Source organism: Calliphora vicina, chromosome 1, assembly GCF_958450345.1.
Source record: "Calliphora vicina chromosome 1, idCalVici1.1, whole genome shotgun sequence".
NCBI lineage: Eukaryota > Metazoa > Arthropoda > Insecta > Diptera > Calliphoridae > Calliphora > Calliphora vicina.
The window spans coordinates 172490762-172550919 of record NC_088780.1 but is presented as its reverse complement, the minus strand read 5'-3'; the positions used below and the strand labels follow the sequence as shown (position 1 = coordinate 172550919).

The following is a 60158-nucleotide window of genomic DNA, read 5'->3' as shown; positions in this document are numbered from 1 at the left end:
AAAACAAGCTTTGACAATTGTTAGAACCAAAAAGCGAAAAAAACAGTTATCAGCTGTTTGACTGACTCCACCTTGTATAAATTCGCCTTGAAATGCACCTTGCAGTGGCCAAAGTAAATTAATAAAGTAGCGACAGTACTACAACAAATACAACATTTACAAAAACCACAAGCAATTTTGTTTTTGGTTTAAGGTCTGATGCAAAGTAAATTAATAAAGTAGACTCAGTAGAACAGCTGACTATTTTTTTTACTTTGGTCTAATCTGTCAATTCACTTGTGGTTGTTGTGGCGAAAAATACAACAAGCCCAAAAGCAAAAACAACAACAGGCAACTTTGACAGCTCAGACCTTAAACCAAAAACAAAATTGCTTGTGGTTTTTGTAAATGTTGTATTTGTTGTAGTACTGTCGCTACTTTATTAATTTACTTTGGTCTGATGCATTAAACCAGTGATGTTCAAAAATAAAAATGAAGATATTTGGTGAGAGAGCTACCCAGCAAACATAATGTCAAACACTTAAAATAACAACAAAATGAAGAAAGTTTAAATTTAGAATTTTTGTCAAATAAAACCAATTTATTAAATGAATATAATTTAAATTTTAAGGAAATGAAAGAATATACATTATACGGCCGAAATACTCTCAAATTTTTTATTTATTTTTAACTTTGTTTTTTTGTGTTCAATTGTAATTGAAACGCGTGTGTTTGCTATGCTTCATCCAAAAACCAACCAACAACAATGCTTATTGAATTTCTGAAAAAATATATATAAAAAATAAATGAATTCGCCTGTATTTATTTCAATTCGCCACTGCTGTCACCTTGTTAAATACGCCTTGCTCTATATCAAGGTGCATTTAATAAGGTGTCATCGGCAGCACAGCTGATTATAGAAATAGCACGCACAAATGTCAAACTACATATATAAAAAATATTCGCCCGTACGTCCGTATGTCAAACTCTATATATAAAAAATAAGTGAATTCGCCTGTATTTATTTCAATTCGCCACTGCTGTCACATTGTTAAATACGTCTTGGGCATTAGAGAGTTAATGTTAATATCATAGGGTAACATAGAGACGAGACGTAATTGTCAAAAACCTAAGTCTGTTGTCAAAAACCTAACTCTTGCAACAACAAAATACATGCTAGTCAATGTATTTTGTTGTTGTGTCAGACATATGATTTGTTGTATTTTTGTTTGACAAATGAAAGTGTCTCGTCTCTATGTATAATTCTCTATGGTTAATATGTTGGGAGTAATCGTAAACACAAAAAATATAAAAAATTTGAATATGTTGACTTAAGCAGTGTTGCCAGAAGCTGGAAAAAAATTAAGCTAAATCGCTTTAAAAAAGTTTAAAAAAGCTTAAATATTATTAACCCTTTCGATATATTGTATCCATATGAATATGGACATTTTTGATTTTTGCACATAACTTCGATAATTATGAATATTTTTAAAAAAATAGTTTTTGAATTTATTTTTGGATTATATTTTGAGATATTTCCAATTTATTTCATTAAATTATCGCTATTAGTGCTCGATTGATAGCAATTTCAAAATGAGTGTAAATAGTAGGGTATTCATTCGATTAATGATTGTTCGATCATTAATCTTTGGACAGATTCCCTTTATTCAGCCCAATTATGAATAAAAAATTCCGCGGGAATTTGTTCCCCGGGAGTTTTTCCCATTGAATTTGAATAGCAAAAATGTGAAAAACTCCCGAGGAATTTTTATTCATAATTTTGCTGATTGTGTAATTCCCCAAGACCACTTTATTAAGCAAATATTCGGCAACGTTGGTAGAGCTTGATGTATAATATAATTTGTTATAAATAATTTAGATATAGTGAATAATTAATTTACTGAAGAATTACGAGTTACTCAATTTAAAAACCGAATTAATGAACGACATAAAAAGTTCTTAATAAGTTTATATTGTATTTGAATTCAGGATCATGTCTGTTCACACGTTGAACAAAAATGTACCAAAATGTTCCAGCACTGGCTGCGTAGCAAGGCGAATCTAATAAAGGGTGGATTAGCCGACTGTAATGTAGTGTAACCTTAACGGAACGGAACAGCTGATCCTTTCTATTGTGTGTAAAGTAGTTAAAGCAGTTATAGTGACAAAATGTAACTTAACTGTAAAGGTAGGATCACACGATTGTCGCAATGCACCAATTATTGGTCTATTTTATACGTCAATCGTGTGATTTCACAACTTATTGGCTCATATGTCAAACCACAACAATATTGTGCTTATTTGGCCCAATCAAATGCAACCCTGGTGCAGCAATCATGTGAATGCTTGATAGGCAACATGCACCAATAAAAAAGTTAAAAATACACCAATATTTATTGTGTTCTAGTGCGGCAATCAAAGAAGACAATTAGCGCCAATATTAATTTTTGTAAATGAAATATTGTTTTTGTCAGCCACTCTCTGACCCACATACATCTTTTAACATTTCTTTATTAATTTTTTTATATGATAATTAAGGCCGACGCAATTTTCTTTTTTTATTTAACAAATATTTTTTTCAAAAATAGATTGTTTTTACATTTATGTAAACAAAACAAAATTTAAAATCTAGCACAACAGCTGTTTCTCTGAGTTGCCGTAAACTAGAACAATCGTGTGACTGAAATGCGACAATTATTGCCACTAAATCGCTTTGCGCCAATTTACGACAATCGAATTTATATAAAATGAAGCAATCATGTGACTGCAGAGAATTTGATTGGGACAATTTCTTTATTGGGCCCCAATTCAGCACAATAAAAATTGTATTAAATTGGTTCATTGCGGCAATCGTGTGATCCTACCTTAACGTCTGAACCAAGGCGTATTTAACAAGGTGACAGCAGTGGCGAATTGAAATAAATACATGCGAATTCACTAATTTTTTATATATAGAGTTTGACATACGGGCGTACGGGCGAATATTTTTTATATATGTAGTTTGACATTTGTGCGTGCTATTTCTATAATCAGCTGTGCTGCCGATGGCACCTTATTAAATGCACCTTGGTCTGAACCAAAGTAAATTAATAAAGTAGACTCAGTAGAACAGCTGACTATTTTTTTTACTTTGGTCTAATCTGTCAATTCACTTGTGGTTGTTGTGGCGAAAAATACAACAAGCCCAAAAGCAAAAACAACAACAGGCAACTTTGACAGCTCAGACCTTAAACCAAAAACAAAATTGCTTGTGGTTTTTGTAAATGTTGTATTTGTTGTAGTACTGTCGCTACTTTATTAATTTACTTTGGTCTGAACCTGTGAAAAACAGAATTTCTTTACGTTTCTACGTGACATTTACTAACGGTGTTGCCAACTTGTTGATTTTAAAAGTCTTGTATGAAAAATACTTATGCTCAGAACGCTTAACAATATTTTCAATGTTTTAAATATTTCAATGATATAAATACATAAATAAAAAACAAAATGTAAGAAAAGATAAACTCACTGTTTATTGTTGATGTTTTGTTTAAGCTTTGATATTTTTACAAATAAAGCTTGAGTGTCTGTAATTCTCAGAGCCAGTTTTTGACTTCGTATTTAAATATGAATTATATTTAAGTTCTATTTAAATGCGAAAATGAGTTTCTCAGTGCTTTTTTAAATGATACTTAAATGGCCGACGTTGGTCATTTAAATTCTATTTAAGTTTCATAAACTACCATATGTTTTTGACAGCTGACTTTTGTTGTTTGGTTTTTTTTTCACTCTATTGTAGTAAAAAAAAAACAAACAACAGCGTCTTGCTAAAAAAAGCGTCTTGCTAAAACTACAATTCCGATGCGGGGCAATTGGAGCTTCTTTTGTGCATTTTCCTACCAATAATTTTATTGTTTAATAAACTTTTATTTCTTATTGGGCAAAATGTATCAATTTTTGTTTTGGTTGAACAGCTGTTTTAAGCAAAACTATCGATAAATTTTTGATATTTAGTAGTGCTACCATACTTTTATCTTATTTAAATAAGACAAATTATGTAGCACTGAAAAACTCAAACTGTATTTAAATACAACTTAATTTTAAGTTAAAATTAACTAAATACGTATTTAAATAACAAGTCAAAAACTGGGCATCATTCACTCTATAGTTTGATTTGTATAATATCTTTAGTTTTTCTAAAGCCTTTTGGGAAAAGGTTTCCTGATGATCTGGCCTAAGTAACCAGTGAAATGCGCATAGTCCACTTTTACAATGCAGAAATTGAAAGGCAGACATACGAAGCTTGATGGCGAGGGTTTGAAGAGGTACAGTGTGTATTACTTATTATACAAATTAGTTCATACAGGCATTTATAAAATGTATACTAATAATAGTCGAAAGTAATAAGTTTGAAAATATTAAATTATTACAACTTGCCTGTATGTTCGAAATAGTGAAGGTGAAACTTTAAGCAATAGAAAAAGGTACCCTTAAAGTTAACTATTACTATTACGAACATAAAGGCAATTTAATTAATTAATTTTTAAGTTATCGGACCTTTAATAAATAAAGTCTGTATATGAGGTCACTTCGAAGCACTTCACAATGATGATGAATACATTATGTGTAAAAAAATACGGTTTTTGAATACTATTACCAAAAAAGTTTAATATTTTTTTTTTTTTTAAATCGCAGAAAAAAATTATAAAATCGCTTGAACAGTATTTAAAACAATTGTGTTGATAACACTTTCAAACAGCTGTTTAAATTTGTTTGTTTATGTCAAAATCATATGACACGTTTTTAATGTTCTATAATTACACTAAAGTGTTAAGGGCACCATACACTATCAAAATGCTTGATGTCACTTTCGTGTACGTGTAATTTGATGCTTTGATGTACACTTGATTGATGACTCGTCAATCTGCATTTTATTTTCGATTTTGTGGTGTTAACACAATAGCGGGAATTATATTTAATTTTTATTTGCACTAAAATGTATTTAAAAATGTCAATATCGTATGCAACTTTAATTGCAATAACGAGAACATGTTGAGAATAAAGAAAAAAACCAAAATAATAAGCGAAATATGTAATATAAAAAATTATTCTCTTCATCCGACACGCTCATCAACCTCACGCCTTGAAATATTTTTGTAAATGACTTCGTGATTGATGAGAAAACACCATACACTATCAAAAAGTGACATCAAGCATGCTAAAAATCAAAATGTTTTTGATTTTCCATCAAGCGTTGTCGGTGTCACACATACAAACACATTTTCACTAATACTACAATAGTGCTTGATGTGTATTTTGATAGTGTATAGTGCGCTTTACGTTAAGTCAACATTGCGGTTACATTACATCAACGGTCGGCTAACCCAGCCTTTAGGTGACCTCACGAGAGAACTAACTAACAGAACTAACACGCGATAATGTCAAACTGCATATATAAAAAATATTCGCCGGAACGCCATTATGTCAAACTCCATAAATAAAAAATAAGTGAATTCGCCTGTATTTATTTCAATTCGCCACTGCTGTCACCTTGTTAAATACGCCTTGGCTGCGTAGTAGGGTTCTATAATCTGCGTAGTAGGGTTCGAAATCGACTTTTTGGTCGGAAAAAAGTCGAACAATCGATTATGTTATCTCAAAAGTCGAATAGTCGATAAAAGTCGATAAAAGTCGACTTTTTAGATTGTTAAAAAAAATATTTAATTGCAACATTATACTAAAACTATTGCAATACACTTGCATTTTTTTGTAGTATGTGCTAATATAAATAATAAATAAATGTTTATAAATTAAAGCTTTTTTCTACACAACATTCTTCTAACTATTATTGCCTTAATAAATTTAATTTTTATTGCTAAACATTACAAAAGGCGCATCAATAAATGTAGAAACTATGTATTTTTTACAAGAAATGGTAAAAAGTTGAAAAAAGTCGAAAATAGTCGGAAAGTCGAAAATAGTCTAAAAAAGTCGATTTAACTAAAAAGTCGAAAGTTCGAAAAGTCGACTTTTACAAATTACCAAAAGTCGAAAGTTCGAAAAGTCGACTTTTTAAAAAACGAAAAAGTCGAAAGTTCGAAAAGTCGACTTTTTATAAAATGGAAAAAGTCAAAATGTCGAAAAGTCGACTTTATGTTTCAGCTATAGAACCCTACTGCGTAGATGCCCCCAACACCATCAGAATTAGAAAGAAGTAGAAAGAATTTAATAAAGTAAGTAAAGGTAAGATCACACGATTGTCGCAATGCACCAATTATTGGTCTATTTTATACGTCAATCGTGTGATTTCACAACTTATTGGCTCATATGTCAAACCACAACAATATTGTGCTTATTTGGCCCAATCAAATGCAACCCTGGTGCAGCAATCATGTGAATGCTTGATAGGCAACATGCACCAATAAAAAAGTTAAAAATACACCAATATTTATTGTGTTCTAGTGCGGCAATCAAAGAAGACAATTAGTGCCAATATTCATTTTTGTAAATGAAATATTCTTTTTGTGAGCCACTCCCTGACCCACATACATCTTTTAACATTTCTTTATCAATTTTTTTATACTATAATTAAGGCCGACGCAATTTTCTTTTTTTAGTTAACAAATAATTTTTTCAAAAATAGATTTTTTTTACATTTATGTAAACAAAACAAAAATTAACATCTAGCACAACAGCTGTTTCTCTGAGTTGTCATAAACTAGAACAATCGTGTGACTAGAATGCAACAATTATTGCCACTAAATCGCTTTGCGCCAATTTACGACAATCAATTTTATATAAAATGAGGCAATCATCTGACTGCAGATAATTTGATTGGGATAATTTCTTTATTGGGCGCCAATTCAGCACAATAAAAATTGTATTAAATTAGTGCATTGCGGCAATCGTGTGATCCTACCTTAAGTAAACACCAAGGCGAATTTATACAAGGTGGTGTCAGTCAAACAGCTGATAATTTTTTTGTTTGCTTTTTGGTTCTTTCTTTTTTGTATTTAAATATCTACATACTCTAATCGTATTAAAGGTATTTATAGACGGCAATACTGAGTATTAATATTTGTCAAAAACTCAAGTATCATAATACAATTTCATCATCTAAACAAAATTTGTATTAGATTTTCAAAAAATACAAATGATTTTTTTGATTTACGGTCGGTATTGAAAATTTGTTTAAAACAATTCAAAAACTTTTTATTTTTATATGTATCGGGTATGTATTTATAAAAACAAATAAGGCAAATAACAATGTCAAGAAAATATAAAATAAAAATAAAATTTTCAGAAAAATATCAATCAACAAAGAAATAAAATATTTGTAATACTATCGTGTAAACAATAAATGTTTTTTCAAAACGATTTTTTGAAATACCTACTGATTTCAATAATATTTTAAATTTGAAAAGTGTTAATACTCAGTATTGCCGTCTATAAATACCTTTAATACGATTAGAGTATGTAGATATTTAAATACAAAAACAACTGTTAGAACCAAAAGCAAACAAAAAAATTATCAGCTGTTTGACTGACTCCACCTTGTATAAATTCGTTGTTAAGACCAATTGTTGTATTTGTAGAACTGATAGCACCTTGCATGAATTCGCCTTGGTAAACACCAGGGTACCCTTAGAAAGGTGACTGCGATGAAACAGCTGATTATTTTTTTTATTCAGTTTGAATTGGCAATTCACTTGTGGTTGTTGTGGCGAAAAATACAACAAACCCAAAAGCAAAAACAACAACAGGCAACTTTGACAGTTCACCTACTTTTTAACAAAAACAAAGTACCTGTCAAAGTAAATTAATACTTTGGTACCTGTTGTTTTTGTATTGTTGTAGTGATGCAGTCACCTTTCTAAGTGTGCCCTGGTAAACACTTTATTGAGACTTTTTTTAACATTATATATATAAACGACCGTATAACAAAATATACATCTTAGAACTATCACAAAGTATACAGAGGCGTCACGAGACAGAAAATAATCTCGTTTTCTATTTGTCTCTTTCTTTATAAACTGCCCTTTTCATCGTTTTGTTTTGTTTATTTCTTTGTTTTGATTACATTACTTTGTCTACCATATTCGCGTTGTATATAGCGTTTTGCTTTAACACATCACTTATATTGTAGTACAAAATATTTGCTATCCCTTTTTAAGAGAACTGCCCTATCATCTGATATTGAATTCTTGAAACGTCAAATTTGACATCTCTGTATACTTTGTGGAACTATTATTGTCTTATTCTAATACACTATGTGTGAGGCAAAAGCAACTTGCTTAAAAAATGATAAAGTAAAAGCGCACAGCTCAATATATGAAAAAAATTCTTGCTCCCGGCATTGGGTGTGACAGACAGAGCGACAGTCTGTAAACAAAATAAACAAACATAAAACTAAATAACACTTAAACTAAACAGCTGTTAATAACAAAAACAAACAGAGAACATATATATCACAGAATGTTAACGAATTGTAAATATTACAAAGTGTAAAAGTTTAATAAATTGGAATATTTAAAGTTGATGATAATAATATGATATGAACAATTATTAGTATTCGAAGATACAAATTTCATAATAAAATAAATAAATGTATAAATAAAATATCAGTTTCCTTTTTTTCTTTTCAGCCCCTATGGGAGCCCGGGAGCGTTTCCCTGTAGAAATCCGGTAGTATAAGCTGAACGGGATCGTCGTTGTCAATTAATTGATTCAAAATACCTATTGGAGACAGGTAAGTACATCCAGACCACTCCATTACCTTCTCATACTCATACATATCGTTCATCAGTGTATTCTCATGAAGAGCCAAATTATCAGCAAATTTTCTCTGGAGCAGTAAGGCGTATTTGCAGAGTGGTACCACAGCAGATTGTCCATTAATGTATGTATTAGAAAATCGTTTATTATAGCCTTGAAAATTCCTGCCAATACATTTCCTTAATATTCTTCGCTCAAAAATTTCCAATTGCCTGGCCACCGCTGGAGAGATAGAGAACCAGATGGGGAATGCATGTATGAGTGTCGGCCTGATAGCCACTTTATAAAGAATAATTTTTGTCGCCTGTGGAAGATATTTGCTGTTCACTAGACCGGAAAACATACCCGATATTATTAAATTTCATTAACTTGTTAAAATTAACGCACAGGTACTTAATGGTGTCCTTAAATGGTATATCCATACCGTCAAGAGAGAGCTACAAAAGTTTGCTCTCTGGAACCACAAATCTGGCACATTTACCAGAAGCATTTCTCAGGTAGATGGCTTCAGATTTGGCTGCATTAATCCTGATACCCCAAGATTTGTAGAAAGAATTTACAACACCAAGATGGAACGCCGTGTTAGTAAGCGCTTGTATTGGAGATTCATTGTATGAGTAGATTAAACGATCGTCTGCATCAAAGTAAATTAATAAAGTAGCGACCAAAGTAAATTAATAAAGTAGACTCAGTAGAACAGCTGACAACAACAGGCAACTTTGACAGCTCAGACCAAGGTGCATTTAATAAGGTGCCATCGGCAGCACAGCTGATTATAGAAATAGCACGCACAAATGTCAAACTACATATATAAAAAATATTCGGCCGTACGTCCGTATGTCAAACTCTATATATAAAAAATAACTGAATTCGCCTGTATTTATTTCAATTCGCCACTGCTGTCACCTTGCCTTGGCTCAGACCTTAAACCAAAAACAAAATTGCTTGTGGTTTTTGTAAATGTTGTATTTGTTGTAGTACTGTCGCTACTTTATTAATTTACTTTAGTAGCGACAGTACTACAACAAATACAACGTTTACAAAAACCACAAGCAATTTTGTTTTTGGTTTAAGGTCTGAGCCAAAGTAAATTAATAAAGTAGCGACAGTACTACAACATTTACAAAAAACACAAGCAATTTTGTTTTTGGTTTAAGGTCTGAGCTGTCAAAGTTGCCTGTTGTTGTTTTTGCTTTTGGGCTTGATGTATTTTTCGCCACAACAACCACAAGTGAATTGACAGTTCAGACTGTATAAAAAAAAAGTCGGCTGTTGTACTGAGTCTACTTTATTAATTTACTTTGGTCTGCATATAATATACCAAAGTAAATTAAAAAAATACATAAAAACTATTTTAAAATACATAAAAACTATTAAAAACTATAAATAAATAAAAACACTTAAATCTTAAACTTAAAACCTATGTACCTGTTAGGGTATTCAATCGATTAACCGTTAATCGATTAACCGTTAATCGATTAACAGATTAATTTTGGACGGTTAACTGTTCGAATAATTTGAAATTGCCGATTTTCAAATAACAAATAAACCGATTAATTTGTGTCGATTAACCGATTAACCGAAATTCCTTTTTTTTTGCACTTTAATTTTTTTTTTTGTATTTATTTTTCCATTTCAATTCAAATACAAATTTCAAATTGAAATTAGATATTTTTTGAACATCCAATAAACATGTTTAGTGAATATGTATAACAACTGACATATTTAATTTACATGTATTTGATACTTTGTTTGTATTTACATGTATAGACGAAACTTTTTTTGAAATGTGTATTGTAGTTCTGTCGTCACCTTCTATAAATTCCCCAGCAGTTTGAAAAGTGCCAATTGGAAACCTTGCACTAGCTATATTACTACTTCTACAACTAACTAGTCCGATGTGGCTCCTAAAGTGGTAGTTAAATGGTTATCATTTGCACTACATTTCACCAGCATATTCAGTAGTAAACAATAGTAAGATATTTGTCTTTAGTTTTTGAAAATAAATTCAAGAAAAATAAAATCTTCTAAAATATACCACTTCGATGGCCACATGTAATGCTGAATGTGGCCGTTTGTGTTTTCATTTTCAGTGATGATGTAGAAAATGCAAAAATAGAGAGTAGACTCACATCAGCGTTGCCGCTTTGGTCCAATTGGACCAAAATTGGTAGTTTCAAGTTAATAAATTGACTTTTGGTTTGTTCCGATTTTTGTCGTATTTTGGTAGGTTTTTGAAAAAAAATGTTTAAGAACAAAATAATAAAAATCATAACAGAAAAACTATGTTACTCCAAAATAATAAAATTATTTATGAAAAATTGAATATCTGTGGTCATAAACAATAACCACCAAGTCGACTTAAGAAAGATTTGAGTTATATATGCTACATTATACTGTTCATAGAACTGTATACGTGAAATCCCTACCTTCCTAACTTTCTTATTTAAAAAGTTATTAATTAGAAACATATTGGCTTAAGTCCTAAGGAAGACTATTGCATTTACAATAAACGCCAAAATATACTTAAGAAAACATTAAATTATATTTTATTTTGTTTAAATAGCTTATAAAGAATTTAGTTGTTATTGTTATTTTTCACAAAATAAATTTTCATAAATAAGAGTATTATAATAGCCAAACTAAAGAGAAGCGATTATTGCAAATTGGCTTAATTACTTGACATGTCAATATTTAAATATGTAATAACAGCTTAACTCAACATATGCCAAGCAACAATCAAAACACTTGTTTTCAACAAACGCCTAATCAGACATTAGCACTTTCAATTTAGTATTTCTGAGTGGCATTAAGCGATGATATTTGTTTTTATTAAATATTTCTCTAATAAATAAAGCTTTTGTTATAATTTTTCATTTTAGCATTGTGGGGGTAAGAATCTTTGATTCTGCATTCTACTTTTTCTAATGCATTCTTTTATTTTTCGCAGAAACGCTTTTATAACTATAAATTGCTTTTTCTCAAAAACATATATTTTGAATTAGGCGGTTATTGCTTGTGACCACAGATGTGAAGACAGAATTATCTTAAATTTTTAGTTAAGTCAGGTAAATGTGTACGTATTTCGTAGAGTTCATGCCAAAGGGCTCGCAATACTTTTATTTTCTTATAATTTTTTGTTCTGCTGCTTCAAGATTTCTTGAAAAATTTAATTTACATATTCTAAATCTTCCAAATTATAACAAATATTATTTAAATTGTGCGTAGTCATGTTAAAAGAAGTAATAAGTAATAGCCTGTGCTGAGCAAATACATTTTTCTTTTAAAATTTCAATAATTTATATTCGTGAGTGATTTTGAGAAGAAGCTATGACCAATTATGTACCGATCGCCATGAAATTAGGACGCGTAATTTATTTCCGTATGAAACTAATTTGTGATGAATTCTGTCGGGATACCAACACTTTTAGAAGTTAAAGTAATTTTTAGGTGTGGGCCCTATATGGGAGCTATGGTGAATAATGAAACGATTCACACTCAATTTTTAGGTGTGACATATTTATGATTGTAGTGTAATTAAATAATATTCATCCTCTGGGTAATGTTATAACAGCATTAATATTATTTTAATTTAACTATTAATTTTGAAACGAATCCAAATAGAATTTCTCAAATATTTAAAATTTGGTAGGTTGTGGTAGTTTTTGGTAGTTTTTAATCAGAAATTTGGTAGGAAAAATATTTTATGAGTGGCAACGCTGACTCACATGTTATTCTTGATAACAATTAGAGAGCAGTACAAATAAGAGCTCTGTGGTTTAGTGCAACGTAAATTAATAAAGTAGACTCAGTAGAACAGCTGACTATTTTTTTACTTTGGTCTGAACTGTCAATTCACTTGTGGTTGTTGTGGCGAAAAATACAACAAGCCCAAAAGCAAAACCAACAACAGGCAACTTTGACAGCTCAGACCTTAAACCAAAAACAAAATTGCTTGTGGTTTTTGTAAATGTTGTATTTGTTGTAGTACTGTCGCTACTTTATTAATTTACTTTGGGTTAGAGCATTTGACTAGAAAACGAGAGGTTATGTCAAGGCGAATTCATATAAGGTGACCTCATCCCTACAACAAGTACAACAATACAAAAACAACGTACATTTTGTTTTTGCTTTCTTGCCCAATCTGTCAAAAAAACAGCTGTGTATAAAGCAAGGCGAATTTAAAAATAAACTGGAATTTAACAACAAACCAATGAAAGATTTATATTTATTTTTATTTATTGTTTTATTTCTTGTGGAGAATGGTAATATTATCGATGAAGAGTTCAAACGCGTGGTGAACAAAAGAAATTTAATATTAAACAGCGGAAACAAATTGGAAACATTAAAAACACCGAATTTAAAATCTATGATTTCTTAGCATTTCGCCAAATGTTACTCGGAAATATGAAATAAGTGCACACACGCATATTTTAAAATTGATTTTATTATTATTAATATCAGTTTTTAAACTTTATGCTTTTTCTCACTTTTTAAATTTTTTGGCGAGCACTAGATAGTAAACAACAAGCCAACAATTTTGACAGTTTGGGCAAAACAGCTGATGATCAGCTGGGCTAATGAGGTCACCTTATATGAATTCGCCTTGGGTTATGTGTTCAACCCCGCTCTCAGAAAAATTTATTTTTTCTTTTTTTCTCAAATGCTGGAGTATTTTCACTATTGAATTTAATAGTGAAGCAGTGATGTTAACTTTTTAATTTCGATTACCGTACAGCCCTAAAAAAATTACCGTTTTTTAGGTAAAATTACCGTATCCAAAGTTTAGTACAAAAATAATAATATTTTCTTATTGAAACAGGTTTATTTTTATAATTCAATATATCGAGGACCTATATTCAAAACTCTCTATCTTAAAAAACAACTTTTCAGGAAAGCCAAAAAACTCTTTTTTGTCGCGTATTACTTGAGTTATTAAAATTTGGTATGCTAGAGGGTTTTTCTTCTCAAAATATTCAATGTGTATATAAAAATGAAAAGATAGAGGATTTTGCATTTTAGTAGAATTAAATTATTTTGATTTCATTTATGCCATCTGTCAGTTTTTAACGTGATTTATTTAGATAACGGCTAATAATACAACATAAGATAAAAAACACTTTAAAAGTAGACACTTTTTAAGCAAACTCCAACTTTAACCATTAATTGTTATGCCATGGAAATTATATTTTTCAAAAACAAAAAAGGTAAAATATTTTCATGGTAATTCATTTTTTTAAATGATTGAAAAATGTAAAATTCATGTTCAGCATTAAAAAATTAGTAAGAACACATGAATTGCAAGAAGATATTATTCCAAAAAAAATATTTGAAAAGATAGAGACTTTTGCATTCGGAAAAAATTAATTGTATAACATAGAGAAATAACAAAAATGCAAATAAAATAGCAAAAAACAATATGCTTGTAAGAAATTCACATCATAGATGAGGGCTGTTTTACTGAACATTTTATTATCAAAATGTAATTTTCGTGAATATCAAAGATAGTGGGTTTTGAATATAGGACCATATTTGTAAAACAGCAGAATGCCATTTTTATCAACATCATTTATTTGCCTTATAATATATAAGGCAAATAATTCCGTATCTATTTATTTAAATTCATCCATTTCAACAGCTTCTGGGAAATGCAAAACTAAAGGCATTATAGAAATATTGGTATCGAACAATTGGGGATTTATTACGATCAGTTTTTAATACTAATTTGTATGTTGAAATATCCATACTTGAAAGACTTGCGATTACTTTACCGCGTAGATATATTTGGTCTAGTGGTAGTTGGTCATCATCATCCTCAAAGTTTTATGATTATTTTAATGAGAAATATGTACATTATATGTAGACACATTATGGAAATATAACGTTTAGGATATCATTTTTAAAAATTTAAACTTTTTAAAATTACCATACAAATGTAGAAATTACCTGCCTACCGTACGGAGGTCTAAATTACCGTACAATGCGGTAATTACCGTACGGTTAACATCACTGTAGTGAAGTGTTATGCAGAGTGTGCCAATCGGCCACTTGCAATGACATCCCCGTGTTGTATGTATGTATGTATGTATGCATGTATGTATGTATGTATGTATGTATGTATGTATGTATGTATGTATGTATGTATGTATGTATGTATGTATGTATGTATGTATGTATGTATGTATGTATGTATGTATGTATGTATGTATGTATGTATGTATGTATGTATGTATGTATGTATGTATGTATGTATGTATGTATGTATGTATGTATGTATGTATGTATGTATGTATGTATGTATGTATGTATGTATGTATGTATGTATGTATGTATGTATGTATGTATGTATGTATGTATGTATGTATGTATGTATGTATGTATGTATGTATGTATGTATGTATGTATGTATGTATGTATGTATGTATGTATGTATGTATGTATGTATGTATGTATGTATGTATGTATGTATGTATGTATGTATGTATGTATGTATGTATGTATGTATGTATGTATGTATGTATGTATGTATGTATGTATGTATGTATGTATGTATGTATGTATGTATGTATGTATGTATGTATGTATGTATGTATGTATGTATGTATGTATGTATGTATGTATGTATGTATGTATGTATGTATGTATGTATGTATGTATGTATGTATGTATGTATGTATGTATGTATGTATGTATGTATGTATGTATGTATGTATGTATGTATGTATGTATGTATGTATGTATGTATGTATGTATGTATGTATGTATGTATGTATGTATGTATGTATGTATGTATGTATGTATGTATGTATGTATGTATGTATGTATGTATGTATGTATGTATGTATGTATGTATGTATGTATGTATGTATGTATGTATGTATGTATGTATGTATGTATGTATGTATGTATGTATGTATGTATGTATGTATGTATGTATGTATGTATGTATGTATGTATGTATGTATGTATGTATGTATGTATGTATGTATGTATGTATGTATGTATGTATGTATGTATGTATGTATGTATGTATGTATGTATGTATGTATGTATGTATGTATGTATGTATGTATGTATGTATGTATGTATGTATGTATGTATGTATGTATGTATGTATGTATGTATGTATGTATGTATGTATGTATGTATGTATGTATGTATGTATGTATGTATGTATGTATGTATGTATGTATGTATGTATGTATGTATGTATGTATGTATGTATGTATGTATGTATGTATGTATGTATGTATGTATGTATGTATGTATGTATGTATGTATGTATGTATGTATGTATGTATGTATGTATGTATGTATGTATGTATGTATGTATGTATGTATGTATGTATGTATGTATGTATGTATGTATGTATGTATGTATGTATGTATGTATGTATGTATGTATGTATGTATGTATGTATGTATGTATGTATGTATGTATGTATGTATGTATGTATGTATGTATGTATGTATGTATGTATGTATGTATGTATGTATGTATGTATGTATGTATGTATGTATGTATGTATGTATGTATGTATGTATGTATGTATGTATGTATGTATGTATGTATGTATGTATGTATGTATGTATGTATGTATGTATGTATGTATGTATGTATGTATGTATGTATGTATGTATGTATGTATGTATGTATGTATGTATGTATGTATGTATGTATGTATGTATGTATGTATGTATGTATGTATGTATGTATGTATGTATGTATGTATGTATGTATGTATGTATGTATGTATGTATGTATGTATGTATGTATGTATGTATGTATGTATGTATGTATGTATGTATGTATGTATGTATGTATGTATGTATGTATGTATGTATGTATGTATGTATGTATGTATGTATGTATGTATGTATGTATGTATGTATGTATGTATGTATGTATGTATGTATGTATGTATGTATGTATGTATGTATGTATGTATGTATGTATGTATGTATGTATGTATGTATGTATGTATGTATGTATGTATGTATGTATGTATGTATGTATGTATGTATGTATGTATGTATGTATGTATGTATGTATGTATGTATGTATGTATGTATGTATGTATGTATGTATGTATGTATGTATGTATGTATGTATGTATGTATGTATGTATGTATGTATGTATGTATGTATGTATGTATGTATGTATGTATGTATGTATGTATGTATGTATGTATGTATGTATGTATGTATGTATGTATGTATGTATGTATGTATGTATGTATGTATGTATGTATGTATGTATGTATGTATGTATGTATGTATGTATGTATGTATGTATGTATGTATGTATGTATGTATGTATGTATGTATGTATGTATGTATGTATGTATGTATGTATGTATGTATGTATGTATGTATGTATGTATGTATGTATGTATGTATGTATGTATGTATGTATGTATGTATGTATGTATGTATGTATGTATGTATGTATGTATGTATGTATGTATGTATGTATGTATGTATGTATGTATGTATGTATGTATGTATGTATGTATGTATGTATGTATGTATGTATGTATGTATGTATGTATGTATGTATGTATGTATGTATGTATGTATGTATGTATGTATGTATGTATGTATGTATGTATGTATGTATGTATGTATGTATGTATGTATGTATGTATGTATGTATGTATGTATGTATGTATGTATGTATGTATGTATGTATGTATGTATGTATGTATGTATGTATGTATGTATGTATGTATGTATGTATGTATGTATGTATGTATGTATGTATGTATGTATGTATGTATGTATGTATGTATGTATGTATGTATGTATGTATGTATGTATGTATGTATGTATGTATGTATGTATGTATGTATGTATGTATGTATGTATGTATGTATGTATGTATGTATGTATGTATGTATGTATGTATGTATGTATGTATGTATGTATGTATGTATGTATGTATGTATGTATGTATGTATGTATGTATGTATGTATGTATGTATGTATGTATGTATGTATGTATGTATGTATGTATGTATGTATGTATGTATGTATGTATGTATGTATGTATGTATGTATGTATGTATGTATGTATGTATGTATGTATGTATGTATGTATGTATGTATGTATGTATGTATGTATGTATGTATGTATGTATGTATGTATGTATGTATGTATGTATGTATGTATGTATGTATGTATGTATGTATGTATGTATGTATGTATGTATGTATGTATGTATGTATGTATGTATGTATGTATGTATGTATGTATGTATGTATGTATGTATGTATGTATGTATGTATGTATGTATGTATGTATGTATGTATGTATGTATGTATGTATGTATGTATGTATGTATGTATGTATGTATGTATGTATGTATGTATGTATGTATGTATGTATGTATGTATGTATGTATGTATGTATGTATGTATGTATGTATGTATGTATGTATGTATGTATGTATGTATGTATGTATGTATGTATGTATGTATGTATGTATGTATGTATGTATGTATGTATGTATGTATGTATGTATGTATGTATGTATGTATGTATGTATGTATGTATGTATGTATGTATGTATGTATGTATGTATGTATGTATGTATGTATGTATGTATGTATGTATGTATGTATGTATGTATGTATGTATGTATGTATGTATGTATGTATGTATGTATGTATGTATGTATGTATGTATGTATGTATGTATGTATGTATGTATGTATGTATGTATGTATGTATGTATGTATGTATGTATGTATGTATGTATGTATGTATGTATGTATGTATGTATGTATGTATGTATGTATGTATGTATGTATGTATGTATGTATGTATGTATGTATGTATGTATGTATGTATGTATGTATGTATGTATGTATGTATGTATGTATGTATGTATGTATGTATGTATGTATGTATGTATGTATGTATGTATGTATGTATGTATGTATGTATGTATGTATGTATGTATGTATGTATGTATGTATGTATGTATGTATGTATGTATGTATGTATGTATGTATGTATGTATGTATGTATGTATGTATGTATGTATGTATGTATGTATGTATGTATGTATGTATGTATGTATGTATGTATGTATGTATGTATGTATGTATGTATGTATGTATGTATGTATGTATGTATGTATGTATGTATGTATGTATGTATGTATGTATGTATGTATGTATGTATGTATGTATGTATGTATGTATGTATGTATGTATGTATGTATGTATGTATGTATGTATGTATGTATGTATGTATGTATGTATGTATGTATGTATGTATGTATGTATGTATGTATGTATGTATGTATGTATGTATGTATGTATGTATGTATGTATGTATGTATGTATGTATGTATGTATGTATGTATGTATGTATGTATGTATGTATGTATGTATGTATGTATGTATGTATGTATGTATGTATGTATGTATGTATGTATGTATGTATGTATGTATGTATGTATGTATGTATGTATGTATGTATGTATGTATGTATGTATGTATGTATGTATGTATGTATGTATGTATGTATGTATGTATGTATGTATGTATGTATGTATGTATGTATGTATGTATGTATGTATGTATGTATGTATGTATGTATGTATGTATGTATGTATGTATGTATGTATGTATGTATGTATGTATGTATGTATGTATGTATGTATGTATGTATGTATGTATGTATGTATGTATGTATGTATGTATGTATGTATGTATGTATGTATGTATGTATGTATGTATGTATGTATGTATGTATGTATGTATGTATGTATGTATGTATGTATGTATGTATGTATGTATGTATGTATGTATGTATGTATGTATGTATGTATGTATGTATGTATGTATGTATGTATGTATGTATGTATGTATGTATGTATGTATGTATGTATGTATGTATGTATGTATGTATGTATGTATGTATGTATGTATGTATGTATGTATGTATGTATGTATGTATGTATGTATGTATGTATGTATGTATGTATGTATGTATGTATGTATGTATGTATGTATGTATGTATGTATGTATGTATGTATGTATGTATGTATGTATGTATGTATGTATGTATGTATGTATGTATGTATGTATGTATGTATGTATGTATGTATGTATGTATGTATGTATGTATGTATGTATGTATGTATGTATGTATGTATGTATGTATGTATGTATGTATGTATGTATGTATGTATGTATGTATGTATGTATGTATGTATGTATGTATGTATGTATGTATGTATGTATGTATGTATGTATGTATGTATGTATGTATGTATGTATGTATGTATGTATGTATGTATGTATGTATGTATGTATGTATGTATGTATGTATGTATGTATGTATGTATGTATGTATGTATGTATGTATGTATGTATGTATGTATGTATGTATGTATGTATGTATGTATGTATTATCATACATATGTAGCTAACATCATAGTTGGTTTTAGCTACTAAAGAGCAACATAAGACTCAATAAGCAGATCTATTTTTTAAGGGCGGGTCTAATGTATATACATTGTATGAGAGTAAATATATACATATGTACGATATCAAAGCCAAAATTATAAATAAATGTTTAATAAATAACTAGTAGTAACCCAGAAATATTTAATTTACTTTGTTTTTAATACTTTAGTATGTATGTATGTATATTGTTAAATGACGAACATTTAAAAATGTATGCTCGCTCGCCAATGTACGAGTATATTTCTAAAATTAATGAAATAACTTCTAACGATCTCCTTGACCATATTAAGATCAAGCTGCTGTATGTCAGTTCGCTTCAAACATGTTTGAAAGATAAAATGATTTGCGCCGGCGTACCGAATACACACAATTGTTTTTGTTATTAAATGAATCACTTGTATTAGTCTTATTTTCAATACTTAATTCTTCTGCTCGGCAATGTTTCATGTTTCTTAACTCATGTGAAGCAATTGAGCTGCAAGTCAAGAGAGACTGACTGACTTATCGAACAAATTAATTCAGATGTTAGTGTGTGTATGTTTTTGTCTATGCAACAGAACAAAAGTACAAATGTCTCGCGAAAAGATTTTTATTTATAGATCCGTTGAAAAAGAATCTAAGTTCAGTTAGTGTCTTCTTGGCAACCGCAGTTGACGGACATCTGTTAAGTTATTGCGGATATATTTCTAAAACGGAAACGGATACAAAATTGTTATCGAAAATGTGAGTTAATTAAAAGCAAATAACTTTAAATAATTTATATATGTACATAATTGCAAACATTTGAAAAGTGTATATGTGTGTGTGTGAATCCCTAATATAATATATCTGCAATTTTTAAAAACATCAAATCGGCCCAATCCAAAACGTATAGCGTCGCATATACCGTGAACACCATGACGAAAACGCGAATGCGTTAAACAGATTTTTTACAAATATGTCGGTATTATTTATGTTAACTACAAAGAAAATAATAATATAAAGAAAATTCCATAATAATTAAAAGTATCCGAGTATGCTCAACAGTAATTTCGTATTTAATTAAATTTATAAAAAAAAAATATTTACTTCTATTTAGTGTATAATGCCTATGTCTTGTCGTTAAATTTATTTCATGTACCTACGTTTTTTGTTTCTTTTAGTTTTTCAATCATTTTATAAACATTTAACTTAACATTCATTTTGTGGTTGACCTTAACCTAATGCAAAAGTAATAGTCAAAAAAGTATACAACTAGGTTTTTTATGTTTAGAACAACATGCAGGTGTACTGGATTTTTTTAATTTTTTAATGAACCTGGACTTGAAGAACCTTTAAATTATTACCAGGACTGCGTAGTCAGTAACCCAAAATCAAGTTCTACTAATTACGAGTACATTTTAGACGATTTGCATCTACGTATTTATTAAGGTATTCGAATTATTCGATTTTTCGAATAATGGCCTGGCGATTTTTTAATCGCCATAGGGTATGCGTTCCAAAATTCAAAAAAAAAAAATATTTTGTCTGTTAAAATAATTTTTGTACGAATACTGCCTGTATAACTTTAGGTTAAACATAAATATGTATTGTGATAATGGGTGTTACTATACAATTTGAAAAAAAACATACATATGTCAAATTAAAATAAAATTAATTTAAAATTTGTTATTTTTTACTTTCTTAGAATTAATTTTGCTAGTTTCAGTGCATAATTCTCTATTAAAGCATATTCTTGTAAATATTTTACACTTTATAGTGCATTTATTTTTGTTTTTAGTGCACTGGTTATTACTTTTTAGACTAAATCTATATACAGTGGTGGCATTTATTTACCAATTTAAGACAAAGACTTGAATTTTTTTCGTCAACTGAATTTTAAGTGCGATAGAGCCAAAATAAAAGGACCTCTAGGGTATGAAATTTATTATTAATGTTTCTAGTTTCTGAAAAATGTTTGGAAAAATCGGTAAAACATATATGGACAAAGATATGTGGAAATACGTTGACCCACCTCAGCGAACATCCGCTGTTAATAACATGATATGACCGAAACCAATGGAACTAAAAATACGAAATTTGGTCCGAATATTTTATAATAATAAAAATATAATGATATACATAAATGTGAGAAAATATGTTTATTTAAAAAAAAAATGTTTGGTCAAGTTGTAGAAAAATGTTATGTGTTCGTGGTGAATATGTATGAATTGATACAGTCGAATAAAACACACTTGTGTGTTAAAACAGTCCTCATGCATACATATTTGTGGAAATATTTGAAAAAATAATTGACAATCACGTGGAATTTAGCAAACAATTTTTGTCTTAAATTCCTGGCCACCACTGTATGTATATAAAATACAAAAAAGGTTTCTACCTATGTCCGTTATAGACTCTGAGACCATCCAACCGATTAGCTGAAACTGGTATCATTGGAAAGGAAATTTTCTGAATATGGTTTTAGACACCTAAAATACTACATTAGGTCCATTCGGTGCTTTCGTAAAGAAGATTTTCGAATATTTTTCATCTACATATATATGTACATATATAAAAATGGATGTATGTTCCGAGTGAACTCAAAAACGGATTGACCGATTTTAATGAAATTTTCAGGGAATCTTCCGAATAGCCTGACTCTAAAGTCAGATTTTTAATATTCGGTCTGTGGGCGGAGGGGAGTGTAAAAATCCAATTTTAACATTATTACCGATACTGCCATATATTTCATAAAAATGGATGTGTGTATGTATGTTCCGTATTAGCTCAAAAATGGCTGGACCGATTTTGATGAAATTTTCACGGAATCTTCAGAAAAGCCTTTTGGGTAACTCTGTAAAGTCTGATTTTTGATTTTCGGTCTGTGATAAACAATTTTGTTTACTCTTGCATATTAGGAGCATGAATAAGAAATTTCCATATGAAATCTAATTAAAAAATGATGATGTTAACAAGCTCGATGACCAAATACAATTGAAAGTGCCTGGCGAAACAATAGAATACAAATCGATTGACACAGTAATGACCGAAGAACAAGTCGTCAATTATCCTACTGAATTTTTGAATTCATTGGAACCTGCCGAAATGCCACCACATGTACTAACATAGAAAGTTGGATTACCGACTTTTTCCGACACTGTACATTAAAATCGAGATGCAATATAAAACAGATGTTTTCTAAAGGCCAGCAATGCGGACCGGATTCAGCTAGTGTTAAATAATTGATGATTAAGAATAAATATTGCGTTTGTGCAGATGTTTGTAACGCCCAAAAATATTAGTCTAACACCCACCTTAAAGTATACCGATCGACTATATAAAACCACTTCCGAAAATCACTTTAACATGCATAAATCTCCTAAAAATGTTGGTATACACATAAAATTCAACATAGTTAACTTTCATATAGACATAAATCACGCGACTTAAGATCATCATGAAGATCTTTCCATAATTGGTCATAGCTCACATATAACGCCCACTTCCGAAAATCGCTCAAAAATATAAATTATTGAAATTTTAAAAGAAAACTGTTTTTGCTCTTTTACTTAGTGTAGGGTATTATATGGTCGGGCTTGACCGACCATACTTTCTTACTTTTGTTTTTTAAATCTATAATTGTATATAAGCATGTAGTGGTGAAAATAACAAAAAAATATTCTAATTGACACAATTTTTACGAAAGTAATTATATTCAAGTACGTAGGTACAAAGGCAATTAAAATTGCTTTTAAGTTTTAAGTAAATAATATAAATACATACTTACATACATACATACATATTTAGATACTTACGTACACCATGTAACCATTAACAAGTTTTAAATGCAATGTCGAAAAAATTGTATTGAAAATTCAAAATTTCACACGAATTGTTGCGGTTGTTGTGTTTTTAAAGTTGACTTTGAACCAAAAGATTCTTTGTTTGCAAATACTTGATACTTTTAAAGTTGTTTTGAATTTTTTTTTACTTAGTTAGATGTGGTTAAGCAGATGCTGCAATGCGAAGCGTTTTGAAAATGCCGTGTTGTGTTGTATAGATACATATATTCAGTCATATTTAGTTATTTACTTACTTATACAGATAATAGGGTGATTGGCTCGGTTTTTCTACGGGGTTTTTTCCATTTATAGGTGTTGGTTTTTTAAATGTCAGCTTTTCGATTAAAACATTGTTCAAATAGAATTACAATTATTTATTTAATACTAAATACATATTTGATATTAGCACACAAAATAAACCTATTGAAGGAAGGATGTATATTGAAAGATTTTCTTTGGATAGGTCTTATTTTGTTCATTTGTAGCCAACAATTCAAAATCATTTATAAATGTAAATAACTTAATATGAACAACGATTACTTTATTATTCCGATTTTAATTTAAAATGCTCATTTAATTTTAAAATTTAACTTGATTTGTGGAAAAAAATTTTTTTTAAAAAAAAACTATTTAAATAATTTATTATTTTAATACCTATTTAAAGTAATTCACTTAGAATTTATCTGTATTTTATATTCAAATTTAAAGAAACACAACAAATAAAACAATTCTTAACTTAAAAGAGAAAACGTGTTCGTCCAAAACAATTACATCTCTTCTTATACCTTTTGCCATAAGTGGTAAGGATTTATATAAGTTTGTCATTCCGTAGATATATGAGTCGATATAGCGATGTCCGTCTGTACATCTGTCTGTTGCAATCAAACCAGAAGTTTATTATTTCTACAAAGAAATATTGTGTGCGTATAACTTGTTACAAAGATAAGAAAACTTTCTCTAAAAGATACGTTTTTTTTAATGTTATAAAATATAATATAAATAGCGACATGTTGGCCTCAATTTGTTCCAGCAGTTAGTTTTAACTACTAAAGAATCAAATAAGACTCAACCAAATTTCAGGAGTAAATAAAACATTTATTTATAATCTACATATGTATATACTATATATTAACCCCCATATGCATAAACAGTTTTTAAATTTATCAAAGGTTTATAAAACAGATTTTGTATGGAAAATTATGTTGAATATAAATATTTTTATGTATTGTTAGGTCAATATATAATATAATTATATTCAATAATTAAAAAAACACATTTTTACTTGAAAAACTAAATTCATATTTTATACGTTTTACAACCCACATATGCCGAAGTGGGTATTTTTATACCCAATCCATAAAATCGTACTTGTAGCTTAGGAAAGTAGGCCTAATCACTTGGTTATTTTTTTACTGATAGAGGACATACGGAGGGCATCTCCCCGTTTACTAGAGCCATTTATTTTTGTATTATTATAATGATGTGGGGCACCTCTATATATACGATCCACCAAATCGCTGACATATCCCGTACATATTGACTATTTGCCTAACTGCTGGGATATATACAAACATGCATACATACATACATACATACATACGATATATAAAAAATAAAAATGAATATGCGGAAGACAATTGTTAATTCAGAGTTTAAAATATTAAATAATTTTTTAGTACATGTACTATGTACATATATATATATATATGCATGTATGGAGGTGTTTACGTACATACTATATATGTATGTATTTATTTGTGTGTTTGTTTGTTTATTTATTTATAAGAATGTTTAAATTCCGATCACGTAACACATTTACGTTTACCATGCCTTCTGGACACAGTTGCGTTCAAACACGACCATCTTAAGCAGATAAGAAACATTCGAAAATACAAAATTTCGACCGATGTTGATATCTCATAAGTAGGGGGTGGATTTATATGCAAATGCATGTTTTTTCTCGAACGTCCAAATACAATGTTGACTAATTATCTATCCGAATCACACATTTTGCAGTAAAAAGGCATCGATTTATTAGGGCATATTTTTGCATATTTTGTTATATTTAACTTCAAAATGCATATTTATATGCATATTATCCAAATATGTAATATTTTTTGTCGTCAATGGGCAACATATTGTCTTGGAAAAAAGTTTTTTGTGGAATTTGTTATAGAAATAGCATTAAATATAATAATGGACTTAAGTATAGGCACAACAGCAATTTTGTATTTAAAGATTGCATTAAAAGCAGAAATAATATTTTTTGTATTGAAACTACTATTAATCTATTAAAGGTTGCTACTAGGGTTTTCCCGTAAAATTGTTGTCGGGAATTCCCGGGAAATTTAAAATTAACGTAGTTTTTTCTCAAAAAATAATTTTACCTATGATTCAAAACAAATATTTTAGTTTTATTTTATTTGATACTGTTTGATCTTACACACACTTGTAAGAGTAAATGATGATGTTTCCGAAATACAAATGGAGGAAAATTTTAAAAACAAATTAGAATATGCAATCAATATTGCAAAAGAAACCCCTAAACATTTAAAATCAAATGCTGAAAGTGTTTTTAAATGGGAATTAGCTTTATTTGAAGCAAATACCAATCGGACAAAAAATTTAGATTGTCTTTATAATGCTTTTCCTGCGATAAAGCCAACATCTGTGGAAAGCGAAAGAGTTTCCTCGGTGGCTGGAAACTTTGCCACTAAAATAAGAAATCGGATGTCAGATGACTTATTGAATGCCTCAGTTATTTTGAAAACTCATTTTTTTAAAAAAATAGTTCTATGAAGAACATATACATATGTACATAACATTATTTGTATGAAATAATATTTAATAAAATGATCTCCAAATATTCTAACCAATTTGTTTGTTTTATGTTAATACTACTGAATTGTAATGTATTGTTTTTCCTTTTGTTTTTCATAAAATGCCACAATTTTATAAAATAATTTTCTTTTTTACTTATTTTACTAGTAGTAAAAAATTTAAATTTTTCATTCCCGTTTCCCGGGAAATAAAATTATCCGGGAATCCCCAAACCCTAGTTGCTACATATTTTAAGATACTAGCAGTTTTATTCATGTAGAAAGATGAGTTAGTCCGATGGCAGATAAAAAGTACAAAAAGATCTAAAATACGATGGACAAAAGTATAGGCACATTTTTTTAGGCATCATCTAGTTATTTAAATTTTAATAATCAAGCAACAATTTTACATCCGGCACATGCTCTTATGATCCGTTATTATTTTGTAGTCATTTACATAAGTAAGAAGTTTAAAAATGTTTGGAAAATACTTAATTTGTTTGTTATCTTTTTAAAATTATCCTTAACTTGATCTAAAAATAACATCTTCCCTATAATACGGCTCATGTCTTGCCACACCCCCTGTAGTCCCCAGACCTAAACCATTTGTTGGAGGAGTTGGAGCGAAGAATCCAAAAACGCCCAATTTCAAATAAGACTGAGCTTAAAGCTGTTTTCATGGAAGAATGACATAACATAGGCGAAAATAGAACCAAAAAGTTATTCCACTTCATGCGAAATAGACGTATTCAGTAAAAAGACTGCCAACTAAATATTAAATTAATGTTAATAGACGTTTTTATTATTGTACAAATAGTTGTGCCTATACTTTTGTCCAGTAAAATAATGAATTTTTTAATGTTTTTTCAATAACTCTTTGTACAAAGAAGATGTATTTAATTTTCATGTTTACTATTTTAATGTACAACCTATACTCCTATAATTTAATCATAAAATAAATTTTTCGGGTTTTCTTATACAAATAAAACACAAGTTTCTTTTAAAATGCCACTTGTGCATTTACTTAAGTCCATCACTGTATTATCGACTAACATCTTTCGACATCAAGAAACTGACATTAAGTCTTATTCATTTCTTTATCAGCAATTGAAAATTATCATTTGAAATGATAATTAGAGTTTAGAGTTTTTATTATGTATCAAAAATTCATTAATATTATGAAATGAATGTATTAATAAAAATACATTCATATTTGTTTTCATTTCAATTTATAAGAGATTTCGTTATCGAAAGATTTTGTAACTTCAGAGTTACACAGTTACCGCTCTTTACAGTAAATTCCCAGAATTTCTAGGAGGCTGTTCTGATTTTAGCTATCATTTAGGACAACTAGTTACATAACAAGCTACGTGAATAGTTAATTTTACACGTGTGAGTCCTAAGCAGAGGGTCAGTTGACCCTTTTGGATTAATTAGAAACAAATGCACTACACAATTGACGTTTAAAGTGACTACACTATAGATTACTTAGATACACTTAAGCTACAATTGTCTTTAAAGTAACGCAATCCATAGTTAATTTATGTTATTTTATGTTTATGCACAAAAATATAGGTAAGTGCATATTTTTTAAATTTGTAACTAGGTCATATTTTGGTTTTCTTACGCATATTTTAGGCGCATATTTTCCAATTTCTAGAATTTAGAAATTCCTATACACACGAACATTTAATAATAAAAAAACTCTGTGTGCACTAGAGTGCTCCAAGATTGTATGGACGAAAAAAATGTTCTAGGTACAGGCCGTCCCCCCCTCTAGAATGGTTCTATGTATTGTCGAAACTCGTTGTGTAAAATATTAGAACGATAGGATAACGTTAACTGGTGCCGCAACGACGCTGAAGTTTTGAAGTGCATTTACAAGAGGAAAAATGCAATTTTTTCAGTTTTTGTAAACATTTTTGCATTAAATAATTACTTTTGTAATTTAATTTAAAATAATCGAAATGTACACGTAATTGTCGTTCTAATAAGATATAAAAGACAAAAATCGGTTAAAAAATGTTAAAGTTATTAAAAAATCGCCAGGCCATTAACGTGTCTCAGACCACTAGAACAAGAAATGTAGAAACAAAATTAACATATTTTGAGAAATATTAAAATAAAAACACATTTTTACTTAAAATATATTCATATTTACTTGTATATGAGTTTTTGTCTTCGTAGGATACCGTTAACCTATTCGCAGCTATGACCAAACAAATTATTTTTTTTAACGGCAGTTTCAAAACTCAAATTTCTAATTTTTAAAAATTTTGTTAAACAAATTTCAAAATTTTTTGATCATCACATTGGGATTTATTGAGAACATAATAGGGAATAAAAATATGAAAAAAGTATGAAAATACCTCCTATAGTTTTTCCGTACCTGCGATTTAAATTTTGAGATTTTCGAGAAAAACCATTTTTTTGGCCATATTTTGGCGAATAAGCCGAATTTCTTTACTGTTGTGATTTATATATTCAAGGTAATTTTAAATATAGTCTGAAAGTTTTACTAAAATCGGAAAACGTTAATCCTTAAATCGTGAAGGTCAAAGGTAAATTTTTTCAATATTTGGAATTTCTCATGGAAAGATAGCAAAATGTTATATATTTTTGGGCCGATTTTGATGAAACGTAATGAATTCTTGAGATCAGTCAAATATGTCAATCCCAAATACGCTTTTAACAAATATTAATCAATGTCCATTCGGAGATTGTTCCATTGGAAATTGTTACATTTCTATTAAAAATTTAACAATATTTAAAAAATAGCACACTGTTTGCTTTCGAATTTTAATTTATTCCTAATTTATATTAAGTGCTTTGAAATCAATTTTGTTTTCAGTTTCAAAGATAATTTTTTTTTACTATTTGTTTAAATATTATAGCTTCGATCATTTTCCTTCCCAGTAAATACTTTATCATTCAAATCTTGTAACGTTTATATTTTTAAAAATTGTAGTTAGAATTTTGAAATAAAGCGTCCAAAATAGTAAGTCAATTTTATTGTTTATTATTTAAAACACAAACCAGACAGATAATAGCATAAACACAAAACAGTTCTTACGGGTATAACAAATAATTAGTAACAACTTGTAAATAAATTTTTCTCACACAAATTCCTACGTTCTTGTTTTTTTCTCTTAAGATTGGCTAACGTTACCCCGAAATAACTGCAATTACCGTTACCGATATCTGTAAATACCGTTACCCTTATTCTATAAACAATTTAAAATTATAAAAATAAAAATTTTCGATTTTGGGTTATTTTGAAAATTAACGTTTTTCCAATAACAATTTGTAATAACTTGTAAAAATGTATAGTTATTGAATAGTATTTGTTGTTTTATATTTTTTTCATGTTGGAATTAAAAGTCTTGTATATAAACTAAAATATTGTTTCTATTACCAATATTACGCAAACAAAACTATCACAAACGGCGAAATGTCCACCTGGAAAACCTAACATAACAATCTCCAAATTACTTATCGTTTTTTTGTGGTACACTTTTAAGTATGTTATTGTCCACCAATATTAATAAAACATAGTGGCCCATAATCATAGTCAAACACTAAAGTCGGTTCTTTTTAAAATCAACTTTAAAATTAAAACCAGCTTTTTTATAAATTTGCAACCATAGACAAAATTAAAGTATGTTTTAAATTGAACCGACTTTAACTGGGTGCCACCGCAAATGTAGAAAATGTGTTCATACAATATACAACAAAAAACAGACAAGTGGCAACGTTGAACAGCTGATATAAAAAATTAAAAAAAAATCCAAAAAACGTAAATAACACAGTACAACATTTTTCAGTTCATTGCTTTGGGACTCAATTCTGACAATTGCACGTGAAAGTAGCCCCAAAAATAAGAACTTCTGCATCATTAGTTTTGTCAAGTTGGCTGCCGTAATAATTTAATGGCCATACGAATTTTTTTTTCCTCAAGGTGGATTTTTATCACTTTTTCTATATTTTAGCACGGTTATATCTCGTATACCGTACGGAATATCTCTTTTGTGGCTGAAGCAAAGTTGTAGATATTGAATAGTAGAAAAAAAATACGGAACATACCTACCCGAAAAAGTTGCATCCAGTGCCTTAAAAATCGCAAAAATTCCCATTTTTTAAAATTTTTTACCAATTTTTCACCTTTGTTGCTCAATAACTGGATTACAAATCCAATTATGGACCGATCACCATGAAATTAGGTCGTGTGATTTGCGTATATATGAAAGTTATTTATCATGAATTTTGTATGTATACCATAATTTTTAACAGATTTATTCACTTTAAAGTGATTTTCGGAATCGGGTCTTATATGGGAGCTAAGAATAATTATGGACCGATTACAATAAAATTTTTTGACAAGCATTTTGTATATATAAAACTTATTTGGAGCGAAATTTGTGTAGATACATATATAAATTAAACATTTATGACCGATAAAGTCCAATTTCGGTTGGACATTTGTATGGAGGCTAGGTGAAATAATGAACCGATTTCAGTCAATTTCAACAGGCTTCATCCTTGGGCCGAACAAATTATATGTACCACATTTTTTTTATGATCGGTCAATAATTAGTCATAGCTCCCATATAAGACACGCTTCCGAAAATCACTTTAAAGTGAATAAATCTGTTAAAAATTATGGTACACATACAAAATTCATGATAAATAACTTTCATATATACGCAAATCACACGACCTAATTTCATGGTGATCGGTCCATAATTGGATTTGTAATCCAGTTATTGAGCAAAAAAGGTGATAAATTGGTAAAAAATTAAAAAAATTTGGCATTTTTGCGATTTTTAAGGTACTGGATGCAACTTTTTCGGGTAGGTATGTTCCGTGCTTTTTTTCTACTATTCAATATTTACAACTTTGCTTCAGCCACAAAAGAGATATTCCGTACGGTATACGAGATATAACCGTGCTAAAATATAGAAAAAGTGATAAAAATCCACCTTGAGGAAAAAAAATTCGTATGGTCATTAAATTATTACGGCAGCCAACTTGACAAAACTAATGATGCAGAAGTTCTAATTTTTGGGGCTACTTTCACGTGCAATTGTCAGAATTGAGTCCCAAAATCATGTGTTGTACTGTGTAATAAAAGTAACCGGGACATCTAAAGAAAGAAAGTTGTTTGTTGTGGAAAAATGGAAAAGATAAGATTAATATCATAATTACGATATTTTGGTACTAATTTTATTGATAACTGTTCAATAATTCCAAAATCTCTACCAATATCTTATAACTTAAACATTTTTTACTTTGTGACGAACTTTTTTACTCGGCGAAGAACAGCAGATGCTGTTGTTAAACGAGTTAAAAACAACTTCAGCTAGTTTTATATTTAGAGTCGACTTCAGCGTCTGAAGTATACTTTAACTTGTCTATGATAGACCTAAAGTCCACTCTTAAGTAAAGTCGAGTTTAATTCTCTTAAAATGTACTTTATTTTTGACTATGATTATGGGCCAATATGTTTAACTACACATGAAGTGGCAACACTGCATTCCATTAACTCATTGTATATTTACTAGGGTGATCGGCCCGGTTTTTAATAACCGGTTATAACCGGTTTTTTTGAAAAGCTCACATTTCGAATATCGAAGAAACCGGGATTTTCTCCTCGAATAGCCGGTTTTTTCTAAAAGTGTGTTTTTATGAGTTTTAGTGTATTAAAACCTTTAAAAAATATTCAAAATCCAAAAAAAAAATTAAAACAAATACTTCAACTATTTTAGAACACTTTTTTATATTTAGAAAATGTCACAAGTGATCTAAGCCTGAAAACTTTGTTTTCTATATGTCACAAATACACCGAGTAAAAGATGATTTTCAATGTCTAGTTTTATAAAAACAAAAATCGTTATACTCCAAAGCATTTAAACTGTGTTTTACTTATTCCTAAGAGATTATTTTACCTTCATAAGGTCATCAAATTTACTGACGTTAACGATCATCTGGTCAAATTTGACCTAAATAGAAAAAAACCTAACGTAGTTGTTGACATTTGAAATTAAATAAAATTCATAAAATATCAACCACTCAATCACTTTTAGAAAAAATTTTAAATTTAAATTACAAATTGGTCAAATTTTAACCGAAGACCTTGTGAAGGATAAAAGAAGTAACCAAAATTGTTTTAATCACTATTATTTTAATTAATAAAACATGTTTTCTTTTTATTTCTATAAAATATTTAATATTTTATTATTTATCCAAAAACCGGTTATTATAAAAAGACCGAAACCGGATTATATTATTATATTATTTTAATTAATAAAACATGTTTTCTTTTTATTTCTATAAAATATTTAATATTTTATTATTTATCCAAAAACCGGTTATTATAAAAAGACCGAAACCGGTTTATATTAAATTGCAATTTTTCGAAGAAATCGAAAACCGGTTTCTAAAAAATGTCGAAGAATCGACCACCCTAATATTTATTCTTATTGGAATATGTGCTTGTGCAGCCCTTTAGTAAATAGCTGTGTACTATAAGATACATATTTATCGGTTTCGAAACATTTTAGGAATTTTGGCATCGATTTTTTAGTGCATATGTTTACATTTATTAGGGTTTGACGCATTTTTAATTATCGCTTATTTGCTGCAACATAAATGTAATTTTTCAGGAGACGCATTTTTAGTTTTTAAACCGATAAATATTTTTTTAATTTTTTTTAAAGGAAAATAAGAAACACTTATGACACAATATGTCACTTTTCTAGATAACTAATGAAATGACGATTTTTTCTTTTTATCGGGATATTGAAAGTTTTCCCCAAATTCATCTGTCAGCCCTAGTGGGAACGTATAAGTCATAAATGTTCAGTACGTTACTGCATGTATTATGTTAATGGGTTTAAATAAAGAATGTCGCAAAGTATTTTAAACAATGTTAAACAAATGCAAAAAGCTGAAGTAAATAAAAGCAAACTTGCTTGCACTTTATCAAACAATATCAACAAAACGAATAGGTTTTCCCTGAGCTATTGTAATGTCGGAAATTCGATCAAATGAATTGTAAACAAACATGTGCCTGAAAACGATGACCATTTATGTTCATCGAATACATACGATTATTTATATGACAAGAACGTGTACTTCAAGTAATTGTTTTCTATGCGTACCGACGAAGTGTTGCTTTTCTCATTCATATCAAAAAGGTTTTATAAGGTTAATTATTATAAACGTACCCGCACCATTTAAAGTATGGTTAGAAATATATTGATTGATTGTCTGTCGTCTTGATATTATTCAGCTGACCAGTCGATATAACATTGTATGCCATATTTTTCATCCTATAAAAATAGCAAAGTAGAATATCAAGTGATTATTATGAAATACTTTTTTCCTGTCGCCTTAAAACTAGAGATGAAAACAAAAAAAAAATTAAAAGAAAAGAAAAAACACGTCAATATAATAAATTAGACGTGTTTGGCATATTTTATTTAAAAACAAAGATCTATATGTTCACATACATACATATATACAAACGTAGCTATTTACCCAACAATTTTACAAGTACGTAGTCAATGTATCCATTAGATACAGTACCCAGCAGTTACGCAAGTAGTCAATGTATCTTTTATAGACAGTAATTGTCACAATTTTCTTATAACTTGGCTGAATCCAATTTATATATTTTGGTCATTTGACACGTGTGTGCACTTTGTAGTGCAGAGAGAAGGCAATTGGTTACTTTATACATCCCAAGTAATCTAGCGTGAAGACAATTGATACTTAAATGTCTCTAAGTAATCTGAAGTGTAGTCACTTTAAACGTTTAGTGAGTAATTTGTACAAACTGGTTGATATAATTCTCTACTTATAAATTTTAAAGGACAATCTGAAAGTAATTGCTGAAAAATTAGATCCTGTGACACTATGGGTCGTTCAGGAAGACAATGACCCAAAGCACACACCAATAATTGTTAAGGATTGAGTATTGTATAACGTGTCTAAGCAGTTATATTCACCTCCGCAATCTGCAGGCCTTAACACAATAGAGTCCCAGCAAAAAATATTTTGGATTTGGAAGCAATAAATATGATTACTGCATCTTCTACTGCTACATTAATTGCATGATAAAATTATTGCCTTACAACAATGATTTTGGAAGGCATACATTAAGCTATTCGTATAGGTGGTAAAGAATTTAGAAAAAATCAGTGCTTCTTGTTAGGCAATCACTGGGTCTGTAAGATTTTATTGCTTCTCAGCAGCTCTAAAATCTACAGTGCACAATTGTTTGCACATATTTAATTCGATGAAATCAGGTTAATTTTAAAGCTGTGAAATATGCTTATTTTGGATTCCTTATGCATACATACATTTGTTTTTTCTTTTGATAAATCTATTGTTCTGCAAGTATGGATTTAACCTAGGTCTATGCGTATAAGGCACAAACCAAAGCGGACCTCAAAGCCAACATAGCCCATGTAATCGGTAAAATTCGCCTTACGGAAATTCAGAGTTACGGAAAATTGGTCTTTCAAACTCGATAGGCCTTTCAAACTAATAAAAAATGTGGATGATATCTCTCACAAACTTTGTTTGATTTAAATTTAATGAAAGGCCCTTTACAAGAAAGAACGTTTTAAACAAAAAAAAAAAAAAATATACGTAAGCGAAATAGTTTTGTGATACACTGTATGTATAATACCTACTTATGTAGTTATACTCGTAATACAAATATAAATATATTTTAGCACCTAAAATAATAAATACGACGCTCGGAGTATTTAATTTAAATATTTAGCTCATGATATTCACAGAAACAATTCTTGACGAACTGGTTATAATTAAAATTCAATGTATCTATTTGCAAGTTGAAAGACTAACTTCTAGAAACAAATAAACAAATAAATAAATAAATGGACACATTATTTTTGGTTATAGTCGAAGAGTTCTTTTGCACAAATACATTAGACATGCCCTTAAAAAATAGATTTGCTTTGGATGGGTCGATTGAAAGTTGTAGAATTGGGTAAATAATGGTACTTTTTTCGATATCTGTAAAAAAGTTCCCTATTTGAAAACCACTTTTTGCTCAATATTTGGTCAGTTAAAACTCGTATAACTTTGTTATTTTTCATTCGAAATTATTGCTTTATACCTTGTTAGAAAGATAATTTTCTGTAGAAGCTTATTTATTGCAAATATTTAAAAAACAGTTTTCAAATAGGGAATTTTTTTAAGATATCGAAAAAAGTACAATTATTTACCCAATTTTACAACTTTCAATCGATTTCCGGCACGTGTTCTAGTTAGCCAATTGCACTTAAATTTTGCAGTAGTTAGTTTTAGCTGCTAATCAACAAAATAAGACCCATCCAAAGCAAATCAATTTTTAAGGGCATGTATGTATGTATGTATGTATGTATGTATGTATGTATGTATGTATGTATGTATGTATGTATGTATGTATGTATGTATGTATGTATGTATGTATGTATGTATGTATGTATGTATGTATGTATGTATGTATGTATGTATGTATGTATGTATGTATGTATGTATGTATGTATGTATGTATGTATGTATGTATGTATGTATGTATGTATGTATGTATGTATGTATGTATGTATGTATGTATGTATGTATGTATGTATGTATGTATGTATGTATGTATGTATGTATGTATGTATGTATGTATGTATGTATGTATGTATGTATGTATGTATGTATGTATGTATGTATGTATGTATGTATGTATGTATGTATGTATGTATGTATGTATGTATGTATGTATGTATGTATGTATGTATGTATGTATGTATGTATGTATGTATGTATGTATGTATGTATGTATGTATGTATGTATGTATGTATGTATGTATGTATGTATGTATGTATGTATGTATGTATGTATGTATGTATGTATGTATGTATGTATGTATGTATGTATGTATGTATGTATGTATGTATGTATGTATGTATGTATGTATGTATGTATGTATGTATGTATGTATGTATGTATGTATGTATGTATGTATGTATGTATGTATGTATGTATGTATGTATGTATGTATGTATGTATGTATGTATGTATGTATGTTGACAACTATCTTCATTGAGTAACGCCTCCAATTCTTGTGTATTTCAGTCACGGACAACCAGCCAGAAGATGGTCATAATGATTTTTAATTATTCTGAGTCGATTGATTAAGAAATAACTGGTGAATAAATATTTGCTCACGGGAAATACATTCATATGTGTAGTGTTCTTTAAAACTAGATATGAAATAAGTAGTTACTATATACATATGTAAAATCCAAAAAAGCGGGAATTACGAATCCCGATCGGTACGCGGGATTTCATGACTAAAAGCGGGACAATCCCGCGGAAATCGGGACATTTGGCAACCCTATATGTGGCCATATAACATTAGTTGTTGTGGTTAAAGGCTAACTAATTTGTATTATATTCTATGTATTAAAATATATGAACAAAATTCGAGTTTCTCAAAGTATCTATAGACAAATTGAATAAATTGTTGAATTAAAAATAAAAACATAAAAATTCCAAACGTTAACGTAAGAGATGAATACCTTGACTTCCATTACAAATCTTGATTTTTCATATAGAGTTTCTTCTATTCACACTAACCAAAGCTGGCAGTTTTCATTTAAATCAAACACACATAGATTTAAATGAGACAGATACATAGATCGATGTTGACTTGTGCAATCCAATTAATACAAATTAACGCAAAAAGGATGTTATTTATGGAATCCATACGAATTAGGGTTCGAAATTTCCGGGACTTAAAATAATAATAAAAAATCTATGCAAACAAATTTAGACTGGTATTATTGCCTTATTTCTCTAAATATGAATATCCTTAGAATTTTTAATGTGATGCATCTTAATTGTTCTTTTAAGAACTTTTTATTTCAATTTGTATTTATTCGACCTACTAGAAAAGTATATTTTGTATACAAAATACATTGTAAACCTCATATAATTTCACGGTGGCATGTCACAGTGTCCATTGACATAATGTCCATGTGGCATGTGACATGCCACCTAATTTCACCGTTCAATTTAGTTCGAATTTTATTTTGTAATTGCTGTTAGCTACATATGTATATGTATGTTCAACACAAAACATTTTGTATTTATCGCATAAAATAATCACAATTAAATTTATAGTACATACAGTGTTGGTCAAAAAATATGCAACTAGCAACAGAATTTTACAAAAGTTGTTTAAATTAGTTTTAAAGGTAAACAAAAATATTGTTACGAAATTGTGCTTGAATTCAAATATAACGATTTTAAGGACTGATTTAAAAGTAGCATAATGCTTTCAAATAACAGTGCTGTAATTGCAAACTGTAACATATCTGTGGGCATTATTAAATAAAAGCTTTCAGTTGACCATTGATCGTAAGTTGGCAACGCTGTTTGCTCCGACCGTATATTCGAATTCGAATATTCAGTTAAAGAACATTGTAGAAATAGAGCTTTCTAGATGGTAATGCAGTGTTATAAATAGTGGCAGAGGTTGCAGTCGTTAGTCAGTTTATCAGAGAAGCTATTTGAATAAACATCAACTAAGTGCCTTAAAATGTGCTGTATTTTTCAAGTGAATTCGTATACATTATAAAGTGTCTGTATTTCTGAGAATTTAATTCTGTTGTTGTACATCTTAAATAAATAAAGAGTTATTACAATTTTCAAACTAGTATCCGGTTTATTTAAAGGAAATAAACCAGCGTTTTGAAAAGGTTAAAACGTAACAATATTCATTTGCTTATAATATTTTTTTATTAATGCTTTAAAAATAAGAATATGAAATTTAATTCAGAATTTTTTGCACTAAAAAAAAGTTAAAAAAAACTACATTGGGTTAATATTTCATTGGCCAAAACATATGCAACTAATTGCTTTGAAAACATTTATGTCTATAAAACTTAATATTTGGTGGCAAATCAGGATGCAATATAATGGTATGGGGGTTTTTTTCAGCTGCTGGAGTTGGCATATTGCTGAAAATTAATGAAATAATGGATGGATTTATCTATAGAGACATCTTGGAAAGAGTAATGCTTCCAAATTCTGAGGATAATATGCCTCTTCGATGAGTTATTCAGTACGATAACGACCCCAAGCATTCTTCACATGTTGTTAAATCGTGGTTAGCACAAGAAAGAGTTTCGGTAAGGGAATGGCCACCACGATTGCCATATCTATACCCCATTGAGAACCTTTGGGAAATCGTTAATCAAAGAATCGATCCCGAAAATTACACTAATTCAGATATTATGTTTCAAGGATTAATAAATGCTTGGAACACTATTCCTGCAAATTTAATTGCCAATTTGACATCTTCACTGCTTTGCCGATGTAAGGCCGTCATTAAAAATATAGGATTTGCCAGCAAATATTAAGTTTTATAGACATAAATGTTATCAAAGCAATTAGTTGCATATGTTTTGGCCAATGAAATATCAACCCATACGTAGTTTTTTTATTTTTTTTTATTTTCAATGCAAAAAGTTCTGAATTAAATTTCATATTCTTATTTTGAAGCATTAATAAAACAAATATTATAAACAAATGAATATTTTTGTTTACCTTTAAAAGACTAGTTTACGCAGAAGATATAATTTATAATTGAAATTCCTATTAGAACGTATGAAATTTAACAATTTATATACTTAATAATTAGTTGATACGTTTGGCTCAACATTTTTCCTTTTTAACCTCAAATGAAGAAACAGAGTATAAAAACGGGTATACAAATATATTTAAAATATTGGGTTGTGGGACTTACATATATGGGAGCTATGGCCTATTATGATTCGATTGTCACAAAATATTTTAACGTGATTTTTATGTATTTATATGGGAGCTGTGGCCAATTATGGACCGATATTTTCAAAATTCAGTACTATGATTTTTGAATACAAAATAATGATCTGTGTACTATTTTGGTTCAATATATGGACCTATTAAGTATTGGAGGGTTATTTTTGTAGAATTTCATATAAACATCGCTATTAACAATGGGAGCTATGCCGAATTATGGACCAATATTTAAAAAATCGTGTAGTACGATTCTTGGATACAAATTACTGATCGGTGTAAAATTTTGGTTCAGTACAAATTATTTTGGATATTTATGCAGGTTAATGTGTTTTCCGGAAGTGGTTCTTATATGGAGGCTATGACAAATTATGGGCCTATCATCGTAACATTAACATTTATGAGGATTTTAGTGATTTTCGGAAGTGGACCTTATATGGGAGCTATGGTTAAATATGGACCGATATTCACAAAATCCAGTAGTATGATTACTGGATACAAATTACTGATATGTGCGTAATTTCATTTTAATATCGATTTGTTTTAAATATTTATTAAGGATATTAATTAATTATTTAATTAATTATTTAAGATATTAATTTTTCGGAAATGGGCCTAATAGGGGAGCTACGGCCAATTATCGGCCAATCTGCGTAAAAGTTGTTACAGTGATTTCTATGTATATGTCGAATTTTAGCATGATAAAAGTATTTATAAGAGATTTATGAGTACTGATTTTCGTAAGTGGACCTTATATGGGAGCTATGGTAAAATATGGACCGATATTCACAAAATCTTGTAGTACGATTTCTAAATATAAATTTTGGATCTGTGTAAAATTTTGTTCTGATATTGATATTTTTTAGATATTTATGTAGGTTAATGTGTTTTCGGAAGTTGTCCTTATATGGGAGCTATAACAAATTATGGGCCGATCTTCATAGAATTAGGTAAAGCGATTTTGGTATAGATGAGGACTATTTATGCGATAATTATAAGACATTTATGCTTATTTAAGTGATTTTCGGGAGGGAACTTTATATGGGGCTATAGTTAAATATGAGCCGATCCACAACAAATTTGGTGTTGTGATTTTTTTAAGCACGAAACTTATTTTTCCTGAATTTTGTGTGGTTACTGCAATTTCGTAGGCATTTACAGACCAAAGAACCATATTTCAGGAAAAAATTTGATAATTTTAAAATAGTTTTTGTTATTTGTGCAAATATATTGCATGATTTCTCCTAGGAGAAATCATGGACCGATTCTTATAGTTTTTACAAGAGTTAGTCCTTTTAACATAAAAATAACGTGTGTAAAATTTTATTGTATTATCTGTAATATATTTGCACAAATAACAAAATCTATTTTAAAATTATAAAGTTTTTTTGAGGTTGTCTCACATTGTGGTTCATAACTCTGTTTTCACTGAACCGATTTTGCTGATTTTCAATACCAAACTGCTTAGGAGAACAATAAACATTTTTTTCCAAGTCTACCAATTTTGTTTGTCTATTTTAGACGTGAGCGTGCTTTACACAGACAGGCAGACAGACGGACATAGCTCAATCGACTTAGAATTTCATAAGGATCAATAATATATGTATATACTTTGTTGGGTCTCAGATGAATATTTCTCAATTTTACACACGGAATGACAAACTTATATATACCCTCATTCACCACTTATGGTGGTGGAGGGTATAAAAACAAAGCAGAGCAAATCACGTTGAGATGCGTCAGCGAATAATTTAACAATATTGTGTTGTCGATTCGTACCCGTTTGTTTACAAATTGTAAACGTACAGTGTCGAAAAAAAGTGACACCGTATGGTGTCAAAATGACACCAACCGTTGTCGATTTTGCAACGTCGTTTTTCCCTCAGTCAGTCTGGTTAATTTTAGTTTATTTTAATCGATTTCTATCTTGGTACTATTTTTTAGACTGATGAATTTCTTAGGTATTTATAAATTATGTAGTTTTTCTTTAAAATTTGAATCTAATTTTCGAAATTATTTTTAAGGTTTGAAAGTTTATTGAATTAAGTATAAATTTATACAAAAACAACAAAAAATAATTTAACAGTTTTTACGTAATATTATTATATAACAATATGTATGTTGTGGTGCTATTATTTTGACCGCAGCTGTACATTAGGGATATAACTATTGCAAGGTTTTGCAAATATGAAAATTGGCATAGCATAGTCGAATAGAGCATTAAAAAATATGAAAAACCACGGTATTATTTTTTCGCGGTTGTTAAAAAAGTTCATGCACCAAACGCAATAAAGTTGTTCATGAAATATTTTCATTTATTTTGAAATACAATATATAACTGCGGAAATACTTCAAAAGATAATTTTTAAAAAAGGGGAGTATCCCTCACATTGGCCAAAAAAAATATGAAATCTTCTTATATATAAAAAGAAATGTACATTTTGATGTCACCACTAACTGCGATAACGGGTCGATCGATTTCAACCAAAATTTCAGGGTACGTTGGGGATGGTCTGTAGACGGTTTATGTGAAGTTTGCACGAAATCGGCATAGTGGTTCCGGAGATATGGCTGGACCGATTTTTATAAAATTTTCAGTGAATCTTCAGATTTTTGATTTTCGGTCTGTGGGCACAGGCGTGGTAAAATCAAATTTTTACAATGATTTTATAATATCAACCGATGATAAACAAAATTTCCGAAAGTACGACTAATATAGTAAACAACGTCGACAAATCAGATTTCGTTCCCGCCGAACTTCTGCCAAATGCAAATGAATATTCAATCCGTTGTCGACAAGGTATTCACAACCAACTACAAAAATTCGGATTGGTTGTGGGAACGTGCAATTTTGGTACCAAAAAATGATGATGCCAACAAGATCAATGAGCGAATTAATTGAAACTGACTGGCGACAAAATGAAATACAAATCGATTGACACAGTAATGAACGAAGAACAAGTCTCAATTATTGTACTGAAACATTGAAGGTTGGATCACAGATAAGGTTTTTCCGCAACATAAACGCGCCAAAATTATGCAACGGAACACGATTGACCATCAAAAAATGTTCACCAAATTTAATTGACGCAACAATCATCGGTGACAGGTTAAAATGCAAAGACGTAATGATTTCACGCATACCAAAGATTTCCAACGACAAAGCATAAGGCCAATCGTTGACTATTGCTGGCTTACATTTGAAAAATTCATGTTTTGTATGTGGTTTGCTCCCGAGTAAATAAAAAAAGAAACGTATATCCCCTGTCCTTAAGATTAATTCATAAATATAATATCCTATTTGCCTTAAATACATTCGTTTCTTTTTTTAAGGGCATATCATGCCACTGTACTTATAGATATCTGCTACAACTTTGTCAAATGACCACCTCAGTGTTTCGGGTGCGATGTCAGGTCGGGGGAGTCCGTGCTTTTTTTGTGTCCGACATTGTATATTCAAATCGAGATGCAATATAACACAGAATTATTGTAAGGGCCAGCAACGCGGACCGGGTTCAGCTAGTTATTTATAGAATTTTTCAGAGAAAAAACATTTTCGTTTATTTTAGAAATCAGTGTTGGTGCGTGATGTTTTTGATTCCAAAAATGATTTTAATCACGTGGTGGTATGTCAAAAATTTCGCCAAAATTAGTTATATCCCTAATATACATACATATGTATGTAAATCTAGTTACACATAAATTATTAATAATGCATTTATATATTTTCAGCTAAATCCATCAATATGACGACATATATGAAAGTATTTAACGAACGTTATTTAACGTTATCGAAAGGAGTGGGTAAGTCCACAGACATGGGAGATGTTAAATATATGTATACATGTATATTAAATATTTAATATTTATTTTTATTTCAGATGAAACTGTAGACAGTTGGTTTTTGATGAGCTCGCCGGGACCTGTATTTTCAATAGTGGCTGTTTATTTAATATTGGTTTTAAAAATTGGACCGACGTTTATGAAGTCACGCAAGGCTTACGCTTTAAAAAATGTCATGATTGCTTATAATGCCTTTCAAGTGTGTTATTCTATATGGATGTGTCGCACGGTAAAGTATTTCCAAAGTTAAATCGTACTTTAGTCCTGTCATTAAACTTAGAAATGGTTTTTGTGTTTGGATGTGTCTAATTTTCTTATATGTATATTTCATGTGTTCAGGTTGATTAATTAAGAAAAAATAAAAGGTAGCATAAGTAGATTCCTAATTAACCTCTGGAATAACGATGAGTACTTTAATTCTGATAAGTTTATTAATACAATAAATCAGTCTCAGATAAAAATATTGGCGCATATTCATAAACGATCACCAAGTGTTGACTTTTTTAAGTACCTATTTAAGTAATTCCCAATTGGTTACTTTCAGCACAATTAGTTAGCACTTAATCATGGGTAAAGTTGTAACTAAATGCCAACTACTAATACATTCAAAAAAACAGCTGATTGATTTCATTTTAATAAATGTATTCAAAAAGAAAATAATCTAGAGATGTGTTTTTTTTTTGTCAACAACATTCTATTGAAAAATTTAATTTTACAGCCCCTATTTTAATTGATTTACATACAAATTACAACTATAAATTTTGTATGTACTTTTTAGAGAACAAAAATAGTTTTTTAATAGCTTTATAAGCCTTTTAATTAATTACAATATATATCGATCGAAATATTATCGACATTTTGTTTTCTCTACATGTCAAAGCAGTAAGTCCCGGTCCACACTGTGAAACATTTGCAGCAAAACATTTTTAAATACTTTTTTGAAACTGCATTCGTATCCACACTATGAAGTTTTTGCTTTTCAGTTTTTGACATTTCTGTACAGAACGAATATGAACGAATAAATGTAGATGAAATGTACATGAAACAGAGTACCCTTTTCCATTCCTCTTTCCCCTTTCATCAACAAACTCAAATGTTTTGCAGCAAATGCTTCACAGTATGGATAGGGACTAACTAAGCTAGTTATGAATTGTGATCTTATTCACAACTATCTATGAACTATTTTTTAGTTTCTGTTTTACTAATTCCGACTTTAGATATGATTTATGAATATGCTTTGGTACCTATTAGGGTGATCGATTCTTCGACATTTTTTAAAACCCGGTTTTCGGTTTCTTCAAAAAATTGCAACTTAATATGGAATAGGAATGAAAATATTTTTCATCAAAATAATATTTTGGGAAAGAAAATTTTCGTAATTTAACAACATGCTTTCTTCCCAGTTATATATATTATTTGGATATATTCACTAAAATGTACTGCTGGGGGGATACGATAGTTCCTATGCACATTTGACTGGTAGCTTAGGCCAGATCGCCATTACATACACTCAAGTTTTACTTGTAAAAATACTAAAGACACCAACAATAAACCCTAATTTAATATTTCAATATTAAAGAAGTGTAGGTACTATTTGTCATAAAATAGACTAAATAAGGTTTAAGGTTTTTGTTTATACTGTAGCAAACTATTTTCAACACCAATGGAATTCAACTGATGGTGAATTGGTGAACAACTAATTTTGAACATATCGTGTCCGATACTCCGAGGAGACACGCCAAACTTTTTATTTAAAAATTAAATGGAGAAAAACTGCGTTTTCAGTTTCATTTCGTGATTCAGCACTATTAAGTTTTATATAATCCGAACTCTCAAGACCAAATTTTGTGACAATGGGCCACAATGTTCCATAGCTCCCATATAAGCAACATTCTCGAAAATGTCATTAATATACATAAATCTCTGAAATATGTCAGTGTAAAATCAAATATTCGCAAACCATCCCAATTTTGTGACGATCGGTCCATAATTAGTCATAGCTTCCATATAACCCACTACCGAAAATGTTGGTATTCAAATAAGATTTAACACATATAAGTTTCATATCAAAAGAAAACTCTTTATAATCCAATACTCGGTGTAGGGTATCATAAGGTCTACTACACCGTTTTACTTGTTTATTAAAAAGCATTCTTCGTTGCTTTTCACAACGGTTTTTGTTATATTTTTTTCGAATGAAATATTAAAATAAAATATAAAAAATCAATTAATGCAAATTTAAAATATTATTTAACACTTAAGTAGTGAAGGTAGAAGGATGAAATTTTGGCATGATATTTGAATCTTTAACTCACTATTTTTTTGAAAAAAAAAATATTGGAAATCTAAAAGGATATTCAAGAATACAAATTCGAAAGGACAATTTTGACATCTTTTGATCCTTACAGGATAAAATAAAAATAATACGAAATATTTTAAAACTCTTCTTGATCATTTGACTTTTTTAAAATATACTCCTCTGAAAATTTGAAGTCCTTTTAAAAGGAAACAGGATCACGAAATGAAAAACTGAAAACGCAGTTTTTCTCCATTTAATTTATTGTTTCAGACGTATATCATCTGGTTCGTCTCTAATTTTGAGTGTCGTACGGTGTAATATTTCAAGGTATTTTTATTGAGAAAATATATTTGATAAAAAGTACCAACAAATAATAACATTTTTAGGCCTAAAGTACCAAAGTACCAAAATGATTTCTAGCCTTTATTTATCTGAGCGGTGTAAAATTGTAACTGAAATTAATTTAATTGGATCTTGTAATTCGAAATCGATGTGAATTTTGATTTGTTGACTTGAAAGTTCGTTAATTACATACATTCTCGTAGTGAAATTGGAATTTATATTGTTTTTTTTTTCTTCTTCTTATTTTGAACCGAAGTCATTACAAGAAAGCCGCATAACAGATACTTTGCTATCCAAAAAATGCGAAATTGTTCGGACCCGTGAACAAAGTCTGAATTTGTACTCTGGAGCCTGGTTTTACTTTTTCTCGAAAATCATAGATTTATTGGATACTTGCTTCTTTGTGTTGCGTAAAAAACAAAATCAGGTAACCTTCTTGCATGTGTACCATCATACTATCACAGCTTTATTCTCGTGGATGTACCTTAAATATGCTCCAGGTATGTATAGAAATAACTCATGTGTTATTATTGTAATTTATTTTATTTTCATTTTATTTATATACTTTTTGTTTTAGGCGAACAAGGCGTTGTAATTGGTATTCTGAATTCCGGCGTACACATTGTCATGTACTTTTATTATATGGTTTCTGCTATGGGTCCTCAATACCAAAAGTATTTGTGGTGGAAGAAGTACATGACCAGCATTCAATTAGTCCAATTTGTTCTTATCATGGCTTATATGGTTACCATTGCATTGAAGGGCTGCAATATGCCCAAGACCCTTACTTTCTTCTTCATTGGAAACACTTTGATATTCTTGTATTTGTTTGGCAGTTTTTACAAAAGAACTTATAAATCAAATCTTAACGGAGCGACAAAAGCTGCCATGCACGCGGCTAACGGTATGGGATGTATACCATCGAAGGCATTCTTGGCTCAGGGTGATCAAATGAAACGACTAATCGACGTTAACAATAACGCTATTAAATCTACCAAAGCGGAGTAAAAATTATGCTTCCTCTATTTGCTGAATGTATTTTATATCTTGTTCATCTTATTTCTATATACATTTGTATGTAGGGACTTATATATTCATTACTTTATTTTAAGAAAGTTCTACGAATGATAAAAAACTTTAAATATTCTTAGTTGTACTTTGGTCTGATTATATACTTCTTTTTTTATATGTGGGCATTTATTTTTATTATTATTATTATTGTAATTATTATAATTAATTATGTATGTGTGTATGAATGAACGAATGAATGATTGAAATTCATTGAGAGAATGTGATTGTATGAATAAGTGTAAATATGAATGACTGTGTAAAGGAATTATTTTTATAAAAAATTTATATTTTAATTTACTTCTTGTATAAATAAAATGTGTACATGCATCAGTATGTACGACAATTTTTAACTATGTAATTGTCGAATCATTACAAATTTACTGCAAGGTAAAATAAACTAAAGCATTGATTAACCCTTTAATGCATATTGTTGCCAATTGTCTACATTCCAGTTCCACTTAATTTTAGACGAATATAAGCTTGATACTAATTCAGATTCTAATTCCGAAAAATCAAATGTAGTACGAAAAGTTTCAGCTAAAAAGATTCTAAATCAAACTAAAGCTAAAGGAAATATAATAAACTAGCTGACCCGGTGCGCTTCGCCACCCCAATTAGAAGAAAGAAATAGTCTCCCATTGTGAACCTAATTGTAAATGTCTAATTTCATATTTCTGGGTCCATTATTATAGAAAATGCAAAAGAAAGTTACCACTAAAGTCACCTTTTGTGAATTCTAATTCATTCAGAATCATGTGTGCCTAATTTTAAATTTTTAGGTTTTTTATTCAAAAAGTACCATTGCAATAAAGAAATAGTACCATTGATTACCACTTGTGAATTCGCATTCCCTAAACCATAACCCGTCAAGTTTGAATTTAAAATTTGTATAGCATTTCCTATATTATCAACTAACTTTGTTTCTATAACACCTAATATTTAATAAGTTATCACAAAACTGAAACGGATCGGTTTTACATTTTTTTAAACCGAAATAGCGGTTTTGAAATTTGGAAACTGTAGGTTCATTATTATAGAAAATTCAAACAAGTACCATTAGAATAAAGAAAAAGTACCAAAAAGTCTCCCTTAGAATTCTCACTCACTTAGGAACATATATGCTTAATTTCATGTTTCTAAGTTCATTGTTATAGAAAATTTAAAAAGTACCATTAGAATAATAAAAAAAAGTACCTGTAGTTCAGTTCTCACATTTTGGTTCCTAAATATAATCAACTATTTCTAACACTAACTTCACTCAGATACATATAAGCTAACTTTAATGTCGATAAGTGAAATAATTTAAAATATTAAAAAAGTACCATTAGGAGAAAAGCACCTCCATGAACACCCCTCAAGTTTGAAATTTAAAAATATTCCATTGTGCAAAAAATTGTTTATGTGTCCAAGAATAAATATGTTTTAAAAAAAGTACCAAACTTTTATCCCCTTATTGGTACCTTTTTTATCCCCATTGCGGTGGTAAAATTTTATTCAAATAAATTTCTGTATCGTGGTGGGAGCTCATAGTAAAATATTCGTATGTCTATGTTAATTTATAGAAAAACATATTTTATGAAAAAGTACCAAAAATAAACCCAATTGTTACCCCTTAAGAGTTCCAATTTCAAAAAAGTACCAAACTTATATTTTATATTTATTGTTTATTGGTTTATAAGATACATAGGGTGCCAAAAAAGTACCAAAATACAGTTTTTACCCATTTTCTCCCCTAAAAGGTTAGAATTTCGAAAAAGTTCGAATTTCCAAAAATTCCTTCTTAGTGGATCGTTTTGGGGATGGAGGAACCCACAGTTAATATTTCATGATTCTAGCTTCAGTCGTTTGGGCTGTGCGATGATGAATCAGTCAGTCAGTCATTCAGTCAGTCTGTCAGTAACGTTACTCTTTTATATATATAGATAAAAATCAACTAAATATTTGATACTTTATAGAAAAATAAAAGTAAAAATCACTTTGATCAATCACAAATCCTTGGGGATAATTTCAATCATGAAAATGGAATACTTGAAATATCATATCGTCTCTCATTGTGTTGATAGTTTTTTATTACAAAGCAAAAATGTTATAAGAGTAACCAATGTTATATTTAGGGTAGCCAAAAAGCAGTACAATTAATAAAAAACGTACATTTCTGTTTTTATTGAAAACGTCCTTAAATTCATTTTCAGTAAAGAAGAAAAAAAAGTAGATCGTAACTATTATTTACAACTTAATAACTTAACCCAGATATGCCGACTGTACTACATGCAGTATTGTCGAGTGAAATGAAGCAGGTCATTCAGTGAAGACGACAAAATGAATGTGCTTGTACTCACCAATGCCTCATGGGAAATTGTGTGATCGCATTATTTTTTGCTACAATTTTTGAGTTATTGAATTTTTAATTTGTGATATTTTCAAATTGCCCATATTCAGTCATTATGGACATATCTCGTTTGTACGGAAAGTAAAATTTTGTACATTTACAAGATAATAAATACTATGGCCCATAATCATAGTCAAACACTAAAGTCGGTTCTTTTTAGAAACAACTTTAAAATAAAAACCAGCTTTTAATTATTTTGTAACTATAGTCAAAATTAAAGTATGTTTTAAATTTAACCGACTTTAACTGGGTGCCACCGCAAATGTAGAAAATGTTTTCATACTATATACAACAAAATACAGACAAGTGGCAACGCTGAACAGCTGACATACAAAATTAAAAAAAAAAACAAAAAAGGTAAACAATAAAAGTAACCGGGACAACTAAAGAAAAAAAGTTGTTTGTTGTGGAAAAATTAAATATATAAGATGAATATAATAATTCGAATATTTTGGGACTAATTTTATTGACAACTCTTCAATAATTGCAAAATCTCTACCAATATCTTGTAACATAAACATTTTTTACTTTTTGCCGAACTTTTTTACTTGGTGAGGAACAGCTGATGCTGTTGTTAAACGAGTTAATAACAGCTTCAGCTAGTTTTATATTTAAAGTCGACTTCAACGTCAGAAGTATACTTTAACTTGTCTATGATAGACATAAAGTCCACTCTTGAGTAAAGTCGAGTTTAATTCTCTTAAAGTATTCTTTATTTCTGACTATGATTATGGGCCTATATTTTTTGGAATTTATATTTATGAAGAGTAGCTTGATTGTTATATGCATGAATGTTTTATTATTGCGTTTTAGTTTTGTTGTTGTGACCCCAATATCCTCTGTATTGGACGACTTAAAAAACCACCAATTATCCAAATTATCAAAAAATATTGAGGGTATTCATTTCAAAAAAATGGAAAATTACACTCTGATTTTTTTACATTTTAAAAAAGAAACACAAGAAAAAAATTCAAAAATAAAGTTGTATTCTTTGTGTGGAAATTTGTACATGTTTTTGTTGTGTAAAAGTGTAAAAAAATCAGAGTGTAATTTTGCCTTTTTTGAAATTAATAACCTTATTAAAATATGTGAATTCAAAAATAGTTTTAATCATAGACAACAACTAGATAGGTAACTGAGAGCCAAAAACCTAAAGGCCCAACTATAATATGCATAAGCTAGCTTAAGGTAATGTCAAAACCGAACGAAAAGTCTGTCAAATGCTTAAGGAAATTCGAAGAAACTTTTAGGTGGCTATAATGTACTTAAGTGCATTCAAAACAATTTAGCTCCATTTGCACATTTATGTGCAACATGCAATTAAAAAAATACGTATTTCTTATTATTTTATCAAAATAAATTAATTTTCTTCATCCTTTTCATTTATTTCTCTATTTTCTTTGTATAAAATAAACAAACAGCTGATTCCGTACGGAATGTGCGACCAGCTTCGCTCTTTGCATAAGCAAATAAAATTTGACGAAACTTGACGAAACTCTCTTAAGTACATTATAGTTTGTCACATACGTTTTATATGTATTCGCACAGTTGCTTAAGCTGACTTAAGGTAGTGTATGCATATTATAGTTGGGCCTTAAGTCTGTTGTCAGAAACCTAATTCATGAGAACGTATTGCATGTATTTTGTTATTGTATCACCCGTATGCATAGCTGCCAGATTTGACGATTTATCGTCATTTTGACGGTCAATTAAAATTTTTAGATTTTAAATCAATTTTTGTAAATAAATTACTGAAATAAAAAGGAAAAATTCTAAAGCAACTTTTTCTATTTTGTCAAAATTTATTCAGAATATAATGACATTACCCCATTCAATTGAAGCCGCCAAGCTCGAATTTATGCTTTAATCTCATTATTACCTTCCGAATGGACCAGCTACAGCGTGGTGCTATATTTTAATGAAATTGTCTTTAAAAAGTAATGTCAGAGATTGTTCTTTCGGGTCATAATAAAGATTTAGACATTAAATTATATTTTATGTGTTTTATTTAAAATTAAAAAAACATCTGAATTAAACCTTATATTATAATAATATTGAGCTTTTCTTTTTTTTAATTTTAGTGATCCCTTATTTATAAACTTCAATTTTAAGAAATGTTTTTTGATAAATGTTTTCGTTTTCGTTCAATTTTTAAATAGAAATTTAGAATTCCTGTTAGAATTCTTGACCTTTTTAATTTTCCGATTTTTTTGACGATTTTTAAAATTCGATTTTTTTCTTTTTTATCGGGATATTGACGATTTTTTCCCAAATTCATCTGGAAGCCCTGCCCGTATGTGTGAAAAGAGAGTAATTTTTCAATATGTATTACTCTCTCCTTCCGTTCTATGTGTTTAATGATTATGTGTTTAATCCAGTGATGTTCAAAAATAAAAATGAAGATATATTGGTGAGAGAGCTACCCAGCAAACATAATGTCAAACACTTAAAATAACAACAAAATGAAGAAAGTTTAAATTTAGAATTTTTGTCAAATAAAACCAATTTATTAAATGAATATAATTTAAATTTTAAGGAAATGAAAGAATATACATTATACGGCCGAAATACTCTCAAATTTTTTATTTATTTTTAACTTTGTTTTTTTGTGTTCAATTGTAATTGAAACGCGTGTGTTTGCTATGCTTCATCCAAAAACCAACCAACAACAATGCTTATTGAATTTCTGAAAAAATGAGACATTTATTACGCTCTTTAAAAGAGCGTAACAAATGTGTTTAAATTTTTTAAACAATTGTTGTATGGGATGAACATCACTGGTTTAATTTATGGTTCAGTGATGTTAACTTTTTAATTTCGATTACCGTACAGCCCTAAAAAAATTACCGTTTTTTAGGTAAAATTACCGTATCCAAAGTTTAGTACAAAAATAATAATATTTTCTTATTGAAACAGGTTTATTTTTATAATTCAATATATCGAGGGCCTATATTCAAAACTCTCTATCTTAAAAAACAACTTTTCAGGAAAGCCAAAAAACTGTTTTTTGTCGCGTATTACTTGAGTTATTAAAATTCGGTATGCTAGAGGGTTTTTCTTCTCAAAATATTCAATGTGTATATAAAAATGAAAATATAGAGGATTTTGCATTTTAATAGAATTAAATTATTTTGATTTAAGATAACGGCTAATAATACAACATAAGATAAAAAAAAAAACTTTAAAAGTAGACACTTTTTAAGCAAACTCCAACTTTAACCATTTATTTTTATGCCATGGAAATTATATTTTCCAAAAACAAATTGGTAAAATATTTTCATGGTAATCCTTTTTTTTAAATGATTGAAAAATGTAAAATTCATGTTCAGCATTCAAAAATTAGTAGGAAAACATGAATTGCAAGAAGAAATTATTCCAAAAAAATATTTGAAAATTATTTGAAAAGATAGAGGCTTTTGCATTCGGAAAAAATAATTGTATTACATAGAGAAAAACAAAAATGCAAATAAAACAGCAAAAGACAATAGGTTGTAAGGAATTCACACCATAGATGAGGGCTGTTTTACTGAACATTTTACTATCAAAAAGTAATTTTCGTGAATATCAAAGATAGTGGGTTTTGAATATAGGACCATGTTTGTAAAACAGCAGAATGCCATTTTTATCAACATCATTTATTTGCCTTATAATATAAATTCCGTATCTATTTATTTAAATTCATCCATTTCAACAGCTTCTGGGAAATGCAAAACTAAAGGAATTATAGAAATATTGGTATCGAACAATTGGGGATTTATTACGATCAGTTTTTAATACTAATTTGTATGTTGAAATATCCATACTTCAAAGACTTTTTAAAATTACCATACAAATGTAGAAATTACCGTACAATACGGTAATTACCGTACGGTTAACATCACTGCTATGGTTTTAATAGTCAGTTCACTCTCTAACAAGCATACCTAAATAAGAGCGGAATGTGTTTTCTAGTTGTCTCATGCCCATACAATTTGTATGCAGCATAATTGGAAAATCAGATTTTGACAGCGCGTTGCCGCTGTTGTTTAGGTATGAAATTTCAGAGTCAAAGCTAAGCGAAAAAAAAACGTTCCGTCTTCCGCTCTTATTTAGGTAGGCCTGTAAATTTTCAATTATTCGTCAAATTTGTTCACGCATATTTAAAATTTTGCATTATTTTTTACTTATTAATATATTTTACACTTTTTTAATTGTGTCACTTTCCAATGTTATCAAACATAAACACAAATTTTGACAATTGGTGTAAAAAAACAGCTGATGATCAGCTTACCTTATTAAATATACTGTTACGAAATTGTACTTGAATTCAAATATAACGATATATGTGGGCATTATTAAATAAAAGCTTTCAGTTGACCATTGATCGTAAGTTGGCAACGCTGTTTGAATTCGAATATTCAGGTAAAGAACATTGTAGAAAGTACACCACAGATGGCGTATGATCTAGAATATTCGAACTTTGACAGTTAAAGAGCAATCTAGAGTGCAGATGACAGTGTTATAAATAGTGGCAGAGGTTGCAGTCGTGAGTGAGTTTATCAGAGACGCTTTTCTAATAAACATCAAATGAGTGCCTTAAAGTGTGTTGTGTTTTTTTAAGTAAATTCGTGTACATTATAAATTGTGTCTGTATTTCTGAGAACTTATAAACGTGTATAAAAAACATTGAGTGGCTATTTAATTCTGTTGTTGTACATTTTAAATAAATAAAGAGTTGTTACAATTTTCAAACTACTAAACGGCTTTTATTTGCAATCAAAAGTATCCGGTTTATTTAAAGGAAATAAACTAACGTTTTGAAAAGGTTAACACGTAACAATTGGTGTCAGAAGTGGGATTGCAAAATAATAAGCATGAAGTTTGAGGAACTAAAAGTTGAACAACTCAAGAAAGAACAGCAGGTAATAAGGCGGAATTGCAGAAGAGGCTCATAGATGAATTTAAGATCCGTGATATTGACATCGGTGCTTTCTAAAGTATCCGGTTTATTTAAAGGAAATAAACTAACGTTTATTAACACGTAACAATTGGTGTCAGAAGTGGGATTGCAAAATAATTGTATATTCGAAACATATTGGCCTACAAAAGGCTTTCGATCCAGGAGTTGAATTAATCCATATATCCTCAAAACTAGTTGATGGAGAATCACTGGCAGCATACTTCCGAATTCTTAATGGAACCAATGATAACATAAATACACTTTTATACTCTGATGATGTTTGACTCGATGTAGTTTGCTTATATTCCGAAAGTGATGATAAGCCATCACATCCCCACTTACAGATTAGTTTCAGATCATAAGTATTTATTTTGTTTAGCTGTTCTGTAGAAAAGTCGCAAGCAATCCTTAATGCTGTATTTTCGAGTAGAGTGGAGAGTCCAATTCTAGCTTTCCGATCAGTAACTTCAATAGGTGATGGTATAATACTCTTTTTCTTTTCCTGAATTGAGCCATATGATGGTAACACTTCAACTCCTTTTCCCAACAATGCCTTTCTTAAAGTTAAGTTAGATGATGGTGTAGGTATGCTCTTAACAATTCGTTTTAATCGTCTAGTCGATGCATTCGGAAGAATATCAGCGATTTTAACAGCTTCCAAAGGCTGTTTTTCTTGCTTTAACATAGCCTTAAATGTATGCGAAACTTCCTCAGTAGACAGGGTTGATAGTGAATCCGATAACCGCTTTTTCTTGGATTTTGGGCACAATTCCATGTATTCCTTACGGGGAGCACCAAAGGCAGACGTGGACACATAAAATTCTATATTTTCATCCAACCAATCACAATATTTGGATTCAAATTTCGTAGCAGAAAATTTTAAGGTTTTCCATTTTATGTCAAAGGATTTAACAAACTTTTCGATTTTACATAATTCCGTTTTATCCACTTTATTATTATGCGTACTTTCGATAAATTTCAATATGAGGTTGACTTTATCTTGAAATTTATCAGTTTTATGTTTAAGTAAAATGGAGGACAAAGTTTTTTTTTAATGTGATCGTCATCTTTAGCTAATTATAACTAATGCCAATTATGGATTGAGTATGATTATATATTAATTATTCTTCATGAGTTTCATATAATAGGTTACCTGTAGTCAACGTTTATATAGGTGAAGGTATATTTGGAAATTTACCTGTTCTATTACCTGTAGTAAAAAAATAGTATTATGTATGAAATATGTTTTAGGGATATCCCAGGTATTTCATATTATACCTGGGATTCATTGTTAAAAAAGAGTTGCAATCGCTTAATGTTTGTACTTATGTATTATATAAGTACCTAACATTGAAGTTGTTATAACTTGGTGATGAAATTTCACTAGACATGTTAATCGTTCGTTCATTACTGTGACACGTGGACAAAATAAGGTAGACATATTATACATAAATATTTTGGAAATTGCATCTTCTTTTCAAAAATGTTTAAATATATTGAAAATTAAAAACTTCATAGAAGAGTTTTTGCAAAAAACAAGATAATTTTTTTTTTATTTTTTGTTGAACATTTAAATTTTTAAACTGCTATAACTTTTTGGTTTATGATTATTTTTTAATTAAATTTTACAATTATAAAGACATTTTTTGTCGGAATGCAAAAGTGAAAATTTGGATTTAGATATGTTATTGAGAATCCCACAATTCCCAAAAAACTTTTCAAAAATCCCAAAATTGGGATTTTTTGATTTTTGGATCTATTGAAGGTACCAAGCTCGGGGCTATGAAATCCCTTTGCATGATATTGAAGAACAGATTGGGACATACAAAACTGGTCTTAATTTTTTGAAAGCAGCTATGCGATTTTAGAATATATTGTCTAAAGTTGAAATTTACATAAAAAATATTTCTACTTCGGAAGGCTCTGGACCACGCAATAATACGAATTTTGATATTATTTTGCTTTTATAATATTTCCCGAAATGTTATATTTCAGAAAAATATAAACACATTATTTATTTTTTTCTCATTTTCTGTATAATTTAAAATTAATGTAGGTACTTTTTTCGAAAAAAAATGGCGAAAAAACGACTGTTTTATTTTTTTTAAGTTTGAATGCACATAGCTTTTGACTCAGTAGATATTTTTTAACAATTCTTTCTTAAGATTATTAATAAATTCGTTGTTAATTCAAAAAAAGATACTTCATGAAAATCGGGAAAGAATTGGATCCGTTAATAGCAAAATGGCAGACCAAGGTAGGCAAAAAAAATAAAATTTTACTTTTCAAATGCGAATAACTCGTAAACTATAAGAGATAATATATGGCTAAAGCAATGTTTTTTGTAGATCTCGTCTAGTACATTCCATATATATAAAAATCTTTCATTTTTAATTTTTGATATACCCGAGGTGCCCCACTTTGGGGCATTGTGGCTCGGCCCCCCCTTGGTTGTTTAAGCCCAAATTCAAAACTTAAACTTATCGACACCTCCTCTATAGCCATGGGAAATTTTATTAAAATCGGGCTATTCGTTTAGAAGTTACAGATTTATTTCCACTTTTTTTTTTCAGATCCCCCACTGTTGTATCGTTGTATTTCGTAATTTTTTTTATTAATGATTTGTTTTTGTTTCGAAAAATTTGTTTGAAAAATATTTATGACATACAATGCTACAACACTACGACATCAATTGTGAATTGGGCATATGTGTTTTCATGTCCCCAAGACCTAAAATAAATGGCTGTATGGGCTGCTTTTTATTTAATAATTCCGCTACGTGGTTTTCTAGATACTACATAGTTTAATTTATAAATATAAAGATGTGTTGTGAATCATGCACTGTAAAAGTCTGGAATTGTATTTGGCCATCTGCCTCATTATGCACTTCTTTACGGAAAAATTTGGTAGTGTAGGCATCTAGAAAGTAAATATTTTAATAATTAGATTTTTTTGTATAACCTTTATCGATTAAAATATTACCATTATTAAGATCATCTATATTGATTGAAATCACCACCAGTAAAATAAGCACCACGGGTCTTCATAAAATTATCTTTCCAAAGTAATATCATTTATTTCAAGCTAATAGTCTTTGCCTGGCTTGTTATCTAAGAAGTTTTCCAATTTGTCGGAAAAACTCCTAGTTTAAAGATCGCATTAAATATTGTAGATAACACAATTATTAGCACTTTCGGTAGTTGTTACTAATACGTAACAACTTTTTCCAAAATATCAATTCGCCTAAGTTCTAAGTTTATCATTAAATAAAAAATGTCACATCGAGTTTCCCTAATCGGGACAAATTTTCCGGGAATTCCCAGGAATATTTTTTTAGAAATTTATTTATAAGTTTCCTTCTTAAAGTTACAGTATTTTTTCCGCACAGATAAAAGGATTCGTTGTAAAAAATATAAAAAAAAATCGGTCACTTAGATTGAATCATTTGAATAGAGATAAATTCATAAAATTTACATTTCGAGTAGTGTGAGGACATTCACTTATACAAATTTTCAGACTAAACCTCATATCATCAAGACAAAGCTTATTGTATTCAGATATGGCTCATCTCAATCAGGGCTGATCGCAATCAGATAGAGCTCATCGTAATCAGATAAAGCTCATTGCATCCAGGTAAATCTCGTCCATATAATTTTAAATTAGAATTTTTTAAAATCCTAAGTGGATATATTTTATTAAATTTGCTGACAACATCCTTGGAAATTATATCATAAAATCTGCAATTTTTTTAAGAACTACTTTCAATTTGGATAAATTAATAACCAGCATCTTTTAAAAAAAAACAAATCAAAATTATATAAATACAATAAAAATTTTAATGTTGATAACCACAACAATTACTTAAAAAAAAGACGAATTTTCACATTAACCTTAAATTAATATTTTACTTTAAAACATTATAATAAAATATAAAATATACACATAAACTTAAAATTATATCCTAAATTTCTAACTATATCAACTTAAAATTAAATTTACTTCTTGCACTGATAAGAAATTGATTCGTATAAAGTTTGAAGGCTGTAGCAATAATAGTTCTGCAGATATTCGAAAATACTATATATAATAGAGCTATTCGGACAAAGTTGGAAGAATCTAGTAATTATAGATCTCAAGATATTTAGAAATAACTAATTACTTTGTATGGGAAGTGACTCACCCCGAGTTACGATCCTTCCCATTTTTTTAATTAACTTCTTGGACTGATAAGAAATTAACTCATATGAAGTTTGAAGTCTTTCACATTTACAGTTCTCCAGATATTCGAAAATAACTATTTACTTTGTATGGTAGGTGCCACGCCCACTAATTTAATACCGCCCATTTTCAGCCAAACCATGTAAAATGATAAGGGTGCTAGGACTAAATTTCAAGACTTCCACAATTATAGTTCACCATATATTTGAAAATAACTATTTACTTTGTATGGGAGGTGTCACACCCCCTCTTCGTATCCGTCCCATTGCACATAGGTCTGGCGACCCACTTTTTTGGCCAAAACTATAATATTCACTTATATACATAAATTCATACAAATTATACAATTAATAACAAAAAACATAATTTTTTTTAAGTTTTTAATAATTTAATTTTTTTTTTGTTTTTTACTTCCACTCTGCCAAATTCTGAGTAAATCACAATTTTTGAAGTAAAAGTATCCTGAAACAAAAATTGATTTCTTCAAAATAAGCAAAAACTAGCAGAAAGTTATTGATGATTCGTAAGCACAAAATATCACTGTAATTTTGTGCGTTTTTGGGTTGGTTGAAATCGGTTGAAATTATATAAGTTATATACTATTTTTTTTTTATAAAAAGTTAAAATCACTGATTTTTAGGTTATGAAAGTTTTTTATGTAATTTCTTATTACCATAATTTTTATTGAATATTTCACTATTAAAAATTTAACTACTTTCCATCGTCATTAATATCCATAACTAACTGACTTAAAAAGTTTATTTATTTTCGTGTAATATGTGACTCAAAGAAAACAAAAAATTACACCACGTGTTTCAGTTTACCACTGCACTTAAAACATTGAACTTTCTCCCTTCATAGAATAACGGTTAATTGAAGTGTTTGCTACTACATCCTAACAACAAATATAGGAAAAAGAGTTTTGAGTTTTGGCCAAAAAATGTGGTTCGCCAGACCTATGTGCATTGTTAGTTAAACTTCAAACAGTGATTGAAGGTATTAAAAATATCCTGTGATTTTAAAAAATCTTGAAGCTTTTTTTTAAGACATTCGCCTATTTTTAGTCAGACTCCTTATAATGATATGAAAGCTATTTATTATAATAGTTAAATCAATGCTTCAAATGAGTTATTTTGTTACCATTGTAGATAAAATATATAAATATTCGAATATCAAGTGAATCTAATTGTAAGAGTCTTTAAACTTTGTGTAAATTACGTTGATCCCAGTGTCCTGTTATACCAGAAATTAAGAAGGGGTGCCACAACCCTTGTTCCCATCCGTCCCAATTTTGGATAAACTTCATGTACTGGTAAGAAATTGTTTCGTATAAAGTTTGAAGGCTGTCGCAATAATAGTTCCGCAGATATTTG

The 60158-nt window shown here is 29.1% G+C and overlaps 1 protein-coding gene and 2 long non-coding RNA genes across 3 annotated transcripts; 2 read left to right on the top strand and 1 right to left on the bottom strand.

Moving 5' to 3' along the window:
- Positions 1-8308: 8308 nt before the first annotated feature.
- LOC135961288 (uncharacterized) lies at positions 8309-8851 on the top strand. Its single transcript, XR_010576605.1, has 3 exons — positions 8309-8446; positions 8604-8707; positions 8765-8851. It is a non-coding gene; the product is annotated as an uncharacterized LOC135961288 (long non-coding RNA).
- Positions 8437-9410, bottom strand: LOC135961294 (uncharacterized). The gene is made up of 2 exons (XR_010576606.1): positions 9121-9410; positions 8437-9060 (listed from the first exon to the last, which is right to left on the bottom strand). It is a non-coding gene; the product is annotated as an uncharacterized LOC135961294 (long non-coding RNA).
- Positions 9411-20848: 11438 nt separating this feature from the next.
- Positions 20849-47592, top strand: bond (james bond). The gene is made up of 5 exons (XM_065512777.1): positions 20849-20938; positions 43417-43488; positions 43566-43756; positions 46425-46668; positions 46746-47592. Exons 2-5 carry the CDS (start codon positions 43431-43433, stop codon positions 47174-47176), a joined length of 924 nt encoding a protein of 307 aa, XP_065368849.1. The 5' UTR covers positions 20849-20938; positions 43417-43430; the 3' UTR covers positions 47177-47592.
- The last annotated feature ends 12566 nt before the right edge of the window (positions 47593-60158 follow it).

Bases quoted from the DNA above. Each gene is read 5' to 3' on its own strand.
- bond (XM_065512777.1), top strand. From the start codon at position 43,431: ATGACGACATATATGAAAGTATTTAACGAACGTTATTTAACGTTATCG. The intron at 43,489-43,565 runs GTAAGTCCACAG...TTTTTATTTCAG, and splicing joins AACGTTATCGAAAGGAGTGG to ATGAAACTGTAGACAGTTGG. The intron at 46,669-46,745 runs GTATGTATAGAA...TTTTTGTTTTAG, and splicing joins GTACCTTAAATATGCTCCAG to GCGAACAAGGCGTTGTAATT.